General features: G+C 39.1%; 2 protein-coding genes across 2 annotated transcripts; both read left to right on the top strand.

Annotated features, from left to right (window-relative positions):
* Nucleotides 1-24,120: 24,120 nt before the first annotated feature.
* On the top strand, nt 24,121-25,129 carry LOC130935765 (40S ribosomal protein S27-2). Its single transcript, XM_057865650.1, has 4 exons — nt 24,121-24,268; nt 24,480-24,581; nt 24,712-24,740; nt 24,845-25,129. Exons 1-4 carry the CDS (start codon nt 24,266-24,268, stop codon nt 24,969-24,971), a joined length of 261 nt encoding a protein of 86 aa, XP_057721633.1. The 5' UTR covers nt 24,121-24,265; the 3' UTR covers nt 24,972-25,129.
* A 14,940-nt stretch (nt 25,130-40,069) lies between these two features.
* LOC130934524 (protein FAR1-RELATED SEQUENCE 6-like) lies at nt 40,070-43,008 on the top strand. Its single transcript, XM_057864085.1, has 8 exons — nt 40,070-40,090; nt 40,201-40,260; nt 40,349-40,408; nt 40,511-41,247; nt 41,345-41,745; nt 41,843-42,059; nt 42,131-42,803; nt 42,895-43,008. The coding sequence occupies exons 1-8, from the start codon at nt 40,070-40,072 to the stop codon at nt 43,006-43,008; spliced, it is 2,283 nt and encodes a 760-aa protein (XP_057720068.1).
* The last annotated feature ends 29,081 nt before the right edge of the window (nt 43,009-72,089 follow it).

Genomic DNA, 72,089 nt, shown 5'->3' with positions numbered 1-72,089 from the left:
ATCGAGATCGTACAGTGAATCTGTTCTTCACTTTCTGTTCGATCCGTTGCTTTATAATCGGACGATGAATGCTTCAGATTAATGCGTCTTGGGAATTTCTATGATATCTAAAATGTATTTTATTTAAAGAAAGTGCAAATATATACAGGCGGGAGTTTTTTATACCCTTAAGTCGGATTAAATCTCAATCTTGACGCCTCATTAAAAAACCTTTTCAGGAAAATGAGTGCATCTTGTGATGAGATCTTTTACCTTTCCTAACTATAGTACCTTCTTAGGTTACAGACGTGCCATGATCTGGGGAGTTCTCGTCCCTCGAGTTCGGACAGTCTGTAGTAGCCCTTCCCAAGTACTTCTATGACTCAGTAGGGTCCTTTCCAGTTGGCTGCCAGCTTTCCTTCTCCGGGTCGAGATGTTCCAATATCATTTCGGATTAAGATGAGATCATTCTCAGCGAAACCTCTTGGCACTACCTTTTGATTATACCTGGAAGCCATTCGCTGCTTTAGTGCTTCTTCTCTGATCCGAGCTTTTTCTTGGATTTCCGGAAGTAGGTCGAGCTTTTCTCTTTGAAGTTGAGAATTGGTTTGTTCATTGTAGTGGACTACTCGAGGAGACCCTTCCTCGACTTCTATTGGAATCATTGCCTCCACTCCGTATGCTAATCGAAATGGTGATTCGTTCGTAGTAGAATGGGGGGGTTGTTCGATACGCCCATAGGATTTGTGGAAGTTCTTCGGCCCAAGCCCCCTTTGCTTCTTGCAGTCTCCGTTTCAGCCCGACCAATATGACTTTGTTGGCCGCTTCGGCTTGTCCATTGGCTTGGGGATGCTCGACGGAGGTGAACTGGTGTTTTATATTCAAGTCGGCCACTAGTTTTCTGAAGCCTGCATCTGTGAATTGGGTGCCATTGTCTGTGATGATGGAGTATGGGACTCCGAACCTTGTAACGATATTCCTATATAGGAATTTTCGGCTTCTTTGAGCAGTCGCGTTGGCTAGGGGTCCTGCCTCGATCCATTTCGTGAAATAGTCTACCCCTACTATGAGAAATTTTACTTGTCCCGATCCCTGTGGAAAGGGTCCGAGAAGATCGAGTCCTCATTTTGCAAATGGCCAGGGTGAGGTCACACTGATGAATTTTTCCGGTGGGGCGATGTGAAAGTTGGCATGCTTCTGACATGGTGGACATGTCTTTACAAATTCTGTAGCTTCCCTTTGTAGAGTTGGCCAATAGAATCCCGCCCGGAGTACCTTTTTGGTGAGAGCTTGCGCTCCAAGATGATTGCCACAAATGCCGCTGTGTACTTCCTCCAAGACTTCCTTTGTGTTGGAAGTCGGTATGCACTTTAACAATGGTATTGAGATCCCTCTTTTGTAAAATGTGTTGTTTATAATAGTGTAGTATTGTGCCTTCCTTTTTAATCTCTTTACCTCTTTTTCATCTGTAGGGAGAGTTTCTGTTTTGAGGTAATTAATTATGGGGGTCATCCACCCTTGATCCCAACCTGTTATGGCTAGGACTTTTTCTTCTTCTGATATTGATGGGTTCTGCAGTACTTCCTGGATGAGGCTTCTGTTGTTGCCCCTTGATTTGGTGCTGGCTAGTTTTGAGAGTGCATCAGCTCGGGCGTTCTGCTCACGGGGTATGTGGCAGATCCTATATTCCCCGAGTTGTCCGAGCTGTTCCTTGGTTTTATCCAAATATTTTTTCATAGTAGGATCTTTGGCTTGGTAGCTCCCTGTTATTTGTGAGGTAACGATTTGTGAGTCGCTGTAGATGTTGAGTTTCCGAGCTCCAACTTCTCTAGCCAGCTTCAAGCCAACTAATAACGCTTCGTATTCCGCCTGGTTGTTTGAGGCCGGGAATCCGAATTTGAGGGAAAGCTCAAGTTGGGTTCCTTGATTGCTTTCGATTATCACACCCGCACCACTTTCGGCTTTATTCGAGGAACCGTCCACGTATATATTCCACTCTATGGGGATCTCTGGGGTGTCTGTGAATTCTACAATGAAATCGGCTAGGTATTATGATTTGATGGTTGTCCGCGCTTCGTATTGGAGGTCGAACTCGGACAACTCGATTGCCCATTGTAGGATTCTTCCTGTTAGATCTGTTTTCTGTAATATCCCCTTTATGGGCTGGTTGGTCCGAACCTTAATGGTATGCGCTTGGAAGTACGGGCGAAGTCATCGGGATGTGAGTATGAGAGCGTAGGCAAACTTCTCTATTTTCTGGTAGTTCAGCTCTGACCCCTGCAGTGCTTTACTAATGAAGTAGACGGGTTGTTGCCCACCCTAGTCTTCTCTAATTAGTGCTGAGGCTATTGCTCGACTTCCTACTGCGAGGTACAATATGAGTGGTTCCCCTTCTCGTGGTCGAGATAGGATAGGTGGCCGTCCCAAGAATTCTTTGAAGTCTTGGAAGGCTTGTTCACATTCCGCTATCCACTCAAAGTTCTTTCCCTTCCTTAAAATAGCGTAGAAAGGGAGGGATCTTATCATTGACCTTGCTAGGAATCTGGATAAGGCTGCCAGTTTCCCATTGAGTTGTTGTACCTCTTTGACGCAGGTTGGACTCTTCATGTTGAGTATGGCCTGGCATTTATCTGGATTTGCCTCGATTCCTCTTTGTGTGAGCATAAAGCCCAAGAACTTACCGGCTTCCACTGCGAAGGTGCATTTAGCCGGGTTAAGTCGTATGCCATGCTTCCGTATGGTGTCGAATACTTGAACCAAGTCGGACAGTAATGTTTCTTCACTTTATGTCTTTATCAACATGTCATCCACGTAGACTTCCATGATTTTTTCGATGTGGTCTGAGAAGACCTTATTCATTAGCCTTCGATAAGTAGCTCCCGTGTTCTTAAGGCCAAAAGGCATTACGATGTAACAATAGTTTGCTTTGGGTGTTAAAAATGAGGTTTTTTTCTTGATCTGGTGGATACATTGGGATCTGGTTGTACCCCGAGTATGCGTCCATAAATGAGAGATACTTATATCCCGATGAGGCATCTACTAGAGCGTCGATGCTTAGTAGTGGATAAGGGTCTTTTGGGCAGGCTTTGTTGAGGTCGGTGTAGTCGGTGTACATTCGCCACTTCCCATTTGACTTTCTCACCAAGACGACGTTTGCTAGCCATAGTGGGTACTTAACTTCTCTTATGAACCCTGCCTCTAGTAGTACTAGCACCTGTTCTGCTACAGCCTGAGACCATTCTGGCCCGATTTTTCTTCGTCTTTGTTGTACCGGCCGGGATCCCGGATAGACTGCTAACTTGTGGCTCATCAGTTCGGGATCTATGCCTGGCATGTCGGCAGCTTTCCATGCGAAGAGATCAACATTATCTCGTAGGAACTGTATGAGAGATTCCTTTGCGTCTCCTTTCAGGATCATGCCAATATTAGTTGTCTTATCCGAGGTGTCTCCGATCTGAACTTTCTCTACTTCACCTTCGGGCTGTGGATGGAGTTCTTCTCGTCTCTGAACTCCGCCAAGTTCGATTGTGTGGAACTCTCCTCCTTCGCCTCTGAGGTTTAGACTTTCGTTATAACAGCGACGCGCCATCTTTTGATCTGCTTTTATTGTAGCTATCCCTTCTGCAGTTGGGAATTTCATACATAGATGTAGAGTTGAAACTATTGCGCCGAGTTGATTTAACATCGTCTGACCTATTAAGGCATTGTAGGCTGAGCTTACGTTAACCATGATGTAGTCTATCTTAAGTGTTCTGGACTGGTTCCCCTTTCCAAAGTTTGTATGTAGCGATACGTATCCCAGTGGTTGTACTGGGGTATCCCCAAGCCCGAACAGGCTGTTCGGATATGCTCTTAGCTCTTTTTCTTCTAAGCCGAGCTTGTCGAACGCAGTTTTGAATAAGATGTCGGCGGAGCTTCCTTGGTCAATTAATGTACGGTGGAGGTTGGCATTTGCAAGTATGATAATGATGACCATGGGGTCGTCGTGTCCCGAGATGATTCCAGATGCGTCTTCTTTGGTAAACGTGATTGCTGGGATGTCTGGCGCCTCCTTCTTTCCTTCGACATGGTATACTTCTTTGAGGTGTCGCTTGCGGGATGATTTGGAGATTCTTCCTCCCGCAAATCCGCTATGTATCACGTGGACGTGTCTCTCTGGTGTGCGAGGTGATTGTTCAGACCGTCCGACATCTTCATCCCTTCTTCTTTTTCTTGGCTCTTCATCCCGGTTGGCCAAAAATCGATCTATTTTTCCTTATCTTACTAATTTTTCTATGACGTTTTTCAAGTCGAAGCATTCGTTGGTGGAATGTCCTCGAACTCGATGATACACACAGTATTCGTTCCGATTCCCTCCTTCTCTTTTGCCTTTGAGTGGCCGAGCTGGAGGTATTTTTTCCGTGTGGTAGACTTCTTTGTAAACATCTACCAAGGATACCTTGAGAGGGGTGTAGTTATGATATTTTTTGATTTTCTCCCCGGAGCGATCTTCCTTTTTCTTGGATTCTTTATCTTTATCTCGGTAGGCAGAACCGAACCTCGAGGCTTCCCCAAGTCGAGAATTCTCCTCCATGTTGATGTACTTCTGTGCCCGTTCTTGTACTTCGTCCAGGGATGCAGGGTACTTCTTTGATATAGATTGGCTAAACGATCCTTTTCGTAGGCCATTTATGAGGCCCATAATGGCAGCTTCTGTTGGTAGACTTTGTATGTCCATGCATGTTTTGTTGAATCTTTCCATGTAGTTACGAAGACTCTCCCGATCTCCTTGCTTGATTCCTAGTAGGCTGGGTGCGTGTTTAGCCTTGTCTTTTTGTATGGAAAATCTGGCCAGGAAACTTTTGGCCAGGTCGTCGAAGCTCGAGATGGACTTTGGAGGTAGGTTGTCGAACCATCTAATGGCTGTTTTGGTAAGAGTTATTGGAAAGGCTTTGCAGCGAACTGCATTCGAGGCATCAGTGAGGTACATTCTACTTCTGAAATTGCTGAGATGATGGTTGGGGTCCGAGGTGCCGTCATACAGAGTCATATCCGGAAGTTTGAAGTCCTTTAGGATTTTGGTCTTCATAATTTCCCTGGTGAATAGATCTTGATCCTTGCGAGGGCTATCCTCTGGAGTGGATCGAGGAGCTTTAGCTTTGAGACCGGCTTCGAGTTTTAGAAGCTTATCTTCTAATTCTCGGCGTCGCCTTATCTCCCGACGTAGATCCTCTTCTTTTTCGCGTTGATGTTGGGCCTCTTTCTCAAGTTGCTTTAATCGATCTTGAAGCGCCTCTATCACCCCTGGATTTGATGAATTTTTGTCCCCGTTGGGCTCCGTAGTATCTTTGAGTATAGCATCCACATTCTTGTGCGGCGTTCTATCTTCCAAACCTGAATCGTAGTCGTTGTCATGGTCATCCGCCATGGTGATAGGATGACTTCCAGGTTCCCCGGCAACGGTGCCAATGTTCCGAGGGTTACCTGAAACTGTAGGTCGATCTCGGACGAGATCTTCTGTGTTGGTCAGAGCTGACGTGTCCGGCAGGTGTATAGCGGCCGGAGCTGGTGTGTCCGACTTGTGGAATTGAGAATGCTGCTGATCCCTTGTCACCGAAGGGTGGGGGTACCTGCAAGGGACTCCGATGCTTAAGTTAGCAAGGGTATTAAACAGGTATTGAGTAGAATCAGAGTATGAGTTATACTTGGGTGCTCCAATGTATTTATAATGGTGAGGAGTGACCTTCTGTGGATAAGATAAGTTAGTTATCTTATCTTATCTTTATCTTTAAGTGAGGTCATCTTATCTTCAAGGGAACCGCCCTTCTCTCTGTAGGCTTGGGCTGCCTTTAGGATTTGGGGCGTGTTTCTCTATTTGGGCCCTTCTTTGGGCTTTCCTGGTGACTTGGCCGAGCTCTTAAGAAAGAGGTCGGGTTGTCCTGACCTGAAGAGGTTGGTCGCTTTGTCTGTCGAACATCCCCGGTCAGACAGCTCGACCCAGGGTATGAACAGTGGCTATAAACAAAATTTAAAGCTTTTTTGGATGAAGGTTTTAGGCTATTGGTGTTGTGTGCATGCCTTTCTGTTTAGGTTTTTGAAAAACCTTTTTGATCTTTTCGCTTTTCGAAAACCTTTTGTCTTGGCTGGCTGTCCTTTATCTAAGTTACCTTGAACTTTTTTCAAAGACTTGGGACAGCTTCTGCCTTTGGTTTTTAAATGGGTTTTCTTCTCTCTTTTTCGTATTCCTCGTACTCAATTTTCTTTTATTGAGTTTCCATAATTTAGGTTATTTTTGTGGTGTATTTCATTTCTTCTCGGGGTCTCCGACTTGTAAGTTGATTAGTCTCTGAGTTCTTATATGACCTACTTTTATAACCTCTTTACACTGACTTATACCTCGTCGTTTTATCCTGACGACCAGCTAGGTCGGTTCATGGGATTTTTACGTTTGTCGAGCTTAAGTCGGCGCGTTTCATAGAAAGAGTGATAATAACATGTAAGGAATTTCGTAAAGAGATAAGGAAAAAGATCTTTATTTATTTGTAAGGGTACTTCTTGCTACTAAGGGTTTTGATAATTCATTGCCCCTTAGTCCCCACTTTGATGCCTCATTAAAAACCTCCTCCAGGAAAACCCTTTCTTTACGAGAAAAACCATGGAGTCGGGAAAAGAGTACATCAGGGAGTGGATTTCGCTTTTAACTATATTTTTTCATATTACAAGCATGCCATGACCTAGGTAGTTCGGTGCCGTTTAAGTCGGTCATCTTATAGTAGCCTTTTCCTAAGACCTCTCTAATTTTGTATGGTCCTTTCCAATTGGTAGCAAGCTTTCCATCCTCAGATTTGTTGACTCCAATGTCGTTTCTGATTAAAACCAAGTCGTCCGGGGTGAAACTTCTTTGAATGATCTTTTTGTTGTATCTATCTGTCATCTTTTGTTTCAATGTTGCTTCTCTTATTTGGGCTCGCTTTCGGACTTCGGGGAGTAACTCGAGTTCTTCTTTGTGACCATGTATATTTCTGACCTCATCGTAGAAGCTCACCCTCGGACTTTGCTCATTGATTTCAACTGGTATCATGGCTTCTACGCCAAAAGCAAGTCGGAATGGTGTTTCTCCTGTGGCAGACTGATGTGTAGTCCGATAAGCCCAAAGTACTTGTGGGAGCTCCTCAACCCAGACTCCCTTTGCCTCTTGCAACCTTTTCTTTAATCCTGCTAGTATGACTTTATTAACTGCCTCGACTTGTCCATTCGCTTGTGGATGTTCTACTGAGGTGAACTGGTGTTTGATCTTCATCCTGGCTACTAGGCTTCTAAAGGTTGAGTCAGTGAACTGAGTACCATTATCAGTGGTGATGGAATGAGGTATTCCATACCTTGTGATAATATTCTTGTAGAGAAACTTTTGACTTCTCTAAGTGGGATGGTGGCCAATGGTTCTGCTTCTATCCATTTCGTGAAGTAGTCTACCCCAACTATTAAGTATTTTACTTGTCCAGGCGCTTGGGAAAATGGTCCTAGAAAATCCAATTCCCATTTTGTGAAAGGCCATGGAGAAGTTATACTAATGAGCTCCTCGGGGGGAGCAACATAGAAGTTTGCATGCATTTGGCATGGCTGGCACTTCTTCACAAATTTTGTGGCATCCTTTTGCAAGGTCGGCCAGTAGAACCCAGCTCGGGTGACTTTCCTGGCTAGCGACCTAGCTCCGAGATGGTTTTTGCAGATACCATTGTAAACCTCTTCTAATATTTCAGTTGTCATTGAGGTCGGGATGCACTTTAATAATGGTGTTGATATTCCCCTTTTGTAGAGAATATTTTTCACCAGAGTGTAGTTTTATGCCTCCCTCAGGATTTTTTTGGCCTCTTTTTCCTCTTTGGGTAGGATGTTGAGTTTTAGGTACTCGACTAAGGGGCTCATCCATTCGAGGTCTAATCCAGAGATTTTAAGGACATCTTGTTTGGCCTCTGTTTTAACTACAGAGGGCTCTTGAAGAGTTTCCTGGATCAAGCTTCTATTATCCCCCCTTGGCATGGTACTTACTAGATTGGAGAGGGCATCTGCTCTGCTGTTAAGGTTCCGAGTTATGTGTCTGATCTCAGTCTCTACAAAATGCTCGAGATACTCCATTGTTTTGTCTAAGTACCTCTTCATATTGGGGTCCTTGGCTTGATACTCTCCATTTATTTGGGAGGTTACCACCTGAGAGTCACTGAATATCACTACATTCGTTGTACCAACCTCTTCTGCCAGTTTTAATCCTGTGATCAAGGCTTCATATTCTGCCTGATTGTTGGAAGCTGGGAATTCAAACTTGAGGGAGACTTCTATTTGCGTTCCCCCTTTGTTGACCAGTATTATGCCTGCGCTGCTTTCTATTTTGTTTGAGGATCCATCTACATATAGTTCTCATGTAGTGGATTCTTCCTCTTGATCTTCTGCATATTCTACTACAAAGTTGGTGAGGCATTGGGCTTTAATTGCTGTCTGAGTTTCATACTTTAGGTCAAACTCGGAGAGCTCTATTGTCCATTGAACCATTCTGCCCGCAATATCCGTCTTTTGAAGGATTTGCTTCATGGGTTGGTTCGTTCGAACTTTTATTGTGTGAGCTTGAAAGTAAGGACGTAGCCTTCGTGAGGCTACTACTAAGGAATACACAAACTTCTCTAGTTTTTGATACCTTAGTTCAGGGCCTTATAGAACTTTGCTGGTGAAGTATATAGGATGCTGCCCGACCTCGTCTTCCCGTATTAGAGCTGATGCTACAGCTTTGTCTGATATGGACAAATACAGGACGAGTTCTTCCCCTATTATAGGTCGGGTCAGAATTGGAGGTTGGCTTAAAAACTTTTTGAACTCCTGGAATGCTTCTTCGCACTCAGGAGTCCATTTGAACTGGCATCCTTTTCTTAGTAGAGAGAAGAGTGGAAGGGATCTTAGTGCCAATCCTGCCAGGAACATAGAAAGGGCGGCAAGTCGACCATTCAACTGTTGGACCTCTCTAAGGCAAGCCGGGCTTTTCATTTCTAGGATTGCTTTGCACTTGTCAGGATTTGCTTCAATCCCCCTTTGTGTCAGCATAAATCCCAGAAATTTTCTAGCCTCTACCGCGAAGGTACACTTTGCAGGATTCAACCTCATCCCATGCAACCTTATGGTGTTGAAGACTTGCGAGAGATCTGCCAAGAGGTCAGTCTCCTCCTTGGTTTTTACTAGCATGTCGTCTACGCAGACTTCCATTAAATTCCCAAAGTGAGGAGCGAACACCTTATTCATCAGCCTTTGGTATGTGATTCCAGCATTTTTTAATCCAAAAGGCATGACCACGTAGCAATAATTTGCCTTAGGCGTGATGAATGATGTTTTTTCCTGGTCCGACTTATACATTGGGATTTGATTATATCCTGAGTATGCATCCATAAACGACAAGTATTGGTACCCTGAGCTAGAGTCTACTAGGGTATCAATACTGGGAAGTGGATATGGGTCTTTAGCACACGCCTTGTTCAGGTCAGTGTAGTTGACGCACATCCTCCACTTGCCATTTTGTTCCGAGGGTTACCTGAAACTGTAGGTCGATCTCAGACGAGATCTTCTATGCTGGTCGGAGCTGTGGAGTCCGATCTGATGGACTTGGTGGTGGTGCTGATCCTTCATCCTCGAAGGGTGGGGGTACCTGCAAGGGACTCCGATGCTTAAGTTAGCAAGGGTATTAAGCAGGTATTGAGTAGAATCAGAGTATGAGTTATACCTGGGTGCTCCAGTGTATTTATAATGGTGTAGAGTGACCTTTGCAGATAAGATAAGTTAGTTATCTTATCTTTTATCTTTATCTTTATCTTTCATGGGAACCGCCCTTATCTCTATAGGCTTGGGCTGCCTTTGGATTGGGGTCGTGTTCCTCTATTTGGGCCCTTTATTGGGCTTTCCTGTGATTTGGCCGAGCTCTTTGAGAGGAGGTCGGTTTGTCCTGACCTGAAGAGGTCGGTCGCTTTATCTGTAGAACATCCCTGGTCGGACAGCTCGACTCAGGGTATGAACAGTGCCCCTACTCGAGCTTGGTCCTCCTTTGGCGGTAGAGTCTTAGTTTTTCGAACCTTCTCGGGTGGAGCCGAACTCGAGCATTTTGTCGACTTCATCTTTGTAGAGTTCCTTTTTGAATGCGGAATGTTTCGCTTCCTCTAAGAGCGCGCGCTTTTATATTAGCGTCCTAGCCTTGGGAATGTGCGAGGGTTTTAATGCCCTCATTAATTGGTTTTTAATGCCCCTATTTTCTCTTGGTTTCCTTTTTTCAAATTTTGTATCCAAGAGACGGTTTTCTTTTTCCTGTAACTTCTTTTTCGCCGTTTCCTGTCCTGCATTTCTCATTTTCTCTCTATGACATTTTGGCATTTGCTGGTGCTTCTGCTTCGCGGTCAATCCTTGCTGCTCTGCTCTGCTTTTCAGATTTTTCCTTCAAAGCTTTCCTCCTTCTTCCAGGTTGGTTTTGCTTTCTCTTCACCGTTTATTTCTGCTGCTTTGTTTTTGATTCTTTGATGACGCTCTGATTTTTGTACGTCGGAAAGTTTGAACCTTTTTCTTAGTTTCTGTACTTGGTTTATTGCTGTGATGCCTGTTTCTTGGTCTTTTTTCGTCCTTATGTATGCTTTGGGTGATTTTCCTGGTTCTGGCTTCTTTTTAGGGCTTCGTGTGTTGTCGTTGATTTCTGTACTACCATTTTTGAAAAAGGTTGCTCCTTTGATAACTTGCTTGCTCCATTGATGATTTTGTTTTTGTTGATGACTTTTCTTCAATAGAGACGATGGTTTTTGATGACTTTCTTTTGACTTTCGCCTTTCAGGACGCTGTTTTGTTTGAAAGAGGATTTTACCTTTATAGCTTTTTTTAGGACTTCACTCTGTCATTGCCTCCAAAGGATGCCCCTGGACCTTGGTGTGTGTCTTGGGGTTTTCCTTTTACTGTTTTGTGTGTTTAAGGTCGCATTTGTCCGAGTTTCTTCCATTTTGTCTGAACTTGCTTTTTTGGGGTTAGTAACCCGTTTCCTTTTCTTTGTAGGATTAGTTGGCCATGTCGTCTCGCAAAAATATTGTCGAGGTGTCCTCTAAAGTTCCTGAGGGGATGTTCGACTGGTTGGACTCCCTGGTGTTGCTGTGTGTATCCCTAGCTAATGCGGGATTCTGCACGGAGCTTAGGAAACACCATCGAATATGTAGTAGTGAGAATCAAGAACGCAACTATGAGTTGGTGGCACCCGATTCTGATGACAGGGTCTGTTTTCTTACTTCGACCCAGGGAGAGCGTCCTTTCTTTTATCATACGATTTCTTCTTTAGCCATATGGATATTACCCTTCCTTTCACTTCCTTTGAGACCGACCTGTTGTGGTCTTGCAACGTGGCCCCATCTCAGCTTCATCCGAATTCTTGGGATTTTATTAAGATTTTTCAGATGGTTTATCATGAGTTTGGTGTTAAACCCTCTTTAACCCTTTTTCTGTATCTCTTTGTGTTGACCAAGCCTAGGACAACCAAAAAGAAAGCTTCTTGGATTTCTTTTAGGTCGGCCCAGGAACATAAAGTCTTCTCCATGTATGATGAGTCTTTTCGCGATTTTAAGAATTACTTTTTCAAGGTTCGAGCTGTTGAAGGAGCTCGTCCTTTCTTCCTGGATGAGAATAGCAAGCCTCGTTTTCCTTTAGAGTGGCAGAGGAATGTAGTTGTGTCTAGGTATACCTGGGAGATGTTAGACGAGGTCGAGCAGGCCTTCATTGCTGCTTTAGAGGATATTTGAGGGGAGCCTCCTCATCTTGAGACCAAGAAATTTCTGGGGGATCCGTCCTTGATTCGTGCTGTGCTGGGTATTTTATAAACTGTGTTCCCATGTCTTTTGTTCTCTGCTTTGTTTTCTGGGTATTCATAAGTCGTTGTATTTTTCTTGTTTTTCAAAGCTGTCGAAGAATAATGACTCACTGAAGGCCTTTAAGAAGGCGAGGAAGGCTACCGCGGCTCAGAACGTCCCGGCCAAGGTGGTCGGGGAAGGGTCCTCCCAAGTTTTGTCGAAACTGTCCGTCCCGAGCTCTCCTGGGCCGAGGAGGATGATCCCGACTCCCCGGGTTTGTTTGGTTGACCCGCCTCAGACTTCAGTGGGTACCTCTACTCCTCCAGTTGCTCCTCCTCCAAAAAGACCTCGGACTGTCGAGCCATTTAATCTTGGTGCTCCCAATTTTGATGCCGTTGGGTTTGTAGACCAACAAATTGCTCCCTATGGTGTCATGCCTACCGACGATGTATCCATTCTTCGTCATTTGGAATTTATTACTCGGAGTGGTATTATTCTGGCACACATGGGAACGGCTTTATACCAAACTGCTCAAGATCTTCCTATTCATGCTACCAAGGCTTTTATGGAGGAGGCAAAATCAGAATTTGATCGAATTAAGGGTTTGAAGGAGGAGCTCGAGGTGGAAGTGGCCAAGCTGAAAAAAGAGCTGAAGGGGGAGAAGGCCCGGGCTGTTGGTCTGGCGGCTGTTGCGCAACTGGCCGAGGATACGGCTCAAAAACACAAGGATAGCTATGTTACTACTTATAGAGAGGTGATGGAGCTCAGGAGTAGGTTGGAATCTGTTCAGGCCAATTACTCTGAACTTCAAAGTCATCTTGTAGGTAGTGTTACTGCGGCTTATGAGAATCTGAAAGAGCAATTCCGAGTTCTTGCGCCAGATCTCGACCTTTCCCTTATTAGTCTGGACAATATTGTTAGGGATGGTAAGATTGTTCCTGACGATCCCGATGATGATGATGATGATTGCCCTTTACTACCTGCTACCAAGACTTCTACCGTGCCGACCTCTCTGACTTCTACTGCCGGGTTCAGTCGTCCAGAAGGGGAACCGGATTGCCAAATCTTGAACCGAGATGATGGGACGGTAGATGCGGTGCCTCTTCAGACGCGTCCTCCTTCACCCCAAGTTGATGCTGCTGATAAGTCTTCTAATGTCGACTGAGTTTTCTTCCTGTTTAATGTTGATAGCCCGGCCTGTGGGCTTTTGAACTCTTTGTTTTTGTAAATGGTGTTTTGCTAACTATTGATACTTTTTGGGTTGCTTGTTTAGCAACTTTTATTTTGAAAAACAAAGTAGTTTCCGAGCTTTCGGGGCTGATTTTGGTGGCCTCTGAAGCTTGCTGTTATCATAACTTAGTGGTTTTTATATCATGTCTGCTTGCACTCGTCTTGGTACCTTCGTAGGCTGGGACATGATTAGCTTGACCCTTTTGGCTTGGTTTTGTTTATTATCCTCCTTTTTGGGCCTCATTTAAGTCTCTTTGGGGGACTATTGTTTGTAATTTGTGTCCTGAGCCTTTCATCATATCGGGTCCTGTCGAGTTACTAGGTAATCCTTTTTCTTGGATCTTGTTCAGATCTCTTTTGGGGATTTACCTTTTGTAGCTTTACATCTTTCTGGGCCGACTTTGTCATGTCGGGCCCTGTCGAGTTACTTGATAATCCTCTTTTTTGGACCTTATTTAGGTCCCTTTCAGGGATTATCTTTTGTAACTTATCTTTCTGGGCCGACTTTGTCACGTCGGGCCCTGTCGAGTTACTTGATAATCCTCTTTTTTGGACATTGTTTAGGTCTCTTTCAGGGATTATCTTTTGTAACTTATCTGTAGGAGTCCGACTTCCTCATGTTGGGCTCTTCGAAGTTATGGTAATTCTCTTTTATAGGGTTGGCCAGACCTCTTTCCAGGACTTTACTTATAACTTGAGTTGTTGTGGCTGGTCCGACTTTTTGTGCCGGCCAGTCTTTAAGTTATTTTATATCAATTCATTTTATTAGGACCTCGTCAGGTCCTTTCTATGGATCACTTTCTATAACTTCTTGCATTATTCTATTTTCATCTTTGCCGATTTCATAGATTTTTGGGTTTTAACCCTCGTTTTTACCGTGATCGCACAATGAATTCGGTTTTCACTTTTTGTCGATCTGTAGCTTTATAATCGGGCGATGAATGTTTTCAGAATAATACAACTTGAGCATTTGTAGAGAATCTGAACCAATTTTATTAAAAGATAATGCAAATATACATGAGGAATTAATTTCCTAAGTTGGGTGATTTGTAAGTCTTGGTAGGGCGCCTCGTTAAAAAACCTTTTTCAGGAAAAAAGAGTGCACCTTGTCCAAGATCTTTTATCATCCCTAGCTATAGTACCTTCTTAGGTTGCATGTGTGCCATGTCCTAGGAAGCTCTCGCCCGTCGAGTTCAAAAAGCTTGTAGTATCCCTTTCCCAGTACTTCTATGACTTGGAAGGGTCCTTTTCAGTTTGCAGCCAGTTTTCCTTCTCTAGGTCGAATTGTTCCTATGTTGTTTCGGATTAGGATGAGGTCGTCTTCAGCAAAGGCCCGCTGTATTACTTTTCGGTTGTATCTGGAGGCCATTCGTCGTTTCAACGCCTCTTCCCTTATCCGAGCTCTTTCTCGGATTTCTGGAAGTAAGTCGAGCTTTTCCCTTTGAAGTTGGGAATTGGCTTTTTTGCAAAAATGGATTACTCTGGGTGATCCTTCTTCGACCTCCACTGGGATCATTGCCTCCATTCCGTAAGCTAATCGGAAGGGTGACTCCTTTGTCGTGGAATGTGGAGTCGTTCGATATGCCCATAGGACTTGCAAAAGCTCTTCAGCCCAGGCTCCCGTTGCATCCTGTAATCTCCGTTTTAATCCTACTAATATAACTTTGTTAGCAGCTTCAGCTTGTCCATTGGCTTGGGGGTGCTCAACAAAGGTAATTGTTGTTTTATATTCAAGTCGGCCGCTAGTTTTCTGAAGCCTGTGTCTGTGAATTGGGTACCATTGTCTGTGGTGATGGAGTATGGAACTCCGAACCTTGTGACGATGTTTCTATATAGGAATTTTTTACTTCTTTGAGCTGTGGCGCTGGCTAGGGGTTCTGCCTCGATCCATTTTGTGAAGTAGTCTATTCCTACTATGAGGAATTTGACTTGTCCTGATCCTTGAGGAAAAGGTCCGAGGAGATCGAGTCCCTATTTTACGAATGGCCAAGGTGAGGTTACGCTGATGAGTTCTTCTGGCAGAGCGGTGTGAAAGTTGGCATGTTTCTGACATGGTGAACATGTCTTTACAAATTCTGTGGCTTCTTTTTGTAGGATTGGTCAATAAAATCCTGCCCGAAGTACTTTTTTGGCGAGTGCCTGCGCTCCGAGGTGATTGCCACAAATGCCACTGTGTACTTCTTCTAGGACATCTTTTGTGTTGGAAGTTGGCACGCATTTTAGCAATGGCATTGAAATCCCTCTTTTGTATAGAGTATTATTTATGATGGTATAGTATTGTGCTTCCTTTTTTAACCTCTTTGCCTCTTTCTCATCTGTAGGGAGGGCTTCTGTTCTGAGATAATTAATTATAGGAGTCATCCATCCCTGATCGCGACCTGTTATGGCTAGGACTTTTTCTTCTTCTGAGATTGATGGATTCTATAGAATTTTTTGGATAAGGCTTCTATTGTTGCCTCCTGGTTTGGTGCTGGCTAGTTTTGAGAGTGCATCGGCCCGGGCATTTTGTTCTCAGGGTATGTGATGAATCTCATACTTTCTGAATTGTCCAAGTTGTTCCCTGGTTTTGTTTTTATAGTGGGATCTTTGGCTTGGTAGTTTCCTGCTATTTGTGAAGTAACTACCTGTGAATCACTGAAGATGATAAGCTTTTGAGCTCCAACCTCCCTAGCCAGTTTCAAACCAGCTAGTAGTGCCTCATATTCCGCTTGATTGTTTGAGGCAGAGAACCCGAATTTGAGGGAGAGTTCGATTTGGGTTCTCTGGTCGCTTTCAATTATTATGCCCGCGCCACTTCCCGTTTTATTTGAGGAGCCATCCACATATAGATTCCATTCTGTGGGATTTTTAGTGTGTCCATGAATTCCACAATGAAGTCGGCCAGATATTGAGATTTGATGGCCATCCGAGCTTCGTATTGAAGGTTGAATTCGGACAACTCGACTGCCCATTGCAAGATTCTGCCTGCCAAGTCTGTTTTCTGTAAGATCCCTTTTATGGGCTGGTTGGTCCGAACTTTAATGGTGTGAGACTGGAAATATGGGCAAAGTCGTCGAGATGTTATTATGAGAGCGTAAGCAAACTTTTCTATTTTCTGGTAGTTCAGCTCGGACCCTTGTAATGCTTTGCTGATAAAGTATATGAGTTGTTGCCTGCTGTTGTCTTCTCGGACCAGTGCTGAGGCTATTGCCCAATTTCCCACCGCGAGGTACAACATGAGTGCTTCTCCTTCCTGCGGCTGACTTAGTATAGGTGGCCATCCCAGGAATCTTTTGAAGTCTTGGAAGGCTTGCTCGCATTCTACTGTCCATTCAAACTCCTTTCCCTTCCTTAGAGTGGCATAGAAGGGGAGAGATCTTATTGTTGACCCGGTCAGGAATCTGGACAAGGCTGCCAACCTCTCGTTGAGTTGTTGTACCTCTTTGACACAAGTCAGACTTTTCATGTCGAGTACGGCCCTGCACTTGTTCGGGTTTGCCTCGATTCCTCTCTGTGTGATCATAAAACCCAAGAATTTACCAGCTTCTACTGCGAAGTACATTTTATGGGATTGAGTCGCATGTCGTGTCGTCTTATAGTGTTGAATACTTGTGTTAGGTAGGATAATAACATCTCTTCGTTTTACGTCTTTACTAACATGTCATCTACGTAGACCTCCATGATCTTTCCGATGTGATCTGAAAAAACTTTGTTCATTAATCTTTGGTAAGTGGCTCCCGTGTTTTTAAGACCGAAGGGCATAACAATGTAGCAGTAATTTGCCTTTGGGGTTAAGAATGAGGTTTTTTCTTGGTCGGGTGGGTACATTGGGATTTGGTTATATCCCGAGTATGCATCCATGAAGGAGAGGTATTTATATCCGGAGGAGGCATCTATCAGAGCGTCGATGTTTGGGAGTGGATAAGGATCTTTCGGGCAGGCTTTGTTGAGATCGGTATAGTCAGTGCACATTCTCCACTTCCTGTTTGACTTTACGACATTAGCAAGCCATAGCGGGTATTTGACTTATCTTATGAAACCTGCCTCCAGTAGAGCTTGTACCTGTTCTTCCACAGCTTGAGAGTGTTATGGTTCTAGCTTTCTACGCTTTTGTTGTACCGGCCGAGATCCTGGATAGACTGCTAGCTTGTGGCACATTAGTTTAGGATCTATGCCTGGCATATCTGCGGCCTTCCATGCAAAGAGGTCGGCGTTGTCTCGTAGAAATTGTATGAGTGATTCTTTTATGTCTCCTTTTAGGAGTGTGCCGATATTGGTTGTTTGGTTCGGGGTATCCCCGATCTGGTTTTTCTCTATTTCTCCTTCATGTTGTGGGCGGAGCTCTTCCCGCCAATGAACTCCACCGAGCTCAATTGTGTGGAATTCTTCTCCTCTGCCTCTGAGGTTTAAACGTTCGTTGTAACAACGGCGTGCCATCTTCTAATCTGCCTTTATCGTGGCTATTCCTCCTGTAGTTGGGAACTTCATGCATAGATGCGGAGTCGAGACTATTGCGCTGAGCTGATTTAACGTTGTCCGACCTATTAGGGCATTGTAAGCGGAACTTACATTGACTACGATGTAATCTATTCTGAGTGTTCTTGACTGACTTTCTTTTTCGAAATTTGTGTGGATCAAGATGTATCCCATCGGTTGTACTGGGGTATCTCCTAGCCCGAACAGGCTGTTCGGATATACTCTGAGTTCTTTTTCTTCCAAGCCGAGTTTGTCGAAAGCAGTTTTGAATAAGATATCGGCGGAGCTCCCCTGATCTATCAACGTGCGGTGAAGATTTGCGTTTGCCAGTATAATAGTGATGACCATGGGATTGTCATGCCCTGATGCGACGCCGAATGCGTCTTCCTTGGTAAAAGTGATCGCCGGGATGTCGGGTGCTTCCTCCTTTCCTGTGACGTGATATACTTCTTTGAGATGTCTTTTGCGAGATGATTGGAGATTCCTCCCCCGGCAAATCTGCAGTGTATCATGTGGACATGTCTTTCTGGCATTCAAGATGATCGCGCGGTTGGTTCGACATCTTCTGCTCTTCTTCTTTTTCTTTGTTCATCATCATGGGTGGCCAGATATCGATCTAGCTTTCCTTCTCATACGAGCTTTTCTATGACATTTTTTAAGTCGAAACACTCATTGGTGGAGTGCCCGTAGATTCGATGGTATTCACAATATTCAGCCCGGTTTCCTCCTCCTTTTTTGCCTTTGAGTGGTCGAGCTGGTGGTATTTTTTTCGTGTTGCAAACCTCTCTGTATACATCCATAAGAGACACCCGAAGATGGGTGTAATTGTGGTATTTTTTTATTTTCTCTCCATGTTAATCTTCCTTTTTTCTGGAATCTTTGTCCTTATCCCGGGGGGTGAACCCGGCCTTCGAGGTCTCTCCTAATCGGGAGTTTTCCTCCATGTTGATGTACTTTTTCGCTCGTTCCTGCACCTCGTTTAAAGATGCGGGGTACTTCTTTGATATAGATTGACTAAAGGGCTCTTCTTGCAAGCCATTAATGAGGCCCATAATAGCGGCTTCTGTTGGCAGGTTCTATATATCCATGCATTTCTTGTTGAATCTCTCCATGTAGTTGCGCAGGGTTTATCGTTTTCCTTGTCTGATTCCCAGTAAGCTTGGAGCATGTTTAGCTTTGTCCTTTTGGATGGAGAATCTGGCCAGGAATTTCTTAGCCATGTTGTCGAAACTTGAGATGGACCTAAGAGGGAGGTTGTCAAACCATCTAATTGCTGTTTTGTTAAAGTAGTTGGAGAGGCTTTGCAACGAACTGCATTTGAGGCATCGGTGAGATACATTCTGCTTCTGAAGTTACTGAGATGATGGCTGGGATCTGTAGTGCCGTCGTATAAGGTCATGTCTGGGAGTTTAAAGTCCTTTGGGATTTTCGTCTTCATGATCTCCTTGGTGAATAGATCTTGCTCCTTGCGGTTGCTATCTTCAGGAGTGGATCGGCTGGCTTTCGTCTTGACATCGGTCTCAAGTTTTAGGAGTTTGTTCTCCAATTCCCGGCGTCGCCTTATTTCCCTTTGTAGGTCCTTCTCGGCCTCTCGTTGGCGTAGCGCTTCTTCCTCAAGTTGTTTTAACCGGTCTTGAAATGCATCCATGGCTCCCTCGTTTGGGGAGTTCTTCTTGTTGTTGTTTTGGGAAGTATCTTTTGGGGGTGGTGTCTGCATTTTTATGCGGCATTCTTTCCTCTAGATCTGAGGTGTGGTCATTGTCATGGTCGTCTGCCATGGTGATGGGATGACTTCAGGGTTCCTCGACAACGGAGCCAATGTTTCGAGGGTTACCTGAAACTGTAGGTCGATCTCGGACGAGATCTTCTATGCTGGTCAGAGCTGTGGAGTCCAATCTGATGGACTTGGTGGTGGTGCTGATCCTTCGTCCCTGGAGGGTGGGGAGTACCTGCAAGGGACTCCGATGCTTAAGTTAGCAAGGGTATTAAGCAGGTATTGAGTAGAATCAGAGTATGAGTTATACCTGGGTGCTCCAGTGTATTTATAATGGTGTAGAGTGACCTCTGCAGATAAGATAAGTTAGTTATCTTATCTTTTATCTTTATCTTTATCTTTCATAGGAACCGCCCTTATCTCTATAGGCTTGGGCTGCCTTTGGATTGGGGTCGTGTTCCTCTATTTGGGCCCTTTATTGAGCTTTCCTGTGATTTGGCCGAGCTCTTTGAGAGGAGGTCGGTTTGTCCTGACCTGAAGAGGTCGGTCGCTTTATCTGTAGAACATCTCGGGTCGGACAGCTCGACCCAGGGTATGAACAGGTATCAATACTGGGAAGTGGATATGGGTCTTTAGCACACGCCTTGTTCAGGTCAGTGTAGTCGACGCACATCCTCCACTTGTCGTTTTGTTTCTTGACCAGCACTACATTTGTCAGCCATGCCAGATACTTGACCTCTTTGATGATGCCAGCTTCTAAGAGGGCTTGTACTTGTTGCTCCACCACTTGAGCCCGTTCTGGTCGGAGCTTCTGCCTGCGCTGCTGTACAGGTCGTGATCCGGGGTGTACTGAAAGCTTGTGGGACATGAGCTCAGGGTCTATCCATGGCATATCGGAAGCTTTCTAGGCAAAGACATCAGAATTATCTTATAGGAGCGTTATCAGCCTTTGCTTTAGGTCTCCATCTAGGCTGGCTCCTGTGTTGATGTTTTTCCCTTCCTCTTCTCCGACCTGTACTTCCTCAGTTTTTCCCCCCGGTTGCGGCTGCAACTCTTCCTTAGCTCTGACCCCGCCGAGTTCTATGGTGTGGACTTCCTTGCCCTTTCCTCTTAGGTTCAGGCTTTTATTGTAGCATTTCCTTGCCAATTTCTGGTCTCCCCGGATAGTTGCTATTCCCTATGGTGTTGGGAATTTCATGCAAAGATGAGGGGTGGACACCATTGCTTCGAGCCGATTTAGGGTGGTTCTGCCGATTAAGGCATTGTAAGCTAACCCTACGTCGACGACTATGAAGTCGATTCTCAGAGTTTTGGATTTTTTCCCTTTTCCAAAAGTCGTGTGGAGGGGTATGAATCCTAGTGGTTTTATTGGCGTGTCTCCTAGTCCGTACAGGGTGTCAGGGTAAGCTCTTAACTCCTTTTCATCCAGCCCCAGCTTATCAAACGCTAGCTTAAAAAGGATGTCGGCTGAGCTTCCCTGATCTACTAGGGTTCTATGAAGATGGGCATTGGCAAGGACCATGGTTATCACCACTGGATCGTCATGTCCAGGGATGATCCCTTGCCCATCTTCCTTTGGTGAATGAGATGGTTGGGAGGTCAGGGGCCTCGCTCCCGACTTGGTAGACTTGCTTCAAATGTTTCTTGCGAGATGACTTTGTGAGTGCACCTCCCCCAAATCTCCCTGAGATCATATGTATATGCCTTTCTAGGGTCTGTGGCGGTGGATTCCTTCGGTCGCCGTCATCTCGCTTTCTTTTCCCATGGTTGTCTGACCTTTCCATGAGATATCTATCAAGTCGGCCTTCCCTGACCAGCTTTTCTATCACATTTTTAAGGTCATAACAGTCATTTGTCGAGTGACCATACATCTTATGGTACTCACAGTAGTCGCCGCTACTCCCCTCTTTTTGTTTTTGATGGGCCTAGGGGGTGGTAGCCTTTCAGTGTGGCAAATTTCCCTGTATACATCAACTAGGGAAACTCTTAGAGGAGTATAAGAGTGATATCTCTTCGGCCTTTCAGGGCCGACCTCTTCTTTTTTCTTAGGCTCTCTCTCTTTCTCTTTTGTTGAGTGAGAGTGCCCCGATCGCCAACTCGATTCTCGGAGTCTGGCATTTTCCTCCATGTTGATGTACTTCTCGGCTTTTTCCTATACATCACTTAGGGAAGTCGGGTGCCTTTTTGATATGGACTGGGAGAAGGGACCTTCTCGAAGTCCATTTACTAGGCCCATAATTACGACCTCCGTGGATAGGTCTTGAATCTCCAAGCACGCTTTATTGAACTTTTTCATATAGTCCCTTAAAGGTTCTCCGACTTCCTGTTTTACTCCAGGAGGCTCGATGCGTGCTTTACTTTGTCCTTCTGGATAGAGAATCGCATCAGGAATTTTCACGAGAGGTCGTCGAAGCTGGTGACCGACCTCGGGGGAAGACTATCGAACCACTTCATCGCTGCTTTGGTCAATGTTGTCGGGAAAATCTTGCAGCGAGTGGCATCACAGGCGTCGGCTAGATACATCCGACTTTTGAAATTGCTCAAATGATGCTTTGGATTAGTGGTTCCATCTTAGAAGTCCATATCAGGGCTTTTAAAGTTCTTTGGAACTTTTGCCCTCATGATGTCTTCAATAAACGGGTCTACTCCTCATAAGGGAGAGTCTTCTCGGTCGCTATGGGAGGTCCGGCTTTTGAGGGAGGATTCCAACTTTAAGAGTTTTTCTTCTAAATCTTTTTGTTGCTCTATTTCGTTCCTCAAGTTCCTCTCTGCCTCTCGCTGTCGCTCTAACTCCTGCTCCAGTTGCTCCAAACGTCCTTGGTGGCCGTGGAACAATCCCATGAAATTGGCCGCATGAGGTTGTCCTTCTTTTCCTGATTCGCGCCCTTTAGAAGAGTTTGCTTTTGGGACTTTTAACCCAGAGGTACCTTCTCTATGCTGGTTGTTCACTTCTTGGTGAGGGGCTACGTTCGCATCGTTGTTCCCAATGTCCAGATTCTCTTGTTCAGAATTGGACGTTGTGTGGCCATCTTCAGGTGAATTGTCCGCCATTACTGGTTGATCTCTCGGGTCCCCGGCAACGGCGCCAATGTTACGATGGGTAATCGGAGATTAGTGGGCTGGACTAGTAAGGTCGGCCCAATCGCTTAAAGGAGGAGGCCTTCTGACCTGGTTCCCGTTAGGAGCCTCCGTCCGACTTGTGTGTGTGTAACGGAATGGGGGTGGTACCTGCAAAGACACTTCGATGTTTAAGTTAGCAAGGGTCTGAGCAAGTTTGGAGAGTATGGGAACTTAGAGATACTTGAGGGGTGTTAGTGTATTTATAGTGGTGAACCCATAACCACCGTTGGAGTGGTTCTACCTTTTAAGGAGGATAACCGTCCCTTTATCTTAGGAAAGTTAAGATATGACTCTTGAAAGTGGATTGAGAGATTTTAAGGGCAGTTACCTATTCAAATAGTTGTTATCTGCCAGCCAATCCACGTTCCCGACTTTCTTGTGGTGGAGCCTTTGTCGAACCCGACCTCATAAGAGGAGGTCGGTTGCGGAGGATTGCCAATCTCATGGATTGGGCCTTTTTATCTTATTTGGACTTTGGCCTTGGTGTTGGATCATGGTATGAACAATTATCATTATAATTCATTTAGAAAATTCATAATTCAGGCATAGTTCTTCTTCTGTTTTTTATTCTTCATACCTAATGGGTAGTAGCTACGATTCTATCAATAATATTACCTATGGTAGATTATGTGATGAAAAAATTTGAAAAATAAAGGTAGGAATTATAAGGTTCTGGAAAGTTTCATCTAAATTTGCCAAGAGCAAGATGACTTACATAGAAATGGTTCTCATAGATGATAAGGTTAGTTGATTATTTTTCATGATTCTTTCAAGTGATGCTAGGTCTATTTTAAAAATATATTTTGTTCGTATTTTAAGTTTATTTAATAAGTAAACTCTTGCACGAATCAAAGACAGTGCGATTTAATAGTTTTATAAGTGCTAATAGCTTTTATATTTAATTTGTTTTATAATGTGATAAAATTCATTATTCAATCAAGAATTATTTGACAAAAGATGTTTGAGAATGAACTGATCGAGGGGATGGTCTATATCTTCTTAAATTTTCTGATTGAGAAATCAAGCGGAATTTATATTACAACTACACACGTGTGTAGAATAATAACTTTTAAGAATGAGTCACGTATAGTAAATACGGTCGATGATAGTAAAATTATATACTAACATTGATATAATATTATTTTAGTAGAGTTTAAATTATTTATTGTTTATTGGAGAACTTTGTTCATTAGAATTTTCTAATAATCTGTTGTTTATTTTAAGTCGACTTCGATATGTCTTTACTTGACAGTAAAATAACATATAAAAATTTGTTAGTGGGTCTAAGTATTACTAGATTATTTATGGTCAGATTGAGTATATATGTTTGATTTATTGGAGAAAGTAAATTACTAAAACCAATTAATAACTATTAGAGTTAATACAGTTAACACTAAATTAAAAAAAAACAAACAATACATAACATGTTACCTTTTTATTAATCAAATTATTATAATTCAAATTAATCTTAAAAAAATAAATTAAAATTATAATTTCAATCTTATCATGTGTCAGTAATTACACTTATTCCATTACTAATATATAATGGGCATGAAATTTGGCGCCAAATTGTACACGTTAGCATGATTGACACAAAAATATTATCAGTATTCTATAATATTTTGGCTGTTTGGGTTGACATGTATTAAATTACAAAATATCGTTTGGCGCTTGGGCTAAGCCGAAAAACCCAACCCGAGCCTACAAAATTTGAAAGGGAGATATCAGATATTATTAACAAATGGGCCATTATTATATATTGTCGTATTGGGCTGGGTAAGAGTAAACCCTCTGTATATAAGCATCACTACTTACATCCTTCTCTTTCTTTTGTTTTATCTGATGCAGCCAAACTTAGCCAGACTCTGAGTTTGTTGCTGCCACATTCCTAGGGTTCTCTTCTTCGGAGTTTCTCCTGCCGCCACTTACTGTTTTTGTCAGCATGGTAAGTATAATCTCTTTCTTCTTTTGTCTGTGTTCAGAACTTCAGATCTGTTTTCTTGTATGTATTTATATTTCTTCGTAGATGTGTGTGGGTTTTATACAAAGACGACGTTCTTTTCTGTTATATACCTTCGAATTTTTTGTTTTCTTTAGGGTTTTATTCCTTCCTTAGTAACGGTGACTGAAATTTATCGTGATTTTGTGCTGCGTAGGTTCTGCAGAACGATATTGATTTGCTTAATCCTCCGGCTGAGCTTGAGAAGAGAAAGCACAAGCTCAAGCGTCTTGTTCAGTCTCCTAATTCTTTCTTCATGGTATTCTATTTTTTATATTAGTTCTCTCTTATATGTATTTTCCCATTTGTTGGTGCCTTCCTTTCCAAGTTTTAATTGTTAATTGTTTGTCTATTTAATTTTTGTCTCTTGTATTCCTGTCTTGTTGTAGGATGTGAAATGCCAAGGTTGCTTCAACATGTAAGTTTTATCCTTCCCTCCCTGTTGATCGCGAAGTTATAATTTGTGCAAACAAATGATTTGATCTTCGTGATTTTGATGTTTTGATTTCCATGTTGATGCAGTACCACTGTATTCAGCCATTCTCAGACAGTCGTGGTGTGCGGAAACTGCCAAACGATCTTGTGCCAGCCCACTGGTGGAAGAGCAAGGCTAACCGAGGGCTGCTCGTTTAGGAAGAAGGGAGACTAAATGGGTTGGCATCTTTTCTTTTAGCCTTTGGTTGGAGAGTTTTGTTTTCTTTGGGATTGATCAATGGCTTTGTCATGTTTGAGTTATGATATATTTAATTTTGCTAAATTGTAAGACTTTTTTGTTTAGTCTTATTATATTGCAACATGATTTTGGCAGTTCCTGAGTTATAGCTTTTTCTTGCTTGGATCGGTTTATACATGTGATCTGATAGAGTTCACTTTAGTTTTTTTTCAATGTGGATTTGCTTGATGATGCGCTTAAGGCTTCTCACTTAGTTTGGGGAAAACTATAGATGGTATATTAAGGGGGTAGGGTATTCTTTGTGGTGGGTAGGTGCATTTACTTTTTGCTTGTCCTCTCTTAGGTGGATGTTTCTACTAAAACCAAGACATCTCTATGTGAAAATGATATTATAAATTGTTAGATGGATTGACATGTTTAACTGAATTATCTATCTGTTTATAATATCATCTTTACAAGATGTCTTCATAGAAGTAGCCACTGTAGTGCTACACACTTGCAAGGTTTCGTTTGATCCCCAAATAGAATCCTAGTTAAATGATTGGATCCAAAGCCTGATAAGACTTAAAACTAGTTGAATGCTGGTTCAAAATGGATCTGAAGTTGCTTGGTTCACGAAAAAAATATCCGGTCTGCAATCACAGCAAGGAGGATGAAAAAAAGAAAATTCAAATATTTGCCAATATGTTTTTTCGTATTTTTGTGTCGGTGTCTAGTTTCTTTTTCATCAGGTCACTGTGAAGATAGAACTTAAGAAGAATTGTTGGAATGAGATTCTACATGTATGTTAACATATTACTATGTGCGTAGGTTTTTCTTTTTAAAATATAATATACATACCAGTGAATAAACCAATAGCAGGGATATGTCAAGAAAAAATATATGATTAAATGCACAGCATAATTATAAAATGAAAGGTGAATAGATATGCACATAAGAAAAATCACATGATGCAATACAATGCAAAATCATGTGATAAAAGGTGAGGCATCTAAAAGTTATATTAGTAGATAAAAAATAAAAAGACCAACAAATATGTATATTATAAATCTGGACATCATAAAAGTACATCAAATTCTCGGCTTTTTATTTTATTTTTATTTTATTATTATTATTTTTTTGGTCAAGTCGGCTTTTTATTTAAATAAATATTGCAAAAATATTTATTTTTAAAATATGCAGATAAAAAAAGGCTTTCTAAGATTATGTTTGGGCCAATTCGTAGCAACCATCAGCGAAGAAAGAGAGCCCACGAAATTAGTAGTATTGGCAGGGTTAACCTGAAATTGCTATTGCTAGTTAGGTATTAATGAACTTGTGGGAAAAAAACAAATAGTGCTGCAAATCTCGACAGAATCAATCACTTACATATTATTGATTTTTTATTAACTTTTCCCTCTTTTTTTTTTTTCCAATTATCTGCCACTTCGTGGGCTCCCTTTCTGAGTTGGTCCAATTCAAATGTCAAAACTGAAAAGGCCATTTCGTGGGTGATGCCTACAAAATGATATAAATCTATTTCGTGACTGGTTGTTATGAATCAGCCCAAGTGTAATTGTGGAATGCTTTTTTCATGTGTATATTTTAAGAATTAATATTTTTTAATATTTATTTAAATATAAAACCCAAATTATTGCTACTTAACAACCAAAGTAATAAACAAAATTCATACCACATAAAAGCAAATATTATATGTCTAAAGCCTTATTTAATAGATCCAAATCCAAAAATTAAATAGACCTAATAATGTCCGTCAGTTTACATACTCGATGCATACTCAACATCTCAGAGTTTATAAAGTCTTATTAGTTTTATCTGCATCTTTATCAAATTTGGCTGGGATTTTTTTTTTTTGAAAAGATGATTTTCAAGTTGTTGGGCACGAAGAGAAATGAGAGCTAAATCTTTTAAGGCTGAGAAATCCTGTTTGTCCAGCTTATCTCTTAATAGGAAGAGGGGTAAAGGCTCCCATGGATCCAACCCAGAAGTTCTGAATACCATGTAAAGATTATGAACAATTTCTTGATGAACAGGATGATTGAAGCTTGAGAGTAGAGAAAGCAGAGGAGAAAAATTGAACCAGAAAGTGTAATATTCTATTGTATGTTATCCACATTGAACCAAAAAGTATGATTTTCAGGATACCATGTAATATTCTTTTAATATCTCTCTTCCTTAATTAATCTCATGGACTTATATCCATTTCTAAGTGTTATTCATTTTTAAAAGATCAAGATAAACATATGAATAACCAACTTGGATTGGTCATTTGGTTAGTTCATTAATTTACTTAAACAGATGTCAAGTGTTTCAATCTCACTTTTTGTATGCATTAACCCTGTGACCAACGACAAACTCTTAAATAAAATTTCGATCTGCAACGGATTAATCCTTTGGCATGTCGGATTGAAAAATAAAACATATGAACATAAAAAAATAAGCATATTAAAAAAAGTAAATATATATCTTTTTGCTTTAATGTAGAATTATCTAAAATTACCACTAAAGCTTAATTCTTTCCTTTCTAACAAAAAGCCCAAAATGTGATAATCTTTCTGCCTAAAACATAATGAATCCAAAGTAGTTTAAGATTCTTATAATGTATCAAATGTTATGTCTATAATAATCTCCCACTGCACAAGCAAACAATTGGAACGTAAACACTAAAAAGTTCAAACCATAAAGCAACACAAACAAGTGGCTTACTTGCATAGTTGCATTTAGTAATAAGAATATATATTTGATACTCAATATTCAACAATCATATATATGCTCCAAAAATGACGTGAGATCTCCAAAAGAATACACAGGAAAAGACAGAATAAGGTTGTTGCTAACGCTATGTTTTGGCTTAATCCTCGTTTGAATGTTCCTGTGACTGTGTGTGTCACTGGGCGTACTACTACTATATTTACCAATAATAAAATACCAAAAAAATATTTACCAATAATAATAAAATAGCAAGAAGGCATCTTTTGGCACAGTTGCCAACTCCTTATGCAATTTGGGATTTTTTTTTACCAATGTGTCACATCTTTTAAAATTTATTATTAAAATATTATATTTTAAAAACTAATTATCTAAATAAATGTCATTCTTTTTATATTATTAATTTATTATTTCGAGACTTACCTAGAACTAGGATGATTTGGACCTGAACGTGAGGTCCAGACGCCTTTAGGTGAAAGATCCGACGTCTTCTCCTGCAGGGATGAAGCCGTCCGAGTTTTTCATGAGGAGGTGGGAGTTGGTACCTGTAAGGGACTCTGATACTTAAGTTAGCAAAAATTTTAGGTCGGTTTTTAGTAGATTGAAATTCGAAAAATACCTGAGAGTGTCAGGGTATTTATAAGTATAAAAGTGGAGTCAATAACCACAATTTAAGTAGTTCCACCTTTGATGGTGGATTGGTTACTCCCTTTTGGTAGAGAGGTTGTTGAGATCTCCTTTCTAGATGAATAGGAGAGATAGTAGGAGTTAGTTACTTATTTGGATAAGTAAGGCTTAGCCCATGTCGCCGTGCTCGACCTCCATGAGGTTGTGTAGACCTGAACAATACTTATAGAGTGTTGATTGGGCTTCATCCCTTTCTAATAGTTGTAGTTTGGATATTATTTTGTCCTGGTTTAGGCTTTTAAAAACTTTTTCACACTTATTTTTGTGGTGTTATAAGTGTTTGTACTTTTAACTTGCACAGTAGTAATTTTGTTTGCTTTTTTTATACCAAACATTTTAATAATTGAAGATGTTATTTTCTCTGCAAATTTTTTCTTCATAACTCGGTTGTTTCAAATTACTTTTAATTGTTCTAACTACGTGAGATTGGTAGTTTTTGTTGATGTAAAAATTTTTACAAGTTTTTTTTTACTCACTTTTCGACTCGTTTTGATCGAGTTGTTCTATGAGGTCGGATAACTTGTTCTTGTTGTGTCGACTTGAGGAGGTCGGACGCTTATTTAAATCACCTTCCTTGTAACAAATTTTTATAAGGTTGGATAATGATTTGTTCTCCGAATCTGGAGACTTAATTATGCTTATTCTGATCTTGGGAGGTCGGTTTTATTTGTTTTATCAAGTTATTTTTGCGATTCGTTTTAGGTTTGCCTCTTTTATTAACTTGTTTTTGTATGAATAGTTTGATGAGGTTAGACCATGATCTGCTTATATAACTTTTTATACCATTTTGGCCCTCATCACTTTATTTTGCCGACCATCTAGGTCGGACAATGATTTTCGCGCTTTATCGAACTTAAATTGGTGTGTATAGTAGAACAATCAATCATAGAAAATAGAAAAATGATGAATTATCATTAATGAAAATGATTTACAGATGTTATTTGCTACTAAGAATTTTTTTATCTTATCTCGTAGCCCTTATTATGATGCCTCGTTAAAACCCCTTCACAAAAACCCTTCTTGAAAAAAAACCATGAAGTCGAGAAAAAGAGTACATCAGGGAGCAAGATTCGCTTTCTAGTTGTAGTATCTCCTCATGTTACATGCATGCCACGACTTAAGAAGCTCGTTCTCTTGTAGGTTGGACACTTTGTAGTAACCTTTTCCTAAAACTTCAATGATCTTATAAGGTCCTTTTCAATTTGCAGCCAACTTTCTTTCACCCGACATTTGTACCCTGATGTCAATCCTGATCAGAACGAGGTCATTCCTGGCAAAGTTTCTTCTGATGACGTTCTTGTTGTACCTCGTGGATATGTTTTGTTTTAATGTTTTTTTGGCCATTAATGGTGTGTGGAGAGTTTCCTGGATCAAATTTTTGTTGTTGCCCCCTAGTTTAGTGCTAGCCAGTTTGGAGAGGGCATCAACTTGGAAATTGAGTTCTCGAGTTATATGCATGACCTTTGTTTCTTGGAATTGGGTTAACTGCTCTAGTTTTTTCTCCAAATCTCTACTCGAGTCCCTTCTTCATTCTCAAGAATGATTCCTGTTCAACTACCAGCTTCAGTTAACAATCCGTCTATATATAGATGCCAGTCTGTAGAGCTTCCTTATTTTTCTTCTATGTATTCAGCTAAAAAGTCGGCCAGATATTGCGATTTGATGACTGTATGAGCTTCATACTTTAGATCGAACTCGAATAATTCCAGAACCCATTGTAATATCCACCTTGCAATATTTGTTTTTTAAAGGATATACTTCATGGGTTGGTTAGTTCAGACTTTAATGGTATGGGCTTGGAAGTAAGGTTCGGAGTCTTCTGGAAGTTACAACGAGGGCATAGGCAAATTTTTCTATTTTTTAATAGTTAAATTCTTCTCCCTACAATGCTGTCCCCATAAAGTAGATAGGTTGATGTCCCTTCTTATCTTCTCGGACGAGGGCAAAGGCTATGGCCTTGTTCGCTACAGCTAGCTACAATACAAGCTCTTCTCCTTCTTCAGGTCAAGTAAGGATATGTGGTTGGCTCAAGAAATATTTGAAGTCTTAAAAAGCTTGTTCATATTCTTGAGTCTACTAGAATTAATATCCTTTCTTGAGGATTGAAAACAAGGGTAGGAATTTCAAAGGCGACCCTACTAAGAATCTAGACAAGGCTGCCAGACTGCCGTTTAGCTGCTGAACTTCCTTTAGACAGGTCGAGATTTTCATCTCTAGGATTGTCCTGTATTTGTCTAGGTTGGCTTCAATGCCTCTTTGGGTGAGTATGAATTCCAGGAACTTCTCGGCTTCCACTGTAAATATGCATTTTGTTGGATTTAATCTCATCCCGTACTACCTATCATGTTAAACACTTTTATAAGGTTGGGCAGCAGACTGATTTCTTCTTTAGTATTTACAAGTATATCGTCCATGTAGACCTCCATCAATTTCTCGAGGTAAGATGAAAATACCTTGTTCATTAATCGTTGATACGAGACTCCAGCATTTTTCAATCCAAAGGGCATTACTACATAGCAATAGTTTGTCCTAGGAGTGACGAAATATGTCTTCTCCTAAAGCTAAAGCTGAATCCACCAGAGTATCAACGCTGGAAAGAGGGTAAAGGTCCTTGGAACAGGCTTTCTTGAGATCAATATAGTCAATACACATCCTCCATTTTTCATTCTTTTTCTTCACAAGTACCACATTAGCAAGCCATAATAGGTATTTTACCTTCCTTATGAACTTAGCTTCTAACAGCGCTCAGACTTACTCTTCTACAATTTTTGCTATTTCGGGACTAAGCTTTCGTTGTTTTTACTGGACAGGTCATGAGCCTAGGTAAATAACAAGTTTGTAGCTCATGAGGTCAAGATGGATTCTAGGCATGTCAGAGGCTTTTCAGGCGAAGAGGTGAGAATTGTTTCGTAGGAGCTTAACGAGTTCTTCTTTTAGCTGCTTCTTTAGATTAGCCCCTATGTTGTTATCTTCTCGACCTCATCCCCAATCTGGACCTCCTCAACCTTTCCTTCAGGTTGAGGTCTCAATTTCTCCCGAACTCAAACACCTTTGAGTTCTATGGTATTGACCTCTTTTCATTTTATATACTCTTAAAGGATTAGGCTTTTATTGTAACACCTTTTTTGAGAATTTCTGGTCTCCTCTCACAGTGGCTATTCCTTTAGGAGTAAAAAATTTCATGCAAAGGTGAGGGATGGAGACTACTACAACAAGTTGATTTAGCGTTGTCCGACTTATCAGGGCGTTGTAAGCCGATATCACATCAATCACTATGTAGTCTATGCTCAAGGTTCTTGATTTTGTACCTTTACCAAAGGTGATGTATAGAGAGATGAAGCCCGGAGATTGGATATGCATGTCTCCTAAACCAAAGAGATTGTCTAGGTGTGCACTCAACTTTTTTTCTTCTAAACCCAGCTTGTAAAAAGCTGGTGTAAACAGGATGTCGATCGAACTTCCTTGATCTACTAAGACTCTGTGGAGGGTTGCATTGGCAAGTACCATCGTGATCACGACAGGGTCGTCGTGTCCTGCTGCTACCCCTTGGGCATCCTCCTTTGTGAAGGTGATGACAGGTAGATTGGGCATTTCAGCTTCCTCATCGACCTGGTAGACTTCTTTCAAATGTCTTTTGCAAGAGGATTTTGTTACTCTTTTTCTTGCAAATCTTTCAGCAATCATGTGGATATGTCTCTTAGGGATTTGTTCTGACCAATCTTGCCGATTCTTGTCTTCTTCATCTTTTTTTCTTTTACCTTGGTCGTCCGATCTTTCTGCTAGAATCTTTTATGTGTGGCAGATCTCTCTGTAGACATCGACAAGAAAAATTCACAATAGAGGGGTATAGTTGTGATACCTTTGAGGTTTGTCCGAGCTGTACTTTTATTTTTTCTTTAGTTCTTTTTCTTTGTCACAAGCCTAATATTGATTGTGTTGTCTTGGGGTAGACTCTCTTAATTGGACAGTTTTTTTCATGTTGATGTATTTCTCAACTCGCTCTTGCACCTTGTATAAAGAGGTAGGGTGCCTCTTTGATATAAACTGGGAGAAGAGATATTCTCTGAGGCCGTTAACTAGTCCCATGATAACTTCTTTGGTAGGTAGATTTTGAATCTCCAAGCATACCTTGTTGAATTTTTTCATATAGGCTCGTATTGATTCTCTGACTTCTTATTTTACTCCCAAAAGGCTTGGCGCATGTTTGACCTTATCCTTTTGGATGAAAAATGGGTGAGAAAATCTCTTGCAAGGTCGTCAAAGAAGGTTGCCGACCTTGGTGTTAGACTGTCGATCCACTTCATTGTAGCCTTGGTTAATGTTATCTGAAAAGCTTTACAACGAGTTGCATCTGACGCATCGGCCAATTACATTCAGCTTTTGAAATTACTTAAATAATGTCTTGGGTCAGTCGTTCCATCGTAGAGGTCCATGTTCGGAATTTTAAAGATTTTGAAAATTCTAGTCCGCATAATTTTCTCTATAAATGAATCTTTACCTCCTAAAGGTGTTTCTTCCGGATCAATGTGGGGTCTCTTACCCCTGTGGTCAAATTCTAATTTTGAGAGTTTTTTTTCTAATTCCCTTCGTCATCATATCTCTCTTCTCAGGACTTGTTCGGAATGACGTTGTCGCTCTAGCTCCTGCTCGAGTTATTCCATTCAACCTTAGTGTCTATGGACAAGTCCCATAATTTTTATAGGATCTCTTGGCCCTGATCCTTTAAGTCGATGAATTTTTGAGCTTATCTTGTATCCTTTCGGGTTTGACTGATGTGCGTCTTTAGCAATACCTTTTCCTTTATCAACTCAGGGAGGTATAACTAACTCTTGTTCATCGTTATACTACTCTTCTTCTCGGGATTCAGAATCAGAAGCCGTGTGTCTATCTTCTAGAATGTCATCCGTCATCGTACGATGTTGATTACTAGGTTCCCACAATGACACTAATGTCCTGAGGCTTACCTAGAACCACGATAATTTTGGCCTGAACATGAGATCCAGACACCTTTAGGTGAAAGATCCGACGTCTTCTCCTGCAAGAATGAAGTTGTCCGAGTTCCTTGTGAGGAGATGTGGAGTGGTACCTGCAAGGGACTTTGATGCTTAAGTTAGCAAGAGTTTTAGACAGATTTTTAGTATATTGGAGTTTGAAGAATACTTGAGCATGTCGGGGTATTTATAAATGTAGAAGTGGAGTCAATAATTACCTTTTGAGTAATCTTACCTTTGATGATGGGTTGGTTACTCCCTTTTAGTAGAAAAGTTGTTGAGATCTCCCTTCTAAATAAATGAGAGATAGCATAAATTAATTACTTATTTGAATAAGTAGGGCTTAGTCCATGTCGCGGTGCTCGACCTTAATGAAGTCGTGTAGACTTAAATAATACTTATAAAATATTGATTGAATTTCACCCGTTTTAGACCTTTTTAAATTGTGGAAATAGTTATTATAAATAATCATAATTAAAAATAAAAAAAGAAACAAGTTATTACTGTAATAAAAGAATGATGTCTGAATAACTAATTAAAAAAAAATAACATTTTGACATATCTTTTAGAAAAATGTGATACATTGATAACAAAGTTGTATTTTTGGTTACCGGTGTCTGGTTAGTTTTTATAACTTCCAAAAGTTGATATTTGATAATGGAATATTTTGTTTTGGGTTTGATATCATTATTATAATTTTGAATTTACAAATACCCAATAAACTTAGGGAGAATAAAGGGTATAATATATTATTACGTATCTTAACATTAACTTGTTTAGCAAATCATTTGGAAAAATTAAACAAATACAATTTAAAAATTTTATTTTTTATTACTGTCTTTGAATTTATTATTTTGGATAAGAAAATTAACTGCTAGACTCCAAATATTAAGCAGCTTCATCTGTTATTACCTTATCTAATAATTTAATATTTAAAAAATTTAAATACTGACAAAAAAAATTCTAAAAGATAAAAAAATTAACCCTCAAAGAATTTAAAATTTTGACAAAAATCCAAACATTAATTACTCACATTTTCATTAACAAAAAACGCTTACATAGCTAATAGAGTTGACGACTTGGCTAACTTCATAATTACATAATATTATTAATTATATTAGAATAATAACTATATAATATTTTTAATTATTCTAAAATAATAAAAAAGAAAACCCCCAAATTAGATATCCTATCTTCATTTCCTTTCTTTACTTTCTCTGTCACCCTTTTTTATTTTCCAAATCTGCACTGTAAATTTTTCTATTGTCGTCGTCCTTTATTCCTCGATGCTACTAGTCTTATGTCATTTCTCTACGACGTAGCTATAGTCGTTCTCCTTCTCATCATCTCTCTCTGTTTTATTACTTTTCTTTTTCTTTTTCAATCTCCTCACAAACTCTCTTACTCTTATTTTTATTTTCACTTTGCGTTATATTATGTGTACTTATATTACTGAGCCTATTTTATACGGTGTCAAGGAGAGAAGTCATGGCTTAGTGACTCAGAGACACGAATTTAGGGTAAAGGATGGAACCCATTAGCAGTGGCGACAACACAATTTTTCTTTATCGTTGTTTTCTTTTTTCTCTTTCTTCTTTGTCTTCTTTTCTTTCTTTATTTTTGGTTTTCTTTTTCTGATTTTTTTATTGATATTTTTTAATGTTATATATTTTTTATTTTTTTTTTGAAAAAAAAAATTTGTTTGATGCTGAATGAATCTGATGGAATGATGAGTTTGTTTTTTTTTTTTTTTTTTGAGAAACATCATTATTTTTTTAGGATGGAGTTAGTGGTAGTAAGGAAGAGAAATACATAAGAAAAGAAAAAGAGGGAGAAAAAGATAAAAAGAGATTAGAAAAATAATGAATAAAATAAGGGGAAGATTAATGGTGATGGTGAGTCTAGTGGGAGGAGATGGTGGTAAAGTAGAGAATAATATAGAAGTGAGAGGTGGGGGTTTGATACTAAGCCATCAATTATGTTAATTACGTAAGTATTTTTTATTTATAGAAACGTGATCAATTAATATTTAGATATTTTTGTCAAATTTTTAAATTTTTCGAGGATTAATTTATTTTTTGCATTTTTTAGAGATTTTTTTTATTAGCGTTTAGATCTTTTGGATACCAAATTAATAGTCACCTTCGTTAAAAAATAAACTTATCAAAAACAAACACTTTTACAAACAACCTTACATACATAAATTAAACTGATTTATTTATTCATTATATATTGTTACCCAAGAGGTATTTTCCACATAGTACGTAAAATATCACATTTTATAAAAGAAAATATTAATGATAAAGAGAAATTCTCCACGTACAAGCGTTTTTTTATACAAGTCTTTACAAGTGCACCTTCTTCTTCTTCTTACGCACGTTTTTCTTCCTCTTCCTCTTCTTCTTCTTCTTCTTCTTTTCTTTCGTTTCTTGCCTTCTCTTTCTCCTTCTTCAACCATTATTTCACTGCACCTTCTTCTTCTTCTTGCTGCATGTTCTTCTTCCTCTTCCTCTTCTTCTTCTTCTTTTCTTTCTTTTCTTGCCTTCTCTTTCTCATTCTTCAACCGTTACTGCACGTTTTCACTGCACCTTCTTCTTCTTCTTGCTGCATGATAAACCACTATTTTATGGTTTATCTTATGCTCAATTGAGTGGTTTTTATCAACTCTTTACTCACTTATTCATACAATTCGCATGTTTTACATTTTCCTTCCTGATTTTGTACTATGATTGAAAATATGCTTCTTTGATCTTATATTTGCTTATTATTAATCCTCTCTTATTACCATTAGATGCCTTGATATGTGTGTTAAGTGTTTTTAGATATTATAGGGCAGGAATGGCTCAGAGGATGGAAAGGAAGCATGCAATAGTGGAAGGAATATAAGAAGTTGAAGAAGTTGTTAAGCTGTCCAGTCTGACCTCTTCGCACTCAAACGGCTATAACTTTAGCTACAGAGGTTCAAACGATGCGGTTTCAGTTGCGTTGGAAAGCTAACGTCTGGGGCTTCGATTTGATATATAATATGCCATAGTTGCCCTGACGCTAGGCGACGTGAACTCGTGATCTACGCGGACGCATCGCATCTGCGAACTTTATTCCGCGCGGCCGCGTGGGTGACGCCTCCGCGTCACTTGGCCGCGACCTATACGGACCAAAAAGCGCTGGAAGTGACTTCTGAGCTGTTTCTGACCCAGTTTTTGGCCCAGAGAACACAAATTAGAGGCTATAAAGTGGGGGAATGCATCCATTCATAATCATGCTATTCATAATTCACTTTTTATTATTTTAGATGTAGTTTTTAGAGAGAGATGTTCTCTCCTCTCTCTCAGGATTAGGATTTAGGACTTCTCTTAGTTTTAGGAGTGACTCTCAATCCCAGGTTTAATGTTCTTTGTATTTATTTATTTTCAATGTTCCATGTTTAGATTGATTTTCTTAATTAATGTTATTTGAGATATTTCAGTTTATGATTGTTTTATTTATGAATGCTTTTTATTTAATTTAGATAGTTTTCCTTTTTGGCTTTGGTTAAATAATTGGTGACTCTTGAGTTATCAAACTCATTGTTGATTGAAAATTGGATTTCTTCATTTCATTAATTCAAGTTCCAATAACTCTGACTTTTCCCAAGGAAAGACTAGGACCTGAGGAATCAAAATTAATTCATCCACTTAACTTAGGATAGGACTTCCAGTTCTTATACTTTGCCAAGAGTTTATTTTACAGTTATTATTATTTTATTTTAAGTGTCATTCAACATACCTTTTACCTTAATCCAAAACCCCAAACATACTTTTGCATAACCAATAATAAGAACATACCTCCCTGCAATTCCTTGAGAAGACGACCCGAGGTTTAAATACTCGGTTATCAATTTTAAAGGAGTTTGTTACATGTGACAACCAAAATGTTTGCACGAAGGGATTTTTGTTGGTTTAGAAGCTATACTTGCAACGGAAATTTATTCTGAATTCTAGACCACGCAAAAGTCTTAACGTCACTGCACGTTCTTCTTCCTCCTCTTCTTCTTCTTCTTCTTCTTTTCTTTCGTTTCTTGCCTTCTCTTTCTTCTTCATTTTCGTGCTTTTCTCTCTATTTTCTTTCTTCGTTATTCTCGATTTTCATTGTTTTTTGACATCAAATTCTGAAATCGTTTTTGAAGAAGAAGAAACAACAGAAGATGAGGAGGAGAAAGAAAAAGAGTTCTGAATTATGCATAAGGTGTACTTCAACGAATTTTGGGTGTATTTCTTAAATTCTTTGGGTGTAGTTTTTGTAATCCTTTGGGTGTATTTATGTAATCCTTTGGGTGTATTTCTATAATCGTTTGGGTGTATTTCTGTAATCCTTTGGGTGTATTTATGTAATCGTTTGTGTATTTTTGTAATCGTTTGGGTGTATTTTTGAAGTTCCATTATCTTCAAATTTGGCAAGAAACTCATTTTCATGGAGGAAGAAGAAGAAGAGTCGTTTATAATGCATGGTGAGTAGCGCGCTTTGGAAATAGGAAGTGGTTGAATAACGTATGTTTATTTACTCTTAAATATAGGAGTGTAATACGTGTTTTTTGTTGGGCTTGTACCAACTTGTAAGACTTGTAAGTCAAAAAGACTTGTATGTATAGCAGGCCTCAATAATAAAATAGTAAAATTATGAAAGAAATGGCAATTATGAAAAAAATTCAATTAAAATTCCACATATTCTCCAAAAAAAGCAAATATATTATCATAGAAATTTATTTTTATAAAAGTACAGAGAAATAAATAATATGATAATAGCCGCAAATTATCGAAGAATTTTTTAAAATAAGACCGACAAAATTAAGAATATTATTGCATCGTCTTTTAAAAGTGATAGAAAGTAGAGTGTAATCGATTTGTTTTGTTATTAATAACAGTGCCGACTATACGAATATAACAAAAAAATTAAATTTATTACTAGTTTATATGATTTTGAATTATTTTTTTGCTCTGCTTATTATGTTGAACTTTGTGTTTAAAAAAATAAAAAATTATTATTAACAAAAAAATTAAAACAACCCCTGCCCCCCACTCCATAAAAATAAAAAGCCGAAGCCATATCCAACATAATTCTGCAAATCTGCAATTAAAATACGTGTTGAAGGGACCATTTTCTGACTTCTTAATTAGATCCCGTACCCAGTTATATATGGACCATGTAGGACGCCTATATCTGCGTGACACGTTTATATCAATTTTATTTAGCCTATTAGTGTTATCACTTCTTTCCTCAAAGCATTCTCATCCACTGATCTCTTTAATTCCAAATACCCCCAACAACTATAATTAAATGATCTTTTTTCTTTGTCTCGTGATGATGTTGATTGGATTGGAACATATTGTGTTAGTTTTATGCATAGCCGCAAACATTATGATTATGATAATGATGTTAATTATTAACTACATACTATATAGATAGATGGCAAAAGAAGCCCTTTGTATTTATCCCTTCATAGATATAGACAATGGAATAGTCACTTTTGCAGGCAAGAATAAGATGTAGGGAGATCCAATTAAGAAACCATTAATTAATTGATTAGTATATATAGGGATTAATTAGCATGTAAATTGAAAACAAGTGATTAATGCCAAACTCATAACTAGTTGTTTAATTTGATAGGGGGTTTGGCTTGTTGCTTGATAGGTTGAAGGAAAAGTATGAGGAACCAATACTCTTATTATACAATGCATACAATAGGGGTGTAATTGAAATTAAAATTTAATTATGGGTTACGAGGATTTAATTGAAATTAAATTTGAATTATGGTTACAATTATTAATTATGAAGATTTACTCATTTGAATGGTTTAAAAAATTAGGATTCGGTTTGACAATAACATAAACCATGATCATTCCTATTTGAGCGGCGCCGTCAGTAGCAAGGACCCAACCCATATCAGCCGACGTTAATATCTCAGTTTCTCACTGACTCGTGTGTGGTCAACTATAGTCTCTCCCGGAGAAGTCGAGTTCCGCACCGATGAACGCCCATAAGCGCATTCCGAGCGTGTGACTCCTGCTGGCGGCACCGCATCACGTCCTTCCCTGCGTGTGGCTCCTCCCGTCGTCTAATCGGGTTATTCACCATACAAGTTAAAAGAGTTAATAGTGTCTCTGTTTTGGAACGTTCATCCACCGCGTGCCAGTGAGTTGATGGCGTGTAAGGTGAGAATGGTTTGTTTAATATATCACCATGGATGCTTATTTATATATGTTTTAGATGTTCATCGTTGCACAGGATATGAATGCGTTAATTAGTTAGGGATTAGTAATATGCAAAATTGAACACGCATGTATAGGCAATGTATTTGGTACACGAGATGAGTGGTTAGTTTAGAGGCTTTCCCCCATGAAGTGCTTGATGTATACAGTATAATATTATTAGTTCATTATATTGTGACATATAATAACATAAAACTAACTGGATTGGTATTGGTAAGTCTTTTCTTGTAGATGTAAGGTGAATAGAATAATAAGAGTTATTCATGATTAGATTCCGAATACATGCATGAGTATAAATCATAGATGCCATATGCATTAGAAATGCTAATTTAGTGACATTAGATTCATAAACTAGGTAATGATATAATAGGTTAAATAAAATAATAAATTCAATTTCTATCAATATCGATGCATTTTTTTCCTAATTAATATGTGTAGAATAATGCGGTCCAGTTATACATCTGTATCCTTATCTATGGAGTTTGGTGAGGATTTTGTTAAATCTCATTTGCTAGTTGATTATTTAAATAGTTTACATGAATCTAGTTTTCGGTGTTTTTTTTGTGATTATAGGCCATGCCAAGATTGAATGTTACTGAGGTTGGAAGTGAAGAAATGGATACTTGTTACGAGGTTTGCATTTTAGTTTCGTCCTATATTATGATGCTTGGGACAGTAACCATCCTGAATGTACATTTGTTCGTTTATTTTGCGATTATAGGAGATGCCGCTTTTGGATCTCTCCCAGGTTGGAAGTGAAGAGATGGATCCTGGTCACCAGGTTTGTTCTCAAATTTAATTTTTTTCGGTGTCTTGAAACTGTAGGGTTGATTTAAACATTAACGTTTTTGTTTTTGTTTTTTTTTTTTAATTTGATAATTAGGTACCGGATCATGATGGCCTTCGGGAAGATGAAATACCTTGTGTTGGAATGCGGTTTGATCAATTGCAAATGGCTCACGAATTCTATGTGACATACGCAAAGAAAGTCGGGTTTGCCACTAAGATACGGACGACAACCTGTGATAAGCTCACAAATCAACCCATTAATCAAGCTATTCACTGTAATAGGGATGGGTTCCGTGTGTCTCGTGTCAAAGCCTCAACGCGGAAGAATAGGATCTCAGCCGCTGGGTGTAAGGCAAGGATATACGTGAAGTTTGACAAGGAGGCGCATGATTGGGTTTTCTTCAAGGTAGAGCTGAGTCACTCGCACCCATGTTCAGCGAGGAAAGCGGTGCATTACCATGAGTATAGGCAGCTGACCATGCATGCGAAGTGCGTGATCGAGGATAATGATGAGGCTGGGATTCGACCAAACAAGACTTTCCTAGCTTTGGCAAATGAGTCTGGGGGCCCATCTAATCTGGGATACTCAGAAAAGGATTTACGAAACTATATTACAGCTAGGCTCCGAACCAGCAACGTCAACGTTGATGTCAGAGAGATGATGAACTATTTCATGAGAATGAAGGACATCAATCCCAACTTCTTCTACGCGGTGAATTTGGATGATGACTGTAAATTTCGGGGTGCAGTATGGGTGGATGCAAGGTGTAGGGCGTCGTTCGAATATTATGGAGATGTTGTGTCACTTGATAGCACATACAGCACAAACAAGTATGGAGCATTTACTATGGAATTATTTTTCTTTCTTTTTTTTTTCATAGTTTGGTCGTGATTGACGTTTGTTTTTTGTCGCTGTTTTTGTATGTAGGCATGGATTACCATTTGCGTCCTTCGTCGGTGTCAACCACCATGGTAAGTCGACCATCCTTGGTTGTGCTCTCCTTGGAAATGAGGAAATCCCAAGTTATGAGTGGGTTTTCCGCCAATGGGTCAAGTGCATGGGAACTGCTCCACAGCGGATCATCACCGATCAATGCAAATCCATTTTTCGTGCAATAAAAAATGTGTTCCCCGATACACGCCACCGGTGGTGCATCTGGCACATTACGAAGAAGTTACCGCACAAGCTTGGAGGTTATCGCCGGTACAGAGAGTTGTATGATGAGTTCAATGATATTGTGTGGAACTCTCGAACCGAGCAGTCATTTGAGGATAACTGGTATGAATTAATAGACGAGCACAACTTACATAACAACACATGGCTGTCAGGTCTGTTAGTGTACACTTATTTTTTGCTCGATGGTTGAAATATTTTCGTTAGGTGGCTATATATGATTTAATGTAAAGTTTCTTTTTCTTTATGTAGACCTCTTTGATGATCGACGCATGTGGGTCCCAATATACTTCAAGGGTGAATTTTGGGCTGCCATGAGGAGCACGCAAAGGAGTGAGAGCATGCACTCATTCTATGGAAATTTCTTACACAGTCGGACTAGCTTGGTCCAATTTGTTCACGAATATGACAATGTGCTTGGAATTAAGGAGCAAAGGGAACTGGAGGATGACGCAGCAGACTCGAGGGGGTTATCCCTTGTGCAACGACCTCACCTATGGAGAAACAATTTCAGCAGGAGTACACTACCTGCATGTTTAGGGATGTTCAAATAGAGTTTGTCAAGAAGGCTAATTGTAGGGTCTCTGTTGTTGCTGAAGAGGGGCCAGGTGCATGCATGAAGGTTGAAGAGGAAATACTAGTGAATGAAGCTATTCTTTGCGTTCCGTACGACGTCCACTTCGAACGATCCACGCAGGAGGTTCGTTGTGAGTGCAATCTATTTGAGAGTTCAGGAGTGTTATGCTGTCATTGTCTTGCAGTTTTCCATTATTACAAGGTGTATAAAGTACCTAATCGATATGTTCTCTCTCGTTGGAGTAAGAACATAAAGCGCAAGCATACTTATGTCAAGAGTAGTCACGATGTCAGCCGGTCGGATGAGAGTCATGTTGCATTCAGGGGACTATGTGCACACTTCTACAATGTTGCTCAGGATTTTGTAAACGATGACGAAGAAACGGCCTTGCTTCATGCTGCTCTAGAAGAAACGAGAGCTAAGCTGACTGCTCACCGTGCCAAGAAGAGGTCCGAGAGTGTGGCGGACTCCCACAACAATATTGGCTCGACAAGTTTGAATGTTGCCACAGTGATGGACATCCAAGCCCCATCGAAGGTCAACACAAAGGGCCGCCCAAAGAGTAAGAGGCTCGGCGCTGCCCTGGAGAAGTCAATTAAAAAATCTACCCGGAAGAGAAACAAGCCTGATCCACCGGTAAATGTGTCTATCAACATCAACCCAGTATCTTTATTTGGTATTGTACTATGGAAAAAGTTAACTGTTGACCTTTTGTTTTGTTAACCAGGTGGTTTGTCCGAAGCCAACTCAAGATGTAAGATTCGGTGGTGTTGTAGGCCACGCTGATCCCGAACAACTTGGTGGCTTCATGTCTTTGTTAAGCTCCTTTAACAAAAATTAAGATTTGTTATACAGCCCATTATTTTCCTTATTTTTTTTAAGATTAGTTGAACAGGCTGGTTTCATGGCTAATCATATAGGTTTTAAGTTGCTATGCAGTTGATCAGAGAGTAAGATTGGATTGCTTACATGAAGCATGTTAATGTCACCCGAGTGAAACCTTTTGCGTTATTTTATTCCAATGAGTTGAAAGCATACTGAATTTACATCATAGTTTTCCTTTTACTTTGGATTATCGGTATTCTCCCTAAACATGGTTGGGTATCCATGGGTATTTCATTGTCCAGCGATTTGTTTTTTTGATTAATTTCTGACCAAGTTACGATGGATGTTCATTACACTAAAGTATAGGATGTTTACTCTAACTGTATTCAAGGATGGTCATTCATCATCTACTCCAATATGCACACACATGCATACTTTACTAAACAAGTTTAATAACCACATCAATCTAAGCTGCAAGAGAAGTAAAACATTATATAAAAAAATCTTTACCTTTTGTCTCTACACTCGGGGGTGACTATAAATTGTTGGAATTTGGTTAAGACTTCTAATCAAATTTAGAAATTACAATTTCTTATCAATGAGCGGATGTTCATTTTCACCTTTCGAATGGATTTCTTTTGTAGTTACTTTACTAAACAAGTTTAATAAGCACATGAATCTAAGCTGCAAGAGAAATAAAAAATTATATAAAAAAATTCTTTACTTTTTGTGTTTACACTCGGGGGTGACTTGAGATTGTTGGAATTTGGTTAAGACTTCCAATCAAATTTAGAAATTACAATTTCTTACCAATCAGCGGATGTTCATTATAGTACCTTATAGGATGTTCAGTTTGATTACTACAGTGGATGGTCATTGTCCCCATAATCCAATATGAATAAATATGACTAGTTTACTGTACAGCATTGATAAGTCCGAGAAGCTAAGCTGCCAAAAAACAAAGACCCTTACCTGTTAACGTAACCAACATATCATTTTAATGTATACACTAAAAAAATTCTAACCGGAATCATGTAACTCTAATGTGCAATAAATAAATCCGTAAGCATATCATTAGCAAGTATAATAATTACTATTTGGTAGTTTAATTCACTGGATCTAAGCCTAAGTAAGCAACTTCTTCCTCCCTTTGCGCAGTGCCCCCTTCGGTAATCCTTCCGCACGTTCAATCAATGACCTCGTGCTAGGTGCAGTGTATGGTGAACTAACGTCCTTCTTCTTGTTCCGTGGCGCATTGCGCCGAACAGGTTTACCCTTTTCCTCCAACAATGAAATAATCTGGTGAATCAATGCATTGTGTTGGCCACAAATAATATCCAGCATCAACTCCATCCGGTGTGATCTGAATGAATCCTGATAGAACATTTATCAGGCGATTTTGTATTACGAACCGTTACATTGATATTCATACAACATGAATAATGAAATCCTGACAAATGTTTACAATAACAAACCTCGTCCCATGCGTAGAGTTCATGCTCTTCTGTCCACCTTTCCATTAGTTTAATAACGCACATGCCACAGTCAAAGCTACGGAAAAATAAAACACTATCACAATTAGGAAGTCAAAAACCTGCTACGTGCTATCCCACATTAGTCAAAGAAAACTTAAAAATTCTCAGTTTTAGGTTATAATTTTAACTCACTTGTTCGGTTGGATTGGGACCTTGGCATAGGAACGAGCTGGGCCGTACGTACTCCGAACGAAGGCAGGAATCGCAATGCTTGCCATATCCTCACATAGTCTCCCCTGAAAATCATGGAACGAACGATCTCGAATAACATGCTATCGTATTACATAATATAGCTGTGTACTAAATAAAATAAGTACATCATATTACCACAAGTGCATCGAGCTTATCTCGTTCATCATGTACTGGTGCAGAATGCAAACTGTCGAGTATAGCCATTCGCTTCGCATTCACCTCAAATGCATATAACCACCAATGACCTCCCCGACAATAAGGAAATAACCACTGCAGCAAACAGTGCATATGAATGAGTCCATCTCGTTAGGAGAAATAAGCAAAAAGATAAAAAAAAATAATATTGACCTCCCTCAAGCATTCTAGAACCACAACATACTCACATCAAAGGATAACCCACTTCCAACATCATAGTCGAATAAACTCAATGAACTCTAACCATCTATTTAATATTCGAATCCAAAGACTGCGTGAGGCCACATACACAACACGTGCTAAGATTTTTCATATCTGAAAAAGCAACTTACCCATTTTCTCTTTGCTGCCACTACTTTGTCAAAGAACCTTGTATCCTCGCCGAAGCTTGGGCTAAGACCGGGATAAATTGGCCTCACACCATCAATAAATGACGCCAGATGCTCATCTCGTGTCACTGATTCCTGCAGACCCACACACAGTCAGAATCCAAACGAAAACTACTCCACTGTGTAATCAGAAGAATGTAATTACCAAGATGCCTGGAGACACGCAATAGAAATCTCGCTTGAACCTTGATGATTCGATGTCGTTGAAAGAGTAGCACATCCATTGAATTACCTAAACAATTTATCTGGCAAATGTAAACTATATACCGATATAAAGATATGAAATTAAAGTGAACGAATAGGTTCATATACTTACGAAGCTGTTGACCCAATTGCGGGGTTTCAAGGACCAGAAGTCCTTCCTTTGTAATACCATGTATTCCCGTCCTTCGTACTTAGCTAAATCTTGTTTCTTGTTCAAGGACGAGTCCACTATCCAAGATCTGATTTGTTCCTCCTTAATCTCCCCCAACTTTATTTTTTTAAGGCTTGGATGAATTGATTGAATCGGGGAAGGGGTTGGAGTCTTCTCAAACTGCGTTAACCCGAGTGAAAAGCTGGGCCTCCCCGGACTCGGTGTATGGTAGCCTGATTTGGTTGGCAATACAGTTTGTAGGGGCTGCATGACCATGGCCTTTGATTCGCACCCCTTTTCAACATTATTCAGAACTTCCTCAAATTCAGGACAGTGAATGATCGAGATGTCGAATTCACTGCAAAGGAATGCGATGTGAAGTTAGCTAAGACAACAATTTATGACTAGGTAGACGGCTAGTCACAAGGCAGTGTATGACAAATACATAAGAAACTTATGCAATATGGGTAGCTAGAAACTACTAACCGGTCAAAGTCATAGTCACTGAGCTGGACATGTGCTGCTTGTGGCGTGTGTGGAGACTTATCCGTGTGTTTAGTGTTTTCTTCTATAGGACTTTTAGGATTGGCATTGCACACGGGCTCTGCTTGTTCTGCATCACGTGGCCGAGGTTGCTGTTGGAATAATCGTATCCTTCTAGCAAGCGGCATGTGGTCATCCTCATCAGAGTCTGGGACTGCCAATGGTGCAGCATTGCTTACTATGTTTTTCTCCCTTGGAATGCCTTTTTTGGTGCCAATTCTAGATCGGCTTTTGCGGGCAATCACCTTTCTCCTTGTACCAGTCCTGTACTCCTGTGGTGTATATTGATACATGTCGTCAAATAAAAAAATGAACATCCAACAGCCCTACTAAAGCAAACATCAGCAACAGTACTAAAGTGAACATCCAAAACTATTTTCAAACGGTCCATCATCCTGGCAGCCGCATAAATTCGATTATCTCATAAACGAAAAGCCATGGAAATAAATAAATCATAATTTATATTCATAGCTAAGATCAGAAACTAGGTTGAGCATATTAGCCGCATCTGTTTAATTACCAGACTCAACCCAAAATAAATACCCAACAGAAAAACACACAACGAATGTATTCAATTCAGCATTCCCGATAAAATCTTCCAATACAATCCCATCAATCATCAATGCAAACTACTTTAAATTAAGATATTGTACATCATGCGACTAATCTAATTAAATCCGAATTATAAGTTATTAATTAAAATAATATATGCGTTTATCATGTGGCGGTATAAGAACTTACAATATTTTTTATAAGAAAAAAAATAAAGTTCAGAAAGGAGCTCGAATCTCTTAATAGTTATATTATAATAAATAAAAATTTATTTATTAAAAATTATTAATTTTGTAATTTAATAGTGTAAGTATATATTATAGTAGCTAGGTAGCAAATAAATGGTGCCAAAACAATGGTCATTTTTACTCTGCAATAATATTAATGCACGGGCAAAACAAAATGTAAAGTACTTTTGTATCTTGTAATCGTGTCTGCACATGAATTGTCCTTTTTTTCCCTTTTCACAATTTGTCAAAACAAGTTGGCAAAAGGCATAGATAGTTATCCAATAATTTTTTCCTTTTCTGTTTTTGTCTTTTCCCCTAATTCCCGAACCAAACAAATAAAAGTAGATGCACCCCGTGATTGATTTGCTGTAATTATCTAATTAATACACTTATACTTAACAATGCTCTAAAACTACTTTAAGACAATCCATCAAACTGGCAGCCGCATAAATCAACTATTTCACACAGGAACAACCATAGAAATAAATAACAAACAAGTTAAATATCTATTCCAGATCAGAACCTAAGTTGGGCATGTATACAAACAAGCATTAAAAATAAAACCATGTAAATTTATTCACGGTCACTAAAGTGGCAATCCGAAGTTTTCATTCATAAACACCAAACATTAAAACCAACCATGCAGGCACAAAGTGAACTAATTTTCAAAAATTGTGAACGCAAAATATATGGTAAGAATCAACCATCCGATCGGATAAGTAAGGATCCAATTAAATAGGCGCACAGCATATCATACATAAAGCAGATCACCTTATCCGACTCCTTGTAGATTGGCTGAAATGTAGTTCTGCTTTTGCTAGTCGGTGAGTGGTCAGCGTCCCTGCGGGGCCTTTTACTCCTTCCCTTCTCGACAACTGCTTCATTAGGAGTCTGTTTTCTCCTTTTCTTCTGTTTTCTTTCATTGTTGACTATGCAACCCTGTGTGTTCAGCATGGGACAGCAAATAGATCAAATACATCACCGTGAAAACTTCCGTTTGCATTTGTGTTCCACTGTAATGTTAAAAAGAGGTTATTAGAGTTTGTACCTGTGAGATAACATGGTCGGCTTGCTTGTCAAGTTCATTAGTGGTCCATTCAATAATCCAAGGCTCAGGTACACGACATGCATGCAACGGGCCATGCTTTAAGCGGTGAAAGTACAAAACCTATAGACAAGTAATTTGAATATTAGGACTTAAACCTATACAAAGCCTATACAAAGCAATAGATCGTTATTAAAGTTACGTAATTTATTTGCAATACCAGCAACACAAACATGCACCCGCCACATGTTTCCCGATTCTCGTCTTGGAATTTCCGTATCGCATCTCGCAGCCACTTTAGTATCTGATATGGCCAATGAAATCTTCTTGGGTTAGATACGTCCAATATCGGAGGGAGGTGCCATGGAGAAACAGTCTGCTGGCTTGTAGGGTTAAGAAACATCTTCAAAACAATCATGATAAAGTATCTTCTAAAGCTCAGCCTTTCTTGCTCGGTTTCCATCGGACAGGCGAAGAGAAAGTCCCGCAACTGGGTTGTAGTTTTCTTTTGAAATTCCATCTTTATCGCCACATGCGATTCATTTTGTTTTTGATATAACGGTATTGGCTCACCTGCGCGAAGCGAAACAGTTTACCATGATAAGTACATGTCAACATGGATAAAAGCATAACCACGCGCCGGGATTTTTACACATTACATAATTTACACTAACCTTGCGAAGGTATGCCGAATACATTGCCGATTAGTTCGGCGGTAATGCGAATATCCCCGGCGTCGACCCTCAGAGTGTTTGTCTCCACGTCATAGGCCCTGGCTAACTGGATCATGATGCTCTGCTTCACATGCCATTGGGGTACCCGGCGCAGGTAGTCAAATCCAATGGCCTCAATCTCCGCTAACTTAGCCTGCTCATTATGTCGTTCGAAATGGGTAAATAAGTTGTTAATGTAGCAGGGTGAGCATCGCGTCTCAACTAGTTTCTGTTGACCACAACAAAAAAGGATCAGCATATTTTCCTAAAAAATAAGCAAGTATGTTCAATTATTCATCTAACCAATATGATACCTTTTTACCCATCTGAGTGTGTCGTCGGCCGGTTTAGGGATTAGTTTTGATCGAGCACCGTGCTAATTTACCCACACAAATTTCAGCCAGCAACCTGAGTCGTAACGTCTTATAGAAAAAGGCTGAAAAAATGTAGACAAATAAGGTAAATAATAGCATTATATTACATTGCAATTGATGTAAACTTAATCATTGGACGCTATATGGCACAACAATATCATACATATGTATCCAGGCCAGAAAAATTACAGCCTATTTCATATAAAGATCGAACCTCACAATTTCCCTTTTGCCACCTTCCCTAAATGAGATTTGAAAACGAGCTGATGAATACATATCATCAAATACGTAATCCAACCATCTAATTCCCTATCAAGTCGACCATCCAAATCTATTAACAATGATGTCAATTTTAGAAACTGATGAAAGATAGAACAAATTAACACATAATCACATTTACTTTGCAGAAAACAGCATACCACACAAGTTGCACCTCAAGTGCATCAAACCTATCCTTAGATCCATACCGCATATAATACCTTGTTAGAGTGTCGTAAATGCAATTTTGTCGTCCGCGCCTATAAATCTAACTATCCAGGCATGTTATGAAAATTTAATTAACTTTATCACACACCAATAACAACAATTTTCATCAAATTCTGTAGTCACAGTGGCAATAGGAACACATCAATAAGTAAAAATTGCCCACACTAGGATAAAAAATTGAAGAATAATGTATCCGTGATTACATCTGAAAATTTAATATTTATTTTATTTTTTTTAAAAAAAACCCTTATTTAATGTGATGAAACAGAAAGCTTATTAAGGCATTAAAGCATATTAAAATGTGGCTATTATATACGGGGTACTTCACCCACCTGAATGAATGATCTAGTTGACTCCACCTATAAACCATATGAACATGAAATAATGTTACAAGTTTCTGTTTCTCATTACTTAGGTAAAGCATTCTTCTATTACATAAGACTATACATCAAGCTGGCCAAATTATGCAGTTTTAAAAAAAGCTTTTCTTTATTAAACTAGTATACCAGACCTTTTAAGTAAGTTAGGCCAATTTATAACCACTATCTCCACTTTGAAAGATTGATGACTTGAAAACACTCTACACATTATTATTACTTATTTAAATACTTTTCGGTGCATATAACACCAATCCTCATGTTGTCACAGTGGTCACAAACCAATAACAACAATTTTCCTCAAATTCTGTGGTGACAGTGGCAATAAGGAACACAGCAATAAGTAAAAATTGACCACAATAGAATAAAAAATTGAGGAATAACCATCCAATATACTATTAAAGTAACCATCCAACAAATGTCAACCCATTTTCAACAATGAGTTGCAAGTATAGGTCACGTTGCATGCACATGGTCCACACAGAAAGGGACAAAAAAGATTTAAAATTGACCACTATATAACCACAATCCCAAATTTTTCTGACCTTTCCCGCTCCAAACTTAAATCAGCATGCATATCAAGATCCTAAGCTAACTACATACTAGTCTCTGCGATAACAAACAGCAACCACGGCTTTCTCACCATGTGTCATCAGGGATTGAATCAACAGCATATACATACATCCAAACATGCAACAGCGATTATAATTCCAAAAATGAACAACAAAACCCACTTACATTGGATGATTATGATTCCTATAGCGGTGATGTTCTTTGAGCTTCGGGTGAACCGTACGTTGGTGAGCAGGTGGGGGTTTCTTCCGTGGTCCGCTGCTCCGATGATAGGTGCTGAAAGCGCCGAGGCGAGGAGAAGTCGGGTGCTTCAAGGTTCCTGGGTGACGGCACGTTGTAGGCGTTTCCGATCTTCGGCGTCGCACCAAGCTCCTCCGTTGCAGAGACGGCTGGGTGATCAAGACCAAGAGAGCGCCGTTCGTTATACCACCGAGGAGGAGTAATGAATTGATGGGTGGCTTTTCTCAAATTCAAAAGGGACTGTGTGTGAGCAAGGTTTGGGAGTGGTTGGGTTATGCGGCGTTAGTGTGGTGTTCAAACATAGCAAGGGTTTGGGTTTGGGGGCTGGGGAATAAGGACGAAACAAAGGATTGGGTGATTTGGGGAAAAATCGCAAATACAAGAGATTGTGTGGTATGTTAAATTAAACAGCTAAAATAGGATTAGGGTTATTAATGGGTTAATTCTTACTATTAATATTAACTGGACCTAATAAACGGCCCATTGTATACATTGTATACATATCTCATTGTCTCCCTAGCGGTGCTCTAGGTTGAAAAGTCATTGTTACCATCCACGTGCTTTGAGATTTGGACAATTCTACGTAGGATTTGATAGGGAGCACAGCATGTCTCTCTACTAATCAATTAAAAAAGAAAAAAAAAGATAGCAACGTTAATTATCTATTTTAATATCTTGCGTGAATAATTAGTTTGTTTATTGGTGGTCAAGTATGGTTAATTAAGTACCATATTTAAATTGAATTCATTATATAAAATGTCAATAATATTCCATGATTCATTTTTTTTTACTGAAGATAGAGAAATTTAAACTCGTGATCTCTTAAATGAGTATAAAAAAATTATGTCATTTAAGTTATAATTTATTAGCATTTCATGATTCAATTTGAACATAAGAAATGATGTATGTTTATATCTTTTTGGCTTAGTATAATATTTTCGCACAATATAGAAAATGGTTAATAAAAATTTTGAAGAGAGGCTTTTTGAGAATTTTCTTTTTTTAAAGAATGTTGTTGAACAAAAAATGAATATTCTCATTAAATTAAATTTGTAAAAGACGATTTTATTTTTTTGGGCAAAAGAGAGGAGAGGGGTGTGGTTTTGATCTTTTCTATTATAATGCAACATTATATTATCGGGTTTTAAAAATATAAGGGGTTTTAGAGATAGGAAGAAAGTAGTGATAGTAAAAAAGATGGGGGAAGGACAAAATGGGGTTGATTTTGTAGGCCTTACTAAGACCAAAAAAAAAAAGGCAGTATCTATGAATCTTGATTTGAGGTGATAGGAATGTTGATTGGATAGAGGCAGAGGCAGAAGGTGCGTCAGGTGGAATTTTGTATTTATCGAAGAAAAGTATTTTTTAAGGGTTTAAAAATCTAATGGTAGAAGGTGGTTGTTTGTTAAAGGAATCATTAACATTTGATGTTTGAGTTTTGTATATGTGTTATATATGAGCCAAATAGGAGGAGAGAAAAACAAGTGTTTTGGGGGGAATTAATGGAAGTCAGGAGATGATAAGGAATACCAACAATGTTTGAACTTTGAAGAGTTTATTTTGGGTCTGGCCACGAAGCAAAAAAAGTCTTTGCTTTTTTGTTGCTGCTTACTTGTTGCACGCTCTAGTGTTTGCATTGGTTATGTTTCTTTCTTTTTTGTTGTTTGTTGTCTTTTTTTCTGTGTCTTTGCTTGTTTTGAGTTCTCTCACCTCTCTTGGGTAGCATTTGTTTGCGTGACAGAGATCAAGAGATAGAGACAGAGACAGAGAGCTAGAGACTAAGAGACAGAGACAGAAATAAGTATTAGTATTGTGTTTGGTGTGATGGTGTACAAGAGTGAGTTATGTCTCAGTATCGTGTTTGGTTTGAAATAAAAGATGAAGACTAAATTTGTAAAGTTACTAAAATGCCCTTATATCACTAAACAACCCTAACCCCCCACAAAGCCAAATTCATTTTCGTAAGTTGGAGTTACCCTCACCCCCTTTCTCCTCCAATGAACCCTTCCTCCTGTTCTCTTCTGGCAAAGATGGCTGGAGCCCGACCCGCCGCCGCAAGGACCTGAGCTTGTCAGCTGTTTTTGGTGGGACCGAGGAAGGCAAGTCGGCAGCGATCCGTGGTTGATGTTCGTCGTCCCGTGATGGACCCCGTGATTTGTGGCGCCGCTGCGGAATCCACGTCTAAGGTTGTGCGTTGACCCGGTGCCGGCTTTCTGTGTCTGGTCGCCGGTGTTTGTGGGTGCACGGATTAGGTAAGTTTTGTATGGTTTCAAAATTTAATAGGTGCTCTTTCCCCGTTCCCTAGATTAGGTTACCTCTGTTCTGAATTGGTTGATTGGATTAGCTATGTTGCTGTGTTGTGAACTGTTGATTGGATTAGGTCTGTTGCTCTGTTGTGAATTGGTTGATAGGATTAGCTCTGTTGTGCATTGGTTGTTTTGTTGATTCGTTATCGTTGGATGCTGAATAATGATACTGTTTTTTAATGACCCAGTGACACACATCAGTCGTGGAATGTTTCTTAAATAAAACAAATTATGATCTTTGCATGTTAGTTCATCAACATCTGATAGATACATATCTTATCTAGGGTTTTATTTGACAGAGTGGACATAAATTAACACAATTGGTCAATGCTGATGCCTAATAATTGTTAAACATTACTAATAATTAAGATCCTCCGTTTTGTACATATCCCTTTTTTTTGTTTATAAAGCTCCAATTCATTGCATGGTACTCTAACTACATGGAATCAAATTCAGGATAGGTTGGTCTGTCATGTCTTATAATTAAACTTACTAATTGGACATGATTAGATTCAAACCATGGCAATTTGATATGAAATGAGTATATATATAAACCTAGCATCGTGTTTTATTTTATATGTTAGGCACTTTATCTAGTAGTATCATTAGTATTTCAATTTCAATATCCTTTTATATGTTAATTTTCAATAAGGCTGCAGCTTGTCTGAAAAGGCTACGAGAATTTGTACACACCCATGCTACCTGAAGGAAAAAAATGAACCTTTGCACCTTTTTCTACTGCTCATTTTTTAAATGTGATTTTATTGGATTATTGCATCAAACCTTATGATTAGCACTAGCAAGTGGTGGGTGTCTGATTTTGTAGGAGGGGATCTAACACATTGTTATTTTTTAGTTAATTTATATATTAGATCCAGTTGTGATTATAGTTGAAAAAAAAAAAAGAAAAAAAAGTAGAAGATATGGTTTGAGTGATCTGTTTCAGAATATGTACTCTTTGTTAGTGTCAACTAATCAAAAAATGAATTATAACATAAAATGTCTGTTGAAATCCATAAATTGTTTGTTTCTTAAAACTTTTCTTTTGTTTTTGCAAAAAAAAAAAGACAATAACAGGTGCATTGTATTGATTCCTACCAAAACTTTTTTTGCCATTTCTGAATTTACACTTGTTGAATCATGATTGGTTGTTTCATATATGAATCCTCTTCTTCTTTTATGTGTAGTATGTACTACATTAAAACTATTGTGAGTTACTGTTACATTTATAGGGTGGTCAACAATGGCTTCCACAAGTAGAAGAACTACAAGTGGTACGTACGGCAACGGGAACACAACGGGAGACCGTTTTTGTGAGTGTGGGTTAAGAGCACCGTTGCAAGTTTTCAATAGCGTGGCCAACCCGGGTAGAAAGTATTACGCGTGTCCAACAAGGAGATGTGGATGGTTCAGGTGGGCAGGTCCAAATACCCAGCATTCTGACGTTGGAGAGGATCGATCTTCTCAGCTTAACTTTAATTTTAAGACGACCGAACGAGTGGAAAAACTTCATGCTGATGTTGTGTATCTGAAGTTTCTATCATGCGTTCAGCTTGTTGTTTCCGGTCTTTGTATTGTGTTGATCATTGTGGTGTTGTGTAAGTTGTAGTATGGGCTTTGAACTCAAATAGGCATTTCAGAAATTGTAATAATAGTAGCACATATTTGGCACTTTTCATCTTGGACATGTTGAGACATTGAAAAGTTATACTTTATGGATAATCTTTTTTCCTTTTTTTAGCTTTTGCTTTTGTGAAACCTTTATTCCCCACTTTATATCATCCTTTTGCTCATGTTAATGAAAATCTTTACTTTATCAAAGAAAACAGGCCCAGAAGTGGGTGTTATGCTAGTCCTTCCAAATATGTTGCAAGGGTTTGATCCTTTTATCATTCAAATTTTGAACCAATTTTCTCCCATGTGTTCTGAATATCAAGGTTATTGCATAAGCATATATGTGTTGCCAATTGGATTAGGTTGTTGCTGCTATGATTTGCCATGGTTTTTTCTTCTTCTTTATATGATTGGCCATAGCTTTTTTCATAAATTTATCTGAAGTTTCTTTATGAATAAGATTTTCAGAAGTAGGTTAAAGGAAGAAGACTTTGTGCATATCTATTTTAGCACTTAAATGTTGTGGGAGCCATTATTGTCTTGTTAGAAAATACTATTTTTTACTAAGAAGACTAAACATAGAATTATTAGACTTACTAGAATGAAATCTTTGTAAGCTAAATCCTAATACAAATTAAATAAAAAGATATGGTAAACTACATAACATAGGCTGAAAATGAAGAGAGTTGTTAATATTGGTAATCATCCACCAAAGTATTTATCCAAATAAGAGCAAAACAAAGGAAGTTGCATAGTTAGGTATGGAAAACATAGCAACACACATATGGTACCAAAGTTTTACCATGTTAAACATAACATTGTCCTGGAATCCTAAAACCCGACTTCCAAAAAGTTAACACCCTAAACCAAACTTAAGACCAGAAGCCAAGGCTAATAAACTTAACAAGTATTCAACTTCATATAATGGAACGCACGAGCCCAATCATTTGTGAATCTGACAAGCCCCAGAAGTGTGCATACACATTAGGACTTTCGACAAACTTTAGTATCGCCCTGACCACATCGTCATCACCGAATCCAAGCTGTGTGAGCTTCTCGCCAACCTTCCACTTCTCGTTCACACCAACAATGGCATCAGCTATCAGTTGGGCATTCTTTCGTTGGTCAGCCGATGATTGCTGAATCTGATTGGCCATCCTCTCGAGTACGTCAACCTGTTTCCTCTTCCTCCCGCATTGCCTAGTGCTTCCCGCGCTCGCATCGACCTCAGAATGTGATGCTTGTCCTTGCATTGCTGCAACTCCGTCTTGGTCTGGAGGTGGAGACATCTCGGACTGATCAAATCCAGCAGCAGTGTCATCTGTCTCTTTGTTAACCTGTTCCTCCGCATCGAAGCCACTAACGGCCGCCACTCCCGTGACTCTATCCCTGCCAAAGATACCTTCCAACTGGTGAAATAAAGGAAATGGCTTGCCAGGACTGTAGAACTTGGTCGGATGTGCCTGCGAAACTTGTACACCGGAATTAGTAACGTTCAGAAAACATGATAATTACAGATAAACAAACTCGTGAAGTTAGACAAAAATATCGCATCATTGGGAATTATTACTCATATCGCATCAAAAATAGTAAGTATAAGCTAATCTAACGAACAGAAAGAAATTAAAATATCATAGTCAAAAAGTGGAAAATAGTACTCGTATCCATCAATCATATCATGTCTACAAGATAAATTCAACAATATAACAGCCTGTTATTAATATCCAAACATAGTCATAACCATAGTCATCAAGTACAAACACTTATTCTAACCATTCAGATAGTTGTTAAAAACAAAGTAACAAACCAAACCCAGTCTTCTAGCATAGCATCTTTGACCTCTCTGCCAATCTTCAGCCTATAGAAGCCATAAAAAAAAGCATGATTATAAATTATAATCAGTATATCAGTTAAGCTACATATAATTTTCTAGCTGGGGATTTAATGAATTATTGTCTGCTGCATTACTGAAATATTTTTTGTCAATCCAATGATAAGTAGGATCCTATCATGTCAAATTTCAATACAAATATTGAAGTGCTTAAACTGAGCAATCTGGCAGGAAAAAATTTCAGCCAAATATTCATGAATGATTAATTTATACCAAACAGATTTATCAAGTAGCACACAGTGGGAACAACCCAATGAAATACTTCAAACACACGCACCTTCAACCAAGCATCAAGGACGTCTTTGCTGTCAACCTCAACACATTGTTTCTCGTTGTTCCAGCCAAATCTGCTACAAGCAAGCATATCAGCGGCGTACTGGTACTTCTCCTTCAGCCGCTTGTGCTTATTCTTGCAATGCTTCGCGGTCAGTGTACAACCGGGAAAAGCCTCCAACATCTTCAAAGCCAGCTTCTCGAATGTTTCCGGTTTAAACTGCCCACAATCAGCCCGCTGACCATCAACGACAAACTCCTCCATGAAGCCAACAAAGGCCAATGTCTCTTCATCACTCCACATTCGCTTGTTCTCCATTTCTTGCTACCAATATTACGATAATAAAAACCCTGCATTAATAATGTAAGTTACAATCACTTATCACCAATGAAGAATAGCAAAGAATTACACCACAGATAAAATTAGTAAAACTGGTCTTTGCCATAAGAGATGAAATAAGGAAAAAGTAGACAAGTAGTTTAATTATTAAAACACTGGTCGTTGCCATTACAAATGAAAATAAAACACTAAACAATATCACAAATACGCAGTACCCGAAAATTAAATAATGTGCTGTTACAATGTCTCAACACTCAACTATTGATACAACTAAAATTGCCGCCATTACAACAACCCTAAACCACACAACACTACTCCGTACGACTCGCACACCACTCTTCATACATCTCATTTGCTATGTTGTCACGCCAGTGACTCCACTCGTTCGTGTTTTCGACCACATCGATCAATCCATCTTGTTCCTCGTCTCCATCGGGCGTGAATTCATCCAATATGCTACCTTCCTCCTCCGGATCCATCTCCATACTCTTTCTAATGAAATTTTGCAGCAAACAACAGGCAATAATTATCTGAAATTGTGTCTTTAGGGGATAAAAGCTAGGGCTTCTTAAGATGGACCACCTCTTCTTCAGCAAACCAAAGCAGCACTCAATAATATTCCTTGCAGAAGAGTGTACCCGGTTAAAATATTCTTGGTAGTTGCGCGGTGCACGTGCTCCCTGGGCCCACTCTCTTACATGATATCGAGTCCCTCTATACGGTGCAAGAAACCCCGGACCATTTGTGTAGCCAGCATCAACTAAATAGTAATTACCTATGCACAAGTAACGCAAATAAGGTAAGACGGTGGCTATCATGAACTCAATATAGTTGTATAAGCTTAACTATAGAGAGGGCATAATTACCGTGGGGTATCTTAAGACTATTACGACGAGTTATTGCATCTCGAAGTACCCGTGAATCAGATGCCGAACCCTCCCATCCGCTGAGTACATAGACAAAACCCATCTCCCGGTTACACACCCCTAAGACATTCGTGCAGATTTTACCCTTTCTTGTCCGGTACCTTGCCTTCTCATACTCGGGGACTGTCACCTCTATATAAGTGCCATCTAATGCTCCCAAGCAACCCTACCATCCATAGAAAGCTTTAATATTCAGATAGAGAATCCATCAGATAAACATGAATCATATAGAACATCGAATAAGATATACCTTAAACCTTCTCCATGTGGGGTCCACACAGTCCTCGGCAACTGGTGTAGCCTTCGCGAACAACATCCCTTGAATCCGTATTACAGACTTCAAAACTTTATTAAAATACTTACTCACTGTCTCGCCGGACCTACAAAATCTAATCTGTAGACTATGATTTTTCTTGTGATGCGCTAAGATAATTAAGAAGGTCGCAACCTACTCCGGCAGGCTTACATGACCATCCTCTGTAAGTCCTCCCTGAACTTGGAGCAACTCACACAAGTTAGCAAAGGCATTTGTGTTCATTCTCAACTCCCAGATACAATTCCTATCACCCTCACCAACAATACGCTCTAACGCCTCACATCTAATTCTACTATTCATTCTTCCGCCTAACGATAGTTGCCCAATAGTTCTATTCCTAAAGTAAACAAACAGCGTAAGCACAAAGAACAACATTCTTTCTTCATGGTTGGATCTCATCTCTTCATAAAAAGACACGCATCGCTTAATAATTTCCAACCGCTCCATTTCTTCCTACCAAAATCGTTTCATAAAAAAAATATAATTTCCAAAAAACTCTTACACAACTTCAAAATTTTCATTAAAATAAATAACGTGATTACATCCAAGGAAATGCTTACCATATATTTTTATTAACTAAAAGAATAAGAAACAAACAAAACTTTAAAGGGAGTATGGAGTTTGGACTTTGGAATTTTTATGAAAACCAACGTTAACAACAAAGCAGTGTCAGTCTCTAAATTAAGATTCCATCATTAACTTCATAAAATAAATTAGCATAGTTTTGGAACATTTACCTTAGCAAAGAAGCAAGCTCTAATCACCCAACAAACAGAATTTATAGTTACACCCTTTGAATGTGAGTAAACTACCACTCTCTGTCACTGCAAACCTCAATCAATTATTGCAATGAGAACTTGAGCTTTATAAGAAAAAGACTTTTGAGTTAGAAAGCACACACAGTATTTTCCACGAAAAATAAAACCAAACAACTATTCAACATAACTTGGTCTCACATAGTTGCAGTTACCAAAATATTAGAACTGCACTCGAAAAACAGAGTGACAAAATAGAAAACATTCAACAGAGACTATCTACAAGCATAATAACTTCTTGATTCAACATAACATCTTAAGATAATGTGAGTCATGAGATTTGCATCTCATTCAAAATGTCACTTCCATATGCAATCTTAACAACGACAGATGAATATTTCAAATAAATTACAACAAACCTCTTCACACGAATATTTCAAATGTTTTATTTTAGTGTTTCAACTGTGTTATTTATTTCAATTAACTAAAACTATACTAAAATACCTAAAATACCGAAACACTGAACATTGACATGAATCGGGTTCATCTCATCTACGCAAGCAATACATAACACTGAATTGAGATTCCTTATTATTATTATTATAACGTGACTCATGCTATTGATTCCAATTTCAGCAGATGCAAGGGATGCATGCAACAAGTATGTTTCATGTGGCAAATGAGAACTACAGCATATATCCATTCCTATTATGTCCAAATAAAATACAGTTATGACAATAATTTGAAGTTAATCATTCAATTAAGTTATTGCCAATTAGTGTTCCACAAAATAAATTACACATAAACCTCTTCACCCGAACTGCATCCCACACCAAATGAAGACAGAGGAACCCAGATCACAGAAAGGGAGCATTACTAACCTGGATAACAGAAACTGTGGTCGCAACAACTCTCAGATGGACTCCACACCTACTCGGCAGGCTCTCTCCTACAGGTTCGTGGGACCACCAGATCTGTGAACAAGGGAGACGACATCAAAAACGGAGGCCTACGGAGAGGACGTCGGAAGTCCCAAGCGCTTACCTTCAACCGATTACGTCGGCGCGGTTGACGGACCTTCGCTGCCTATGGACGCCGACCAGGATCTCCTTCGAGCATGAAGAAGAAGGTGTTTCAAGGGGCTGAGTAAAAACTGAAGCCCTAATTTCATATAGTGAAAGGGTAATTTTGGAATTACATAATTATGTTAGGGGTATTTTGGGTAGAAACTAATTAGTTCAAATTCTGTCTCTGTCCCAGTCTCTAGTGTCCCCAATTTTTTGAAGCACTGAAATACTCAAATCATTGAGACAGAGACACAATTTTCAGTGCTAGTCTGATGAGCGGATAATTTATACGCTTTTTGGCATTGTTTTTAGGTAGTTTTTAGTAAGTTCAAGCTACTTTTAGGGATGTTTTCATTAGTTTTTATGTTAAATTCACATTTCTGGACTTTACTATGAGTTTGTGTGTTTTTCTGTGATTTCAGGTAAATTCTGACTGAAATTGAGGGACTTGAGCAAAACTCTGAAAAAGGCTGACAAAAGGACTGCTGATGCTGTTGGAATCTGACCTCCCTGCACTCAAAATGGATTTTCTGGAGCTACAGAACTCCAATTGGCGCTCTCTCAACGGCGTTGAAAAGTAGACATCCAGGGCTTTCCAGCAATATATAATAGTCCATACTTTATTCGAAGAATGACGATGTAACTTGGCGTTGAACGCCAAGTACATGCTGCTGTCTGGAGTTAAACGCCAGAAAAACGTCATGATCCGGAGTTGAACGCCCAAAACACGTCATAACTCGAAGTTCAACTCCAAGAGAAGCCTCAGCTCGTGGATAGATCAAGCTCAGCCCAAGCACACACCAAGTGGGCCCCGGAAGTGGATTTATGCATCAATTACTTACTCATGTAAACCCTAGTAGCTAGTCTAGTATATATAGGACATTTATCTATTGTATTAGACATCTTTTGACCACTTTAAGTCATTATTCATTCGGTCACTTGATCATGGAGAGGGCTGGCCATTCGGCCATGCCTGAACCTCTTTCACTTATGTATTTTCAACGGTGGAGTTTCTGCACACCATAGATTAAGGGTGTGGAGCTCTGCTGTACCTCAAGTATTAATGAAATTCTATTTTCTTTTATTCAATTCCTCTTTTATTCTTATTCCAAGATATTCATTCGCACCCAAGAATATGATGAATGTAATGATCAGATAACCCTCATTATCATTCTCACTTATGAACGCGCGTGATTGACAACCACTTCCGTTCTACATGCAACAGAGCTTGAATGTGTATCTCTTAGATTCCCCAACAAAATCTTCGTGGTATAAGCTAGATAGATGGCGGCATTTATGAGGATCCGGAAAGTCTCACCTTGTCTGTGGTATTCCGAGTAGGATCCTGGGAATTCGGAAAGTCTAACCTTGTCTGTGGTATTCCGAGTAGGATTCCGGTAATGAATGACTGTGACGTGCTTCAAACTTGCAAGTGCTGGGCGTTAGTGACAGACGCAAAAGAATCAAGGGATTCTATTCCAGTAGGCGCGGGAACCAACCAGTGATTAGCCGTACTGTGACAGAGTGCGTGAGCATTAGTTTTCACTGCAAGGATGGGATGTAGCCATCAACCATGGGTGATGCCTCCAGACGATTAGCCGTGCGACTGACAACCGCATAGGATCATTTTCCCGAGAGGATTGAAAGTAGCCACCGCTGATGGTGAACCCCTATACAAAGCTTGCCATGGAAAGGAGTAAGAAGGATTGAGTAGAAGCAGTGGGAAAGCAGGCGTCCTTGAGTCATACAGCATCTCCATTCACTTATCTGAAATTCCTACCAATGAATCTACATAAGTATTCTATCCCTTTTATTATTTCCTTTTATTATTAATTTTCGAAACCCATAACTTTTTAATCTGCCTAACTGAGATGTACAAGGTGACCATAGCTTGCTTCATACCAACAATCTCTGTGGATTCGACCCTTACTCACGTAAGGTTTATTACTTGGACGACCCAGTACACTTGCTGGTTAGTTGAACGGAGTTGTGAATTCAACCAGTGCCATAATAATGATGCCTCTCAAAATAGTTGGAACATTGATCACAAATGATCCATGGTTCCCTCGTGCCAATTTCTTAAATTCCATAATTTTACAAGGAGTGCAACTTAAAGAATAAGGATCACAATTTCGTCCACCAAGTTTTTGGCGCCGTTGCCGGGGATTGTTCGAGTATGGACAACTGACGGTTCATCTTGTTGCTCAGATTAGGTAATTTTCTTTTCAAAAATCTTTTTCAAAAATTTTTCTTTTTTTTTTCGTTTTTCCAAAAATATTTTCGAAAAAAAAATTTAAAATAAAAATACAAAAAAATTAGAAAATCATAAAAAAAATCAAAAATATTTTATGTTTCTTGTTTGAGTCTTGTGTTAATTTTTAAAGTTTGGTGTCAATTGCATGCTTTAAAATTTTTCTTGCATTTTTTCGAAAATCTCATGCATTCATAGTGTTCTTCATGATCTTCAAGTTGTTCTTGACAAGTCTTCTTGTTTGATCTTGATGATTTCTTGCTTTGTGTCTTTTGTTGTTTTTCATGTGCACTTTGGCATTCATATTTTCCATGCATTAAAGATTTCTAAGTTTGGTGTCTTGCATGTTTTCTTTGCATCAAAAATTTTTCAAAAATATGTTCTTGATGTTCATCATGATCTTCAAAGTGTTCTTGGTGTTCATCTTGACATTCATAGCATTCTTGCATGCATCTTGTGTTTTGATCCAAAATTTTCATGTTTTGGGTCATTTTTGTGTTTTTCATTAAAAATTCAAAAATAAAAAAAAATATCTTTTCCTTATTTCCCTCCAAATTTTCGAAAAATTGAGTTGACTTGGTCAAAAATTTTCAAAAATTAGTTGTTTCTTACAAGTCAAGTCAAAATTTCAATTTTAAAAATCTTATCTTTGTAAAATCTTTTTCAAAAATCATATCTTTTTCATTTTCTTTATAAAATTCGAAAATTTCAAAAATCTTTTTCAAAATATTTTCAAAATCTTTTTCTTATCTTTACATCTAATTTTCGAAAATTAGCTAACAATTAATGTGATTGGTTCAAAAACTTGAAGTTTGTTACTTTCTTGTTAAGAAAGGTTCAATCTTTAAGTTCTAGAATCTTATCTTGTAGTTTCTTGTTAGTTAAGTAATTTTAAAAATTAAATCTTTTTCAAAATATATTTTTCTTAAAAATCTTTTTATCTTTTTATCTTATCTTTTTCAAAATTTGATTTCAAAATATCTTATCTAACTTCTTATCTTTTTAAATTTTGATTTCAAATCTTTTTCAATCAACTAACTAACTTTTTGTTTGTTTCTTATCTTTTTCAAAACTACCTAACTACCTCTCTCTCTTCTATTTTCGAAAATATCTCTCTCTTTTTCAAAAATTCTTTTTAATTAACTAATTGTTTCAAATTTTAATTTCAATTACATTTATCTCTAATTTTCGAAAATCACTAACTCTTTTTCAAAATTATTTTCGAATTCTCCCTCCTCTTTTCTTCTTCTATTTAATTAATTAATTACTAACACTTCTCTCCACCTCTCTTCATCTAAAATCCGAACCCTCTTCTTCATTCCTCTACTCCCTTCTTTTTCTGCTAACATAAAGGAATCTCTATACTGTGACATAGAGGATTCCTCTTTCTTTTCTTGTTTTCTTCTCTTTCATATGAGCAGGAACAAGGAAAAGGGCACTCTTGTTGAAATAGATCCAGAACCTGAAAGGACTCTGAAGAGAAAATTAAGAGAAGCTAAATTACAACAATCCAGAAGAAACCTTCTAGAAATTTTCGAACAAGAGAAAGAGATGGCAGCTGAAAATAATAATAATAATGCAAGGAGAATGCTTGGTGACTTCACTAAACCAACGTCCAAATTTGATGGAAGAAGCATCTCCATTCCTGCCATTGGAGCCAATAACTTTGAGCTTAAGCCTCAACTAGTTGCTTTAATGCAACAAAACTGCAAGTTTTGTGGACTTCCATCTGAAGATCCTTACCAGTTTTTAACTGAGTTCTTGCAGATCTGTGAGACTGTAAAGACGAATGGAGTTGATCCTGAAGTCTACAGACTCATGCTTTTCCCTTTTGCTGTGAGAGACAGAGCTAGAGTATGGTTGGATTCACAACCTAAGGATAGCCTGGACTCCTGGGATAAGCTGGTCACTGCCTTCTTAGATAAATTCTTTCCTCCTCAAAAGCTGAGCAAGCTGAGAGTGGATGTTCAAACCTTTAAACAAAAAGATGGTGAATCCCTCTATGAAGCTTGGGAAAGATACAAGCAGCTGACCAAGAGATGTCCATCTGACATGTTTTCAGAATGGACCATATTAGACATATTCTATTATGGTCTCTCTGAATTTTCGAAAATGTCATTGGACCATTCTGCAGGTGGATCTATTCACCTGAAGAAAACGCCTGAAGAGGCTCAAGAACTCATTGACATGGTTGCAAATAACCAGTTCATGTACACCTCTGAGAGGAATTTCGTGAACAATGGGGTACCTCAGAAGAAAGGAGTTCTTGAAATTGATGCTCTGAATGCCATATTGGCTCAGAACAAAATGTTGACTCAACAGGTCAACATGATCTCTCAAAATCTGAATGGATTGCAACATGCATCCAACAGTACTAGAGAGGCAGCTTCTGAAGAAGCTTATGATCCTGAGAACCCTGCCATGGCAGAGGTTAATTACATGGGTGAACCTTATGGAAACACCTATAACTCATCATGGAGAAATCATCCAAATTTCTCATGGAAGGATCAACAAAAACCTCAACAAGGTTTTAACAATGGTGGACGCAATAGGCTGAGCAATAGCAAGCCATATCCATCATCTTCTCAGCAACAGACAGAGAACTCTGAACAAAACAATTCTAACTTAGCCAATATAGTCTCTGATCTGTCAAAGGCCACTTTCAGTTTCATGAATGAAACAAGATCCTCCATTAGAAATCTAGAGGCACAAGTGGGCCAGCTGAGTAAGAAAGTTATTGAAACTCCTCCCAGTATTCTTCCAAGCAATACAGAAGAAAATCCAAAAGGAGAGTGCAAGGCCATTGACATAGTCAATATGGCCGAATGCACAAAGGAGGAGGAGGACGAAAATCCTAGTGAGGAAGACCTCCTGGGACGTTCCTCAAGCAAGAAGGAGTTTCCTATTAAGGATTCTGAGGAATCTGAGGCTCATCTAGAGACCATAGAGATTCCTTTAAATCTCCTTCTGACATTCATGAGCTCTGAAGAATATTCATCCTCTGAAGAGAATGAAGATGTGACTGGAGAGCAAGTTGCTCAATACTTAGGAGCTATCATGAAACTGAATGCCAAGCTGTTTGGTAATGAGACTTGGGAAAGTGAACCTCCCTTACTCATTAGTGAACTAGATACTTGGATTCAGAGAACTCTACCTCAAAAGAAACAAGATCCTGGCAAGTTCTTAATACCTTGCACCATTGGCACCATGAGCTTTGAAAAGGCTCTATGTGATCTTGGGTCAGGGATAAATCTTATGCCACTCTCTGTAATGGAGAAGCTGGGAATCATTGAGGTACAACCTGCCTTATTCTCATTACAATTGGCAGATAAGTCCATAAGACAGGCTTATGGAATAGTGGAGGACGTGCTAGTAAGGGTTGAAGGCCTTTACATCCCTACTGATTTCATAATCCTAGACACTAGGAAGAAAGATGATGAATGCATCATCCTAGGAAGACCTTTCCTAGCCACAGCAGGAGCTGTGATAGATGTCAACAGAGGTGAGTTAGTCCTTCAATTGAATGGGGACTACCTTGTGTTTCAGGCACATGGCCATCCCTCTGTGACAAAAGAGAGTAAGCATGAAGAGCTTCTCTCAGTTCAGAGTCAAGAAGAGCCCACACAGTCAAACTCTAAGTTTGGTGTTGTGAGGCCACAACCAAACTCTAAGTTTGGTGTTCAAACCCCATATCCAAACTCTAAGTTTGGTGTTGGGACTACACACTAAATTGACCTGATCATCATGTGGCTCCATGAGAGCCACTGTCAAGCTATTGACATTAAAGAAGCGCTTGTTGGGAGGCAACCCAATTTTATTTATCTAATTTTATTTTATTTTGTTTCTTGTTTATTTTTGTGTTTTATTAGGTACATGATCATGAGGAGTCACGAAAAAAAATCAAAAAAATTAAAAACAGAGTCAAAAACAGAAGAAAAAATTTTTCACCCTGGAGGTAGCGCAGACTGGCGTTCAACGCCAGTAAGGTGCATCTGGCCGGCGTTCAACGCCAGAACAGAGCACCATTTTGGCGCTGAACGCCCAAAACAAGCAACAACCTGGCGTTAAACGCCAGGATGGTGCACAGAGAGGACAAACTGGCGCTGAACGCCAGGAACAAGCATGAAACTGGCGTTCAACGCCAGAAACATGCATTACATGGACGTTGAACGCCCAGAACATGCATCAATGGGCGTTTGAACGCCAGAATGATGCATGAAGGCATTTTACATGCCTATATGGTGAAGGAATGGTATTTGTTTTCACCTCAGGATCTGTGGACCCCACAGGATCCTCACCTCAGGACCTGTGGACCCCACAGGATCCCCACCTACCATGTTCCCACCTTACCTTTTAATCCTAATCACACTCTCTTAATCCAAATCTCATTTCACTCTTCCCCATATCATACTTCCCAAAAACCTTTACCAATCACCTCAAATCCTCTTCCCAATTACCCCATTCACCATTCACATCAACCTCCTCTTCCCCATAAACCCCACCTACCCTCATAAAATTCAAATTCAATTCCCCACCCATTCCCACCCAAATGGCCGAACTCCCACCCTCCCTCTCCCTATAAATAACCTTTCATTCTTCTTCATTTTCACCCAACACAAACCCCTTCTTCTCCTATATAGCCGAACCTACTTCTCTCCCTCTCTACCATATTCTCTTCTTCTTCTTCTACTCTTCTTTTCTTTCTTGCTCGAGGACGAGCAAAATTTTAAGTTTGGTGTGGTAAAAGCATAAGCTTTTTTTTGTTTTTCCATTACCAATGGCACCTAAGGCCGGAGTATCCTCTAGAAAAGGGAAAGGGAAAGCAAAAGCTTCCACCTCCGAGTCATGGGAGATGGAAAGATTCATCTCCAAGAGCCATCAAGACCACTTCTATGATGTTGTGGCAAAGAAGAAGGTGATCCCTGAGGTCCCTTTCAAGCTCAAAAAGAATGAGTATCCAGAAATCCGACATGAAATCCAAAGAAGAGGTTGGGAAGTCATAACTAACCCCATGCAACAAGTTGGAATATTAATGGTTCAAGAGTTCTATGCTAATGCATGGATCACTAGGAACCATGATCAAAGTATGAACCCGAATCCAAAGAACTATCTCACAATGGTTCGGGGGAAATACTTAGATTTCAGTCCGGAAAATGTGAGGTTGGCGTTTCACTTACCCATGATGCAAGGTGATGAACGCCCCTACACAAGAAGGGTCAACTTTAATCAAAGGTTGGACCAAGTCCTAATGGACATTTGTGTGGAAGGCGCCCAATGGAGAACAGACTCCAAAGGCAAGCCAGTCCAACTAAGAAGACTGGACCTCAAGCCTATAGCTAGAGGATGGTTGGAGTTCATCCAAAGATCCATCATCCCTACAAGCAACCGATCTGAAGTTACTGTGGATCGGGCCATCATGATTCATAGCATCATGATTGGAGAGGAAGTAGAAGTTCATGAAGTCATCTCCAATGAACTCTACAAAATAGCTGACAAGCCTTCACACATGGCACGGCTAGCCTTCCCTCACCTTATATGCCATCTATGTTACTCAGCTGGAGTCATCATAGATGGAGATGTCTCCATTGAAGAAGACAAGCCCATCACCAAGAAAAGGATAGAGCAAACAAGAGAAGTTCCTCACGGCCCTCAAGAAGAACATGAGGAATTTCATCATCAACAAATGCCTCAAGGAATGCACTTTCCTCCCAACAACTATTGGGAGCAACTTAACACCTCCTTAGAAGATTTGAGCCATAATGTTGAACAACTAAGGGTGGAACATCATGAACACTCCATCATTCTCCAAGAAATAAGAGAAGATCAAAGAGCAATGAGGGAGGAGCAACAAAGGCAAGGAAGGGACATAGAAGAGCTTAAGAACATCATTGGTCCTTCAAGAAGAAGACGCCACTAAAGGTGGATTCATTCCTTGTTCTTTATTTCTTTCTGTTTTCGGTTTTTAATTATTGTGTTTATCTATGTTTTGTGTCTTTATTTCATAATCATTAGTATGTAACCATGCCTTAAAGCTATGAATAAAATCCATTAATCCTTCACCTCTCTTAAAAGAAAAATGTTTTAATTCAAAAGAACAAGAAGTACATGAATTTCGAATTTACCCTTGAATGTAATTTAATTATATTGATGTGGTGACAATACTTTTTGTTTTCTGAATGAATGCTTGAACAATGCATATGTCTTTTGATATTGTTGTTTATGAGTGTTAAAATTGTTGGCTCTTGAAAGAATGATGAACAAAGAGAAATGTTATTGATGATCTGAAAAATCATGAAATTGATTCTTGAAGCAAGAAAAAGCAGTGAAAAAAAAAGGGAGCAGTAGAAAAAGCCAATAGCCCTTAAAACCAAAAGGCAAGGGTAAAAAGGATCCAAGGCTTTGAGCATCAATGGATAGGAGGGCCCAAGGAAATAAAATCCAAGCCTAAGCGGCTAAATCAAGCTGTCCCTAACCATGTGCTTGTGTCATGAAGGTCCAAGTGAAAAGCTTGAGACTGAGTAGTTAAAGTCGTGATCCAAGGCAAAAGAGTGTGCTTAAGAGCTCTGGACACCACTAACTGGGGACTTTAGCAAAGCTAAGTCACAATCTGAAAAGGTTCACCCAGTTATGTGTCTGTGGCATTTATGTATCCGGTGGTAATACTGGAAAACAAAGTGCTTAGGGCCACGGCCAAGACTCATAAGTAGCTGTGTTCAAGAATCAACATGCTTAACTAAGAAAGTCAATAACACTATCCCAAATTCTAAGTTCCCCAGAGACGCCAATCCCTCTAAACTTCAAAGGAAAAAGTGAGATGCCAAAACTGTTCAGAAGCAAAAAGCTACAAGTCCCGCTCATTTAATTATAATTAATATTCATTGATATTTCTGAATTTATAGTATATTCTCTTCTTTTTATCCTATTTGATTTTCAGTTGCTTGGGGACAAGCAACAATTTAAGTTTGGTGTTGTGATGAGCGGATAATTTATACGCTTTTTGGCATTGTTTTTAGGTAGTTTTTAGTAAGTTCAAGCTACTTTTAGGGATGTTTTCATTAGTTTTTATGTTAAATTCACATTTCTGGACTTTACTATGAGTTTGTGTGTTTTTCTGTGATTTCAGGTAAATTCTGTCTGAAATTGAGGGACTTGAGCAAAACTCTGAAAAAGGCTGACAAAAGGACTGCTGATGCTGTTGGAATCTGACCTCCCTGCACTCAAAATGGATTTTCTGGAGCTACAGAACTCCAATTGGCGCGCTCTCAACGGCGTTGGAAAGTAGACATCCAGGGCTTTCCAGCAATATATAATAGTCCATACTTTATTCGAAGAATGACGACGTAACTTGGCGTTGAACGCCAAGTACATGCTGCTGTCTGGAGTTAAACGCCAGAAAAACGTCATGATCCGGAGTTGAACGCCCAAAACACGTCATAACTCGAAGTTCAACTCCAAGAGAAGCCTCAGCTCGTGGATAGATCAAGCTCAGCCCAAGCACACACCAAGTGGGCCCCGGAAGTGGATTTATGCATCAATTACTTACTCATGTAAACCCTAGTAGCTAGTCTAGTATATATAGGACATTTATCTATTGTATTAGACATCTTTTGACCACTTTAAGTCATTATTCATTCGGTCACTTGATCATGGAGAGGGCTGGCCATTCGGCCATGCCTGAACCTCTTTCACTTATGTATTTTCAACGGTGGAGTTTCTGCACACCATAGATTAAGGGTGTGGAGCTCTGCTGTACCTCAACTATTAATGAAATTCTATTTTCTTTTATTCAATTCCTCTTTTATTCTTATCCCAAGATATTCATTCGCACCCAAGAATATGATGAATGTAATGATCAGATAACCCTCATTATCATTCTCACTTATGAACGCGCGTGATTGACAACCACTTCCGTTCTACATGCAACAGAGCTTGAATGTGTATCTCTTAGATTCCCCAACAGAATCTTCGTGGTATAAGCTAGATAGATGGCGGCATTTATAAGGATCCGGAAAGTCTCACCTTGTCTGTGGTATTCCGAGTAGGATCCTGGGAATCCGGAAAGTCTAACCTTGTCTATGGTATTCCGAGTAGGATTCCGGTAATGAATGACTGTGACGTGCTTCAAACTTGCAAGTGCTGGGCGTTAGTGACAGACGCAAAAGAATCAAGGGATTCTATTCCAGTAGGCGCGGGAACCAACCAGTGATTAGCCGTACTGTGACAGAGTGCGTGAGCATTAGTTTTCACTGCGAGGATGGGATGTAGCCATCAACCATGGGTGATGCCTCCAGACGATTAGCCGTGCGACTGACAACCGCATAGGATCATTTTCCCGAGAGGATTGAAAGTAGCCACTGCTGATGGTGAACCCCTATACAAAGCTTGCCATGGAAAGGAGTAAGAAGGATTGAGTAGAAGCAGTGGGAAAGCAGGCGTCCTTGAGTCATACAGCATCTCCATTCACTTATCTGAAATTCCTACCAATGAATCTACATAAGTATTCTATCCCTTTTATTATTTCCTTTTATTATTAATTTTCGAAACCCATAACTTTTTAATCTGCCTAACTGAGATGTACAAGGTAACCATAGCTTGCTTCATACCAACAATCTATGTGGATTCGACCCTTACTCACGTAAGGTTTATTACTTGGACGACCCAGTACACTTGCTGGTTAGTTGAACGGAGTTGTGAATTCAACCAGTGCCATAATAATGATGCCTCTCAAAATAGTTAGAACATTGATCACAAATGATCCATGGTTCCCTCATGCCAATTTCTTAAATTCCATAATTTTACAAGGAGTGCAACTTAAAGAATAAGGATCACAATTTCGTCCACCATAGTCTCTACCTCAACAAATACAATACTGAGACCCTGTCCCCCAGTATCAGTTCTAGTCTCTACAAACAAACACTACCTTGGAGATTTTGTGAGTGTACCAATTATTAAAAAACAATGTTTTTTAATAGTCCCATTTTTTCTATCTTGGTACTATTTTTTTTAAAAGTTTAAATTGACAAAAGGAGACACTGAATAATTATATTTTTAATATGTTCTCTAAAAAAAAAATCTCTTTTTGAATTTATTTAAATTCTTTTGCATATGATTTTTTTCTCTTTTATTTATCTTATGCTTAAATTATTTATTTTAGGATTCAACAAAAATTGAATCCTAAACTTTTCGATTATGATACCCTGTCATGATAGCACTTTTTCTTAAAATTTTAAACTAATAAAAAGAAGGGCAAAGTGTATTTTTTTGTCTCTAACGCTTTCGAAATTTTTCTAAATTACCCCTAATATTTAATTCGATTCAATTTTATCCTCAACGTTTAAAATCAGTTTTAATTTTATCCCTACTGATAATTTTTTCACAGTAAAACTATTAGTCAATTTTATTTTTCTAATTTTATCCCTATTATCATCATTGTCACCAACACCAACACCATCATCATTGTCACCCGCCACCATATCATCTACTTCACTCCACCATGCATTTACACCTTCCACAACCACTTTCTCTCCTTTCTTCACTACCACCCCATACACACCACCAC

The sequence above is a fragment of the Arachis stenosperma genome, chromosome 6 (genome assembly GCF_014773155.1).
Source record: "Arachis stenosperma cultivar V10309 chromosome 6, arast.V10309.gnm1.PFL2, whole genome shotgun sequence".
NCBI classification, from domain to species: domain Eukaryota; kingdom Viridiplantae; phylum Streptophyta; class Magnoliopsida; order Fabales; family Fabaceae; genus Arachis; species Arachis stenosperma.
The sequence above is the reverse complement of the archived record's forward strand: the minus strand, read 5'-3'. Positions and strand labels throughout refer to the sequence as shown.

Excerpts from the sequence above, each read along its gene's own strand:
- LOC130935765 (XM_057865650.1), top strand. Across the intron at positions 24,582-24,711 it reads CTCCTAATTCTTTCTTCATG|GATGTGAAATGCCAAGGTTG; the intron begins GTATTCTATTTT and ends GTCTTGTTGTAG. Across the intron at positions 24,741-24,844 it reads TGCCAAGGTTGCTTCAACAT|TACCACTGTATTCAGCCATT; the intron begins GTAAGTTTTATC and ends ATGTTGATGCAG.
- LOC130934524 (XM_057864085.1), top strand. The coding sequence starts at position 40,070 with ATGCGGTCCAGTTATACATCT. Across the intron at positions 41,248-41,344 it reads AGCACATACAGCACAAACAA|GCATGGATTACCATTTGCGT; the intron begins GTATGGAGCATT and ends TTTTGTATGTAG. Across the intron at positions 42,804-42,894 it reads GAAACAAGCCTGATCCACCG|GTGGTTTGTCCGAAGCCAAC; the intron begins GTAAATGTGTCT and ends TTTGTTAACCAG.